This window comes from Sorghum bicolor, chromosome 2, assembly GCF_000003195.3.
Source record: "Sorghum bicolor cultivar BTx623 chromosome 2, Sorghum_bicolor_NCBIv3, whole genome shotgun sequence".
NCBI lineage: Eukaryota > Viridiplantae > Streptophyta > Magnoliopsida > Poales > Poaceae > Sorghum > Sorghum bicolor.
Genome location: NC_012871.2, coordinates 45412487 through 45483186, shown reverse-complemented (window position 1 = coordinate 45483186; position 70700 = coordinate 45412487). Strand labels below are relative to the sequence as shown.

The 70700-nt window shown below is 42.9% G+C and overlaps 5 protein-coding genes across 8 annotated transcripts; 1 reads left to right on the top strand and 4 right to left on the bottom strand.

The window, feature by feature from the left end:
- LOC8063471 (scyllo-inositol 2-dehydrogenase (NADP(+))) lies at positions 39196-44070 on the bottom strand. The gene is made up of 12 exons (XM_002459910.2): positions 43886-44070; positions 43557-43697; positions 42595-42643; positions 42354-42371; positions 42150-42265; positions 41952-42065; positions 41251-41301; positions 40891-40979; positions 40753-40813; positions 40548-40625; positions 39933-40040; positions 39196-39552 (listed from the first exon to the last, which is right to left on the bottom strand). The coding sequence occupies exons 1-12, from the start codon at positions 44027-44029 to the stop codon at positions 39427-39429; spliced, it is 1095 nt and encodes a 364-aa protein (XP_002459955.1). The 5' UTR covers positions 44030-44070; the 3' UTR covers positions 39196-39426.
- Positions 47951-54279, bottom strand: LOC8062034 (DNA topoisomerase 6 subunit B). Of its 3 annotated transcripts, none has more exons than XM_021452300.1 (19): positions 54009-54279; positions 53856-53908; positions 53422-53519; positions 53224-53329; positions 52952-53086; positions 52808-52859; positions 52616-52680; positions 51920-52026; positions 51678-51780; positions 51516-51601; positions 51330-51433; positions 50743-50858; positions 50560-50645; positions 50408-50480; positions 49528-49619; positions 49305-49443; positions 49141-49235; positions 48633-48807; positions 47951-48359 (listed from the first exon to the last, which is right to left on the bottom strand). In XM_021452300.1, the coding sequence occupies exons 1-19, from the start codon at positions 54160-54162 to the stop codon at positions 48213-48215; spliced, it is 1986 nt and encodes a 661-aa protein (XP_021307975.1). In that variant the 5' UTR covers positions 54163-54279; the 3' UTR covers positions 47951-48212. The 3 variants fall into 3 exon arrangements, with proteins under 3 accessions (XP_021307975.1, XP_002459954.1, XP_021307976.1); XM_002459909.2 differs by having other exon boundaries at positions 51237-51433; positions 54009-54278; XM_021452301.1 differs by having other exon boundaries at positions 51237-51433; positions 53422-53546; positions 54009-54025.
- LOC8063470 (30S ribosomal protein 2, chloroplastic) lies at positions 58773-60714 on the top strand. Its single transcript, XM_002462054.2, has 4 exons — positions 58773-59168; positions 59487-59588; positions 59687-59983; positions 60420-60714. The coding sequence occupies exons 1-4, from the start codon at positions 58878-58880 to the stop codon at positions 60456-60458; spliced, it is 729 nt and encodes a 242-aa protein (XP_002462099.1). The 5' UTR covers positions 58773-58877; the 3' UTR covers positions 60459-60714.
- Positions 61466-64394, bottom strand: LOC8063469 (rhodanese-like domain-containing protein 9, chloroplastic). 2 transcript variants are annotated; one of them, XM_021453927.1, is made up of 7 exons: positions 64183-64394; positions 63845-64107; positions 63584-63734; positions 62779-62864; positions 62587-62691; positions 62370-62505; positions 61466-61847 (listed from the first exon to the last, which is right to left on the bottom strand). In XM_021453927.1, the coding sequence occupies exons 1-6, from the start codon at positions 64212-64214 to the stop codon at positions 62432-62434; spliced, it is 711 nt and encodes a 236-aa protein (XP_021309602.1). In that variant the 5' UTR covers positions 64215-64394; the 3' UTR covers positions 61466-61847; positions 62370-62431. The 2 variants fall into 2 exon arrangements, with proteins under 2 accessions (XP_021309602.1, XP_002459953.1); XM_002459908.2 differs by having other exon boundaries at positions 62382-62505; positions 64183-64393.
- LOC8062033 (outer envelope pore protein 16-3, chloroplastic/mitochondrial) lies at positions 64651-68077 on the bottom strand. The gene is made up of 3 exons (XM_021453928.1): positions 67847-68077; positions 65849-66178; positions 64651-65248 (listed from the first exon to the last, which is right to left on the bottom strand). Exons 2-3 carry the CDS (start codon positions 66171-66173, stop codon positions 65136-65138), a joined length of 438 nt encoding a protein of 145 aa, XP_021309603.1. The 5' UTR covers positions 66174-66178; positions 67847-68077; the 3' UTR covers positions 64651-65135.

Below are 70700 nucleotides of genomic sequence, written 5' to 3'. Positions count from 1 at the left end.
GCCAAGTTCAGCAAGTGCGAGTTTTGGTTGAAGAAAGTGCCTTTCTTAGGCCATATTTTATCCGAAGAGGGTATCTCTGTTGACCCGTCCAAGGTGCAGGAGGTTCTAGACTGGAAGGCCCCGACTTCAGTGCACGAAGTCCGGAGTTTTCTCGGTCTAGCTGGATATTATCGGCGCTTTATTCCAGACTTCTCCAAAATAGCTAAACCTATGACCAAGCTACTGCAAAAAGATGTGAAGTTTGTGTGGTCCGAGGAGTGTGAAGTTGCTTTCACCACTCTACGCCATTTGCTGACCACCGCTCCTGTTCTGGCACAGCCTGACATTGAAAAGCCATTTGATGTCTTTTGTGATGCATCTGGCACTGGCCTAGGTTGTGTGCTTATGCAAGAAGGCCGAGTTATTGCCTATGCTTCTCGGCAACTAAGGAAACATGAAGCCAACTACCCTACTCATGATCTAGAGTTAGCAGCAGTTGTACATGCTTTGAAGCTCTAGAGACATTATCTGTTGGGTAATCTTTGTCACATCTACACTGACCATAAGAGCCTCAAATATATATTCACTCAGCCCGAGTTGAATATGAGACAAAGAAGATGGCTGGAATTGATAAAAGACTACAATTTAGAAGTGCACTATCATCCAGGCAAAGCCAATGTTGTAGCTGATGCTCTCAGTCGGAAACAACATGTTAGACCTCTCCTAGAGGAAGGCTTCAATTTATTGCATCCTGTGGTCCTGCACAACATCATAGTCAGTTGCTCATTAGAGAGTCAAATCATAGAGCTCCAAAAATCTGATTCGGGTGTTTTTCATATCAAGAGAAAAATGCAAGAGCAAGACACCAAGCATTTTCGGGTAGATGAGAAGGGTGTACTGTGGTTTGACAATCGTCTAGTTGTACCTAAAGACCGTGACCTACGCAACAAAATTTTAGAAGAAGCTCATTCTTCCCAGTTGTCCATTCATCCGGGTAGTAGCAAAATGTACCAAGACTTGAGACCTCGTTTCTGGTGGACCAAAATGAAGAAAGAGATAGCAGCTTATGTCGCAAGGTGTGATACTTGCTGCAGGGTAAAGGCAGTTCACCTCAAACCTGCAGGTTTATTGCAACCGTTGTCAATTCCAGGTTGGAAGTGGGAAGAGATCAGCATGGATTTCATTGTTGGACTTCCCCTTACGCAAAAAGGACACAATTCCATATGGGTGGTTGTTGACCGTTTGACTAAGTCAGCTCATTTTATTCCTGTACACTCTACATACCGACCATCCGACTATGCTGAGTTGTACTTCTCTCAAATAGTTAAATTGCACGGAGTGCCTCGCACTATTATTTCTGACAGAGGTCCTCAGTTCACTGCTCGCTTTTGGGAGCATCTACATTCACTCCTTGGTACAAAGTTGGTTCGCAGTTCAGCCTATCATCCTCAAACCTCCGGTCAGACTGAGCGTGTGAATCAAATCCTAGAGGATATGTTGAGGGCATGTGTTATATCTTCCAAGGGTGCATGGGAGAAGTGGCTACCCTTAGCTGAATTCTCGTACAACAATAGTTATCAAGAGAGTACCCAAATGGCTCCTTTCGAAGCTTTGTATGGCCGCAAATGTAGAACTCCTCTAAACTGGGTCGAACCCGGCGAAAGGAGGTACTACGGAATTGACTTTGTCAAGGAAGCCGAAAAGCAAGTTCTCCTGATCCAACAACACATGAGAGCTGCCCAGGCTAGACAGAAAAGCTATGCTGACCGAAGAAGAAAGCCAATCGAGTTTGAAGGTAGGTGACTTTGTGTACCTAAAGGTATCTCCTATGAAGGGAGTAAATCGCTTTGGTGTTAAAAGAAAGCTTGCCCCTAGGTATGTGGGTCCCTACCAAATCATTGAGAAGAGTGGTAAGGTAGCTTACAAAGTGCAACTACCTCCCGAAATGAAAGCTATTTTCCCTGTATTCCACGTATCTCAACTTAAGAAGTGTCTTCGTGTGCCCGAAGAGAGAGTTGAAACAAGAGATATCAAGTTGCAGTCAGACCTATCCTATGAAGAAAAGCCCGTACAAGTTCTTGATGTAAAAGAACAAGTGACTCGTGGAAGAGTGATCAAACTTTTTAGAATTTTGTGGAACCGTCATAATGAGAGAGATGCCACTTGGGAAAGGGAAGACTATTTACAAGTAACTTATCCCTCATTCTACGAAAAGTGGTACGTCTTTCAAATCTCGGGACGAGATTTTTGTAAGGGGGGGAGGGCTGTAACACTCCTAGTGTTAGCTTGCATGTTAACCATGAGCATTGCATCAACATAAGCATCATCATAATCACTCATGAGCATCATACCATGATCACATGCCATTTGCTATATGCACCATGTGATTATATTGCTTGTATGAATTGTTTTGAGTAACCTTAGTGGGTGACTAATGCTTGCAAGTATTCATTGTCTTCCAAAATACCTCAATCATGTTTGGAATATCATTTGGAGCAAAGTCCATGTTGAAAGTTTTGGCCAAAAATGCCCCTAGGTTAGGGTTAAACCTAGAATGGCTTATTTGACCCCCCTAGACCTCTTTTCAAAGATGTTTTATGAAACTGGTATTAGAGACCTTGCATGTCTTTTACACCTGAAACAAAGTTGTAGAGAATTTCATAATCTAAAAAAGTTATGTAGATGACTTTTTGTGAAAATGCTTAGAACACATCCAAAAATTGCTCACAAGCCAAAAATCAGGGCTGATTTCATACTTAGCCGAATTTGGCTAAGTATTGGATCACGCAGTTTCGACCAAGGGTGATTGGGAGCCTTGTAGTTTGAAATCCAGACCGAGTTAGGCTTCGATCTTGTAATCAAAGTTGTAGAACTCGTGTAGCTTTGTCCAGAGGATCAAATCCCAGCCAAAACCACCGATTGAGCTGAGAGTAAAACGTTGACAAAGTTCGAGTTTCAGTCACTGTTGGCGACGACTGAATCACGCGATTCAGTTTCGTCAGAAACCGTCCGCCGCCGCGTGTCCGGCCAGGTGTCCTTAGATCCGTAGGTGCCCTTAGATCCGGCCGAGACCTCGTCGTTGTCAAGCTTCGCCGGCGACGAGCATCTCCCCTGTCCCCGTCTCACTGATGCGTGGGTCCCGGATGTCAGTCTCTCGGTTTCACCCCCCCTGGGTCACTGTTGTTACAGATCCTGTGCTGTTTTTGTAAAATTCATATCTGGAGTTTTAGAGATCCAAATGTGGTGATTCCAATTTTGCTAGGTTCCATCATAAGTCTAGTTGTTAATAAAAATATGAAACATGCCATGTTTTTGCAGAATAAATAGATATAAATTAATCTTGGATTTTCAGTGGGTAATTATATCTTGAGATCTATTGATCTGCTGGCCATGCAATTTTAGAGAGTTGTTACTTATGTTATGAATAGGCTCTGATAAATTTATCATGATTTTTGGAAGCCTGGTTAAGAAGTTAAAAATAGTTCTTGCTTAAATAGGAGTTTCTTGTGATATTTTTAATAAATATGTCATAGTCCCTTTTGAGATGAAACTTGCTGAGTGTTGTACTTATATGTAGAAAAAGCTAGGAAAAATCTGAAATCTGTTGTTTGACACTTTTTGATGAGGTTTAACATTTATGCTATGCATGCCTATACTAGCTTGTTATTTTTATACCTCACAATATGTATGTACAATTGTTCTGAAACTTTTACAGTGATGTTATGTTAGCCTAAGTAGCTTGCTGTAATTTTCTTAGGATTTTTGGAACACTTGGAGTATATGTTCATTAAATCACCTTAATAATTAAATAAATGGAAAAGGTGATGATAGAAATAGTTTTAGACCTTGCCATGATGTTTTATGGTGTTTCTTAGATATGTTCTATCTATTGGTGCAATTGGTTTATCCCTGTGATACATTCTCAATATGCGCAAAGTATTATTTTTGGCTATTTTTGCCTTTCCTAGAGCATTTCTGTACAGCTGATGGCAAATGATTAAGAACTATTTGAAGATGTTGTTTTCTGGGAAACTTGTCTACAACAAACTTGTAGCTCACTTCCTGATCTACTTCGTGTCCAAATTTCATGATATTTGGTTGAGCAGTTTGAAAGTTATGCATGATGCAAGTAGCTGCTGCAAAGTGCTTGCTCTCTGGATTTTCCAGAGCAGCCAGCCAACTTTGTAGGATTTAGCATATTTCGGTTGGGAATCATGCTGGGATGTCTAAAGATAAATTGAAGACAATTTGCTAAGCTTTCCAGAAAGTTCTTACTTGCTTAGTTTGGTTAAAAGATGCTTGAGTTATGGCTGAAACTTGTGACTGGTTGGTTTGTTTACTAAACCAGTGGCTGAGTAGGAGTAGCTAGAAATGTTTAACTTGTCTATTTAGTCTCTCTACCAGTGAAGAAGTATGCACTTACTTGTTAATCCATGATTCACTTAATCTTAGGAGTTATGCTCATGCTATACCTTGTTTTATATTCCTTTGGCTCCTCATCATGACATCATACATCATATGTGCATTCTCTATATTCATCAACCTTGGAGTTTGAGAATGGGAGAAACAACAGTGAGCATGGAAGTTATTTCATAAATATCTTACCAAGTCCTTGCTCATATAAAACATCTCCCCAATCAATTGGTCTCTCCATCCTTACCACATTTGAGATCTCCAACCCTCTCTTCTTTTCTATTTATAACAACTTTAAAAGAGCGGTTGTCGATGCATATGTCTATAATAAATATTGCAGATCTCGTTGAGTTGATTGATGGTTTCCCAAGGACAAGCTTAGTGTCCTAAAACAAGCACTTCTAATTATTTGCTTAATTATTTGCTTAGTGTCCTAAACCATTGCTTAATTCGCACTGATCAGATCGTAACATGAACTTCTAATTATTTGCAACATTGCCTTGTGTATTGAGCATATAAAGATAATTGTAGAAATATTCCTTCGGGTATTCTTGCCACTAACCTTTCTAGGGTTGGAGCAAGAAGATCGGATGAATGACAAGCACAAGGTATGTCCCACCAATCATCATGCAACATTGAATTAAATTCATCCAAACTTGAATTTTGTAAAATTCAAGCTTGGGGGAGTACTTTACATAATAACATCTTTTGCCATGTTGCTACGTTGGTTGTCCTTACCTTTGAGACATGCTCAATTTGTTAAATACTAATTACACTACTTCATCTCCACTTAAGTAGATCTCTATAAATGCTCTCATGCTACCTTTATTTGCTTTAGTATATGTCTAGGTTTGGAATAGTTTCATTTATCTCTTAATTAAGCATGGTGCTTAGTTTAGGAATGATGATCTTACTTCCAAGGGATTTTAAATTAAGCATGGTGCTTAGGTTAAAATGCCCTTCTAAATCAAATTAGACATGGTGTCTAGGTTGATTTTTGAGCCGATAGTATGCTATAGTAGATATGGGATATTTTGTTGGACTAACCCCTGCAGGAAAACTTTCAACCTGGGAAGTCCTGAGAAACAAACTCACATTGGAGATAAAGGAGACACATGAAATTTAATGACTTGCACAAGGAAGACATAGCTCATTCATCATAAAGAGATGATCCATGGAGGGTGCCACAAACACGATGCACAACCGCTAAGAAAGGAAAGCTTCCACAAGGTGATACTGTACCGTCACTCTTCAAGTAAGGTAACATTTTAAGGTACTTGACTATCACTTTTATAAGCTTCTCCTTGGTTCTAGCGTTCACATAAAATAAAGAGACAAACATGTATGATTTGTAGCTCCAAATTAATCAACCCAATTAATTAAACATGTTTAGTCCTTTAATCTTTGTTCTTAGTACTACCTTCGTGATCCCACACTCCTAATCATATAAGCTAAAATATTGCACATTCAATCTTTGGAAGATATAAACAAAACATAAATATAGATAGATTATCTTTCCATTAGGTTGAGCCATCTAATCTAACAAATGTTTTAAATGCTACACTCATGATCCATCAACTTTGTCTTGCTCACTATGCTTAAGGTTAGAGAAGAACAAATACACTTTTGGTTCTGTTGGTGTTTTCCACCAACAGGGCCCATGCACTTGATCTCTGCCTTGTCTCTATGAATAGGTACACTTCAAACAAAACATGGAGGAGTTTTACAACTCCCAGATTCCACCAAGTGAAGAACCGGGATCTACGAGCACAAACACAATGGTGATCAGACACTTAGTTTCCCAAAGGAAATATTGAAGAACCTCTGTGTCCGAGTTGGTACCTTGTACGCTCCAGCAAACTTCATGGTGATAGAGGCTGGTACTGAGGAGAGGGCACCCATCATCTTAGGGAGGCCATTCCTAAATACGAGAGCTGTCATCTACACTAATGCTGCCAAGATCAGTCTCTACATCAAGGGGTAGAAGGAGACTTTCCTTCAAGAACAAGACTACACAAACTTTAGAGCAATACTGACATGAACCAAGGAAGAGGACCAACAGGAGGAACAGGAACAAGCAAATATGAACCGAGTCAGCTAAGATGGTCACTGCAGCTCAAGGAGGTCAAGATCGTCGACTCAAGTCACCTTTCTTGATTAAGAAGGACAACCCTGATGTTCCAAGCATTGAGTGCACAATCAACAGATACTCTTTTTAGAAGACACTCTACGACACCGGATCTGACGACAACATAATGGCCGCAGTCACTTATCAGCTCCTGCATGGAACCATGCCCCTACAACCAATATATATTCAGCTCCAGATGATTTTCAGGTCATTGACATGAGAGAAGACGAGTACGATCTACCTACCATCCTTGGACGACCGTTCCTCAAACACTATCAAAGCCATCATCTATATTGGAACCGGAGAAGTCCACATGCACTTCCTCTGAGAAGGTACGCCACTACTTTAATGATTCTAACTATATAGTTGAAGATTCTAAGCAGGTCAGGACAAGAAGAAGACAACGCAACCGCAACCAGAGGAGGCAAATCATCAAGGACGGATGGGTAGACTATGAAGGAGAAGTGATAAGGTCTGAAGACATATAGCTTGAACAGAACTGTCCTGAGGAGACCGTAGCACCGAGTCAGATGTGGAAAGAGAAGATAGTTATACACGAAGAGAGGCGCCGCCGGAACCACCGACTACGCCACCTAGCGAATCCCAGGACGACTAAAAACACAAGAAGTCCCGTTCGGAGGACTTAAAAACACCGAACGCCTTGCCAAGAGGTAAACTTGGTAGTTATCCTTTTCCTTTCAATTATTCAATTATAGTTTGCTTAGTTAATCAGGTTCATATCATCTCAGAAAGAAAATAAAAATAGTAAGCCCCATGTGAGTATGCTCATGGCATAAAACCCATAGGTACATTCACTGTGGTGGCATAAAATAAATATCTTTTCATCTTAAAATAAAAATATAAAAATAATAAGTGCATGATCCTGCTAAATAAGTAATATTTATTGAGGAGGCTCAACATGATAAAGGCTAGATATTTATGCTAACACTTAACCAGTTCTACAAAGCTTTGTTGTCTATTTGAGCTCCACAGAATTCAAGGATCAAAGAAGACTAGCAGACGGAGGATATCCTAATCGTTGTCAGGGTGCTGCCGACATTCAAATACACCTCCACCATCTGCTAGCTACATCAGAAGAAATTACGTCAAAATCCAGCTTGGGGGAGAGCACCCCCATTTATCTAGCTAAGTGTTTCTACTTGCGTTTATACTTTACACAAATAATAAAAAGATGCATAATCATAAAACCCAAATAAAGTTTTTGTGCTTTTATATATATCTTTGCTTAGTTTGCTAAATAATAAATAAATAAAGTTTGCTATGAACCCTCATGATAAGCTCTCACATGGAAATGATGAATAGTTGCTCTGCCATGACTAGTTCTTAAAATTGAAATCTCTCTCAAGTTTAGGCATAACTGTTATAATTTAAACCTAAACTTGTGGGAAGAGTACTTGATCTAAAGTCTAAGTCGTTAACGGATATGATATGAGAAGGTTGAGCTGCTGTTTATCTGTTCCTATAGATGCTAGAATTCTGGAGAATTTTATCTTTGAAAAATCTTTAAAATAACACATGATGAGTTCCTATATGATGAGAGTTTAAATTCCTACCACAGCCATATATACATGCTTGCTAGACTTTGAGCCACATATTTACTTTTTACGGCTTATGAGCATTGAGTGTGGTCAAGCTGTGTAGACCCTTAGGAGTTTGTCATGTGGTTAAAATCAAGATTCACTTGCACGTTCACTCATACATGCTACTTCTACTCCGGAAGTACCATCCACATATATCCACTCATTTCCATCTCCAGATTCACCCAAAAATTATTCTACTCCTATCTGGGAGAGAATAGCCAAAAATATTTTTCTATCCCTGTTTTTTCCTGTGAAATAAATGCTCGAGTTATCTTGGTTACTACCACTTGCTATATTATTTAAGGAGATGAGTGCTCTAAAAAAAGAGTAAAAAAATAATACGAGGAAATAAAAAGGGGCAAGTGCCCGGAACCTCGAAGAAAAGAAAAAGTGAGACGAGAGGTAAAAATGGACAAGTGTCCGACGGTAGAATTAGGGGTACAAGATACCCACCTGAGAGAAAACAAAAAGAAAATATAGAGCATCTCATTCTCCCCAAAAAGCTTCAAAGTGCAAGAAAGGTATGTATCCCCTCAAAAGAGCAAACTTTCACCATTATTATCACCATCATCACCATACATCATTCATTCGCCACACATGCACATCTTGATTTGACTTATTGACTTGTTTCTCTGGATCCATGGTTTGACTATGCAATAAATGTCTTGTAAGTATGTATTAGCTGTCTCCCACCTATGAGCTCCAGATATCAGAACCTTATTAGAGTAGGGTGAGAGAGAAGGCAATATCACTATGCCTCATACCACAAATACTACATACTTTGAGAGAAGGCATATACCATTACTGCCTTGGTAAGGATCCAGAAATACCACAAAAGAGAGATTTGAGAGAGTCATATAAAGGAATCTCTGAGTTTTATTTGAAAATCTACAAAAACTCCAGAGCTATAGCTGATCAAGAATAAGAGACATGGCGCTTGACTTGACCGTTCTATCTTTTAACTGCTCAAGACACAAGTGACGGTTACAAGCCCCATGGTGAAAGGTAAAATGAGTAAGTTTTAAGTCTTAACAGTTTATTCCAACTCAGAGATGAGATCTTGCTTGAATGCGTGTGTACTTTTAAGGCATGAAACCACTGCAGAAACTCTTGAGTTCATCCTTGCTCAGGGACGAGCAAGAGGTAAGCTTGGGGGAGTTTGTTGACGGTTCTTAAGTATCAAATTTAATTATCAAATAAACAAAGAAAAGGATCCAAATGAAATCAACATCTAGACTTAGGGTTTTATCTGACAGAATTACATGAGTTTTGGTGTTTGTCTATTTCTGCAGGGGGTTATCAGGAAATAAGGAAGAAAGGCCCACATGTCAGGATTACATAGAGATATCAACGCACCGCGCAATTTTCTACCATCTAGAAGACTCCAGAAGCCACGGGAAGGAAGCGGAGGCCGAAAGGGGCCAGGCCCAGGGCGCCCGCCCTGGTGACCTGGGCGCCCGCCCACCTCTGGAAGCCTTTCGGGACTCTCTTCGCACACGACGTTCCACCGACCTAATAGATCAAAGATAATGTAGTACCACCTCGCCTACCGACCCAAAAATGCATAGAGGAGGAGGACTATATAAGGAGACCCCCCTGGCCCCTGGAGAAGACAAGAAATTATCATAGAGATTGAGGGGTGCCCTCGTAGGAAAACCTCTTCTCTAAATAATATTTCTTTTTAGGCTTAGCAACCAATGTAAAGTAGAAATAGATCTTCTAGTTTCTACTAGATTGAGAGAGATAGAGTGGAGGTGTGGATCGGAGGAAGGCCGGCCTGTCGGTGTCTACTCCGAGTTGTACCTACGGGATCAAGTCTCCTAACCCGAGGCTTGCTTCTAAGATTCTTCAGTAATTCGACTTCTAATTACTAGTAAGTTCTTGTTTTATTGTTCTTTGGTTTATGAGTTTACTTTAATCCTCTTCCGGTTGAGTATTAGAGTAATCACTTGCTAGCGTAAACGTGGTGTTTAGGCTAGGGTACTCATAGATATCCCCTGACTAGCTGGACCGTGGTAGTAGCGAGGAACGTGACATTTCCGAGTTACCTTTGTATCCCATATCTTGTTAGCAGGACGGGTAGGGTTTATAGGTGCGGGTCAAACATCCTTTGTGTTGTCTAGATTCCGTGAGCCTCCCCAATAGAACAGTAGATCATCCTTACCAAGGCTAGAACGAGACTATGGTTGCAGTCTTCTCTATACATCACTCACATCGAGAAACATTCTTTGTTGCCTAAAGGGGTAATAGCAATAGATTTGGTTAGTCAGATGCACCCTTTCTCCCAGTGGTAAAAATATAAATACGATAACTCTGGATAACCTCCCGGGTGAAATGCTCACCGATATCCGTGCGCTTGCGGATCATTTCCTTATTGCGTTACCAAATATCAACAACCATTTCTGGCACCGTTGCCGGGGAGAAAGACGGTTTGCTGAGATAAGTTTGAGTCTTGCTATTATCTTGTATTATACTTTTATACTTTTATTCTTTTATCTTTTTATTTTTATCTTTATGGATAACTTAAATTTCATACCTATTATTGAATTCTTTGCACCTTCGGAAACCAGCCATAGACCATGGGAGTCAACACGTCCTGCCCCTAATTATGATCTGTGTCTGGAGTTGATTGCAATAGGTCAAAACCAACCCTTTTCTATAGCTGAGGTCCTATCTTTTAATCAAGAAGATAATGCACTTTTAGCTACACCTAGGGAATCTGTAAATATTTTTATAAATTCTGGTTTAGACCTAGCCCTACAAGACCATGTTTTTCCTAAATATTTTCACATTGGTCTTAATCATATAACCTTTGGTAGAGTCCTTCTTTCTTTATCTATTAGTAAAGGAAGGTATGTCTTCATTCGTGGACATCCTTCTTGTACTAGTCTTCATAGAAAAATCTTAGAAATAGAGAAGGAATCATCTCCCAGACGAGGAAAGGAAGTTTCAATAGCCAATTTCCAAACATTTCAATCCCATAATTCGGCTATCCAACCCATCCTTGAGTTTAATAATCTCTACTATGCTATTTCTCTTGAACCTCCCGATAATCCTATAAATCTATCTAGACATCCCATGCATAAGAAGGAGGATCGAGAAGAGCAACATCGATGGCTAGAGGGCATTAAAAATCCATGTGCTATCACCATTGAATGGATGGATAAAACAAACTTGAGAGACAATCCTAGAGGAATTTTAAGCATTCATGAAGAATCAACCTTGGAGTTTGAGAATGGGAGAAACAACAGTGAGCATGGAAGTTATTTCATAAATATCTTACCAAGTCCTTGCTCATATAAAACATCTCCCCAATCAATTGGTCTCTCCATCCTTACCACATTTGAGATCTCCAACCCTCTCTTCTTTTCTATTTATAACAACTTTAAAAGAGCAGTTGTCGATGCATATGTCTATAATAAATATTGCAGATCTCGTTGAGTTGATTGATGGTTTCCCAAGGACAAGCTTAGTGTCCTAAAACAAGCACTTCTAATTATTTGCTTAATTATTTGCTTAGTGTCCTAAACCATTGCTTAATTCGCACTGATCAGATCGTAACATGAACTTCTAATTATTTGCAACATTGCCTTGTGTATTGAGCATATAAAGATAATTGTAGAAATATTCCTTCGGGTATTCTTGCCACTAACCTTTCTAGGGTTGGAGCAAGAAGATCGGATGAATGACAAGCACAAGGTATGTCCCACCAATCATCATGCAACATTGAATTAAATTCATCCAAACTTGAATTTTGTAAAATTCAAGCTTGGGGGAGTACTTTACATAATAACATCTTTTGCCATGTTGCTACGTTGGTTGTCCTTACCTTTGAGACATGCTCAATTTGTTAAATACTAATTACACTACTTCATCTCCACTTAAGTAGATCTCTATAAATGCTCTCATGCTACCTTTATTTGCTTTAGTATATGTCTAGGTTTGGAATAGTTTCATTTATCTCTTAATTAAGCATGGTGCTTAGTTTAGGAATGATGATCTTACTTCCAAGGGATTTTAAATTAAGCATGGTGCTTAGGTTAAAATGCCCTTCTAAATCAAATTAGACATGGTGTCTAGGTTGATTTTTGAGCCGATAGTATGCTATAGTAGATATGGGATATTTTGTTGGACTAACCCCTGCAGGAAAACTTTCAACCTGGGAAGTCCTGAGAAACAAACTCACATTGGAGATAAAGGAGACACATGAAATTTAATGACTTGCACAAGGAAGACATAGCTCATTCATCATAAAGAGATGATCCATGGAGGGTGCCACAAACACGATGCACAACCGCTAAGAAAGGAAAGCTTCCACAAGGTGATACTGTACCGTCACTCTTCAAGTAAGGTAACATTTTAAGGTACTTGACTATCACTTTTATAAGCTTCTCCTTGGTTCTAGCGTTCACATAAAATAAAGAGACAAACATGTATGATTTGTAGCTCCAAATTAATCAACCCAATTAATTAAACATGTTTAGTCCTTTAATCTTTGTTCTTAGTACTACCTTCGTGATCCCACACTCCTAATCATATAAGCTAAAATATTGCACATTCAATCTTTGGAAGATATAAACAAAACATAAATATAGATAGATTATCTTTCCATTAGGTTGAGCCATCTAATCTAACAAATGTTTTAAATGCTACACTCATGATCCATCAACTTTGTCTTGCTCACTATGCTTAAGGTTAGAGAAGAACAAATACACTTTTGGTTCTGTTGGTGTTTTCCACCAACAGGGCCCATGCACTTGATCTCTGCCTTGTCTCTATGAATAGGTACACTTCAAACAAAACATGGAGGAGTTTTACAACTCCCAGATTCCACCAAGTGAAGAACCGGGATCTACGAGCACAAACACAATGGTGATCAGACACTTAGTTTCCCAAAGGAAATATTGAAGAACCTCTGTGTCCGAGTTGGTACCTTGTACGCTCCAGCAAACTTCATGGTGATAGAGGCTGGTATTGAGGACAGGGCACCCATCATCTTAGGGAGGCCATTCCTAAATACCAGAGCTGTCATCTACACTAATACTGCCAAGATCAGTCTCTACATCAAGGGGAAGAAGGAGACTTTCCTTCAAGAACAATACTACACAAACTTCAGAGCAATACTGACATGAACCAAGGAAGAGGACCAACAGGAGGAACAGGAACAAGCAAATGTGAACCGAGTCAGCTAAGACGGTCACTGCAGCTCAAGGAGGTCAAGATCGTCGACTCAAGTCACCTTTCTTGATTAAGAAAGACAACCCTGATGTTCCAAGCATTGAGTGCACAATCAACAGATACTCTTTTTAGAAGACACTCTACGACACCGGATCTGACGACAACATAATGGCCGCAGTCACTTATCAGCTCCTGCATGGAACCATGCCCCTACAACCAATATATATTCAGCTCCAGATGATTTTCAGGTCATTGACATGAGAGAAGACGAGTACGATCTACCTACCATCCTTGGACGACCGTTCCTCAAACACTATCAAAGCCATCATCTATATTGGAACCGGAGAAGTCCACATGCACTTCCCCTCTGAGAAGGTACGCCACTACTTTAATGATTCTAACTATATAGTTGAAGATTCTAAGCAGGTCAGGACAAGAAGAAGACAACGCAACCGCAACCAGAGGAGGCAAATCATCAAGGATGGATGGGTAGACTATGAAGGAGAAGTGATAAGGTCTGAAGACATATAGCTTGAACAGAACTGTCCTGAGGAGACCGTAGCACCGAGTCAGATGTGGAAAGAGAAGATAGTTATACACGAAGAGAGGCGCCGCCGGAACCACCGACTACGCCACCTAGCGAATCTCAGGACGACTAAAAACACAAGAAGTCCCGTTCGGAGGACTTAAAAACACCGAACGCCTTGCCAAGAGGTAAACTTGGTAGTTATCCTTTTCCTTTCAATTATTCAATTATAGTTTGCTTAGTTAATCAGGTTCATATCATCTCAGAAAGAAAATAAAAATAGTAAGCCCCATGTGAGTATGCTCATGGCATAAAACCCATAGGTACATTCACTGTGGTGGCATAAAATAAATATCTTTTCATCTTACAATAAAAATATAAAAATAATAAGTGCATGGTCCTGCTAAATAAGTAATATTTATTGACGAGGCTCAACATGATAAAGGCTAGATATTTATGCTAACACTTAACCAGTTCCACAAAGCTTTGTTGTCTATTTGAGCTCCACAGAATTCAAGGATCAAAGAAGACTAGCAGACGGAGGATATCCTAATCGCTGTCAGGATGCTGCCGACATTCAAATACACCTCCACCATCTGCTAGCTACATCAGAAGAAATTACGTCAAAATCCACCTTGGGGGAGAGCACCCCCATTTATCTAGCTAAGTGTTTCTACTTGCATTTATACTTTACTCAAATAATAAAAAGATGCATAATCATAAAACCCAAATAAAGTTTTTGTGCTTTTATATATATCTTTGCTTAGTTTGCTAAATAATAAATAAATAAAGTTTGCTATGAACCCTCATGATAAGCTCTCACATGGAAATGATGAATAGTTGCTCTGCCATGACTAGTTCTTAAAATTGAAATCTCTCTCAAGTTTAGGCATAACTGTTATAATTTAAACCTGAACTTGTGGGAAGAGTACTTGATCTAAAGTCTAAGTCGTTAACGGATATGATATGGGAAGGTTGAGCTGCTGTTTATCTGTTCCTATAGATGCTAGAATTCTGGAGAATTTTATCTTTGAAAAATCTTTAAAATAACACATGATGAGTTCCTATATGATGAGAGTTTAAATTCCTACCACAGCCATATATACATGCTTGCTAGACTTTGAGCCACATATTTACTTTTTACTGCTTATGAGCATTGAGTGTGGTCAAGCTGTGTAGACCCTTAGGAGCTTGTCATGTGGTTAAAATCAAGATTCACTTGCACGTTCACTCATACATGCTACTTCTACTCCGGAAGTACCATCCACATATATCCACTCATTTCCATCTCCAGATTCACCCAAAAATTATTCTACTCCTATCTGGGAGAGAATAGCCAAAAATATTTTTCTATCCCTATTTTTTCCTGTGAAATAAATGCTCGAGTTATCTTGGTTACTACCACTTGCTATATTATTTAAGGAGATGAGTGCTCTAAAAAAAGAGTAAAAAACTAATACGAGGAAATAAAAAGGGGCAAGTGCCCGGAACCTCGAAGAAAAGAAAAAGTGAGATGAGAGGTAAAAATGGACAAGTGTCCGACGGTAGAATTAGGGGTACAAGATACCCACCTGAGAGAAAACAAAAAGAAAATATAGAGCATCTCATTCTCCCCAAAAAGCTTCAAAGTGCAAGAAAGGTATGTATCCCCTCAAAAGAGCAAACTTTCACCATTATTATCACCATCATCACCATACATCATTCATTCGCCACACATGCACATCTTGATTTGACTTATGGACTTGTTTCTCTGGATCCATGGTTTGACTATGCAATAAATGTCTTGTAAGTATGTATTAGCTGTCTCCCACCTATGAGCTCCAGATATCAGAACCTTATTAGAGTAGGGTGAGAGAGAAGGCAATATCACTATGCCTCATACCACAAATACTACATACTTTGAGAGAAGGCATATACCATTACTGCCTTGGTAAGGATCCAGAAATACCACAAAAGAGAGATTTGAGAGAGTCATATAAAGGAATCTCTGAGTTTTATTTGAAAATCTACAAAAACTCCAGAGCTATAGCTGATCAAGAATAAGAGACATGGCGCTTGACTTGACCGTTCTATCTTTTAACTGCTCAAGACACAAGTGACGGTTACAAGCCCCATGGTGAAAGGTAAAATGAGTAAGTTTTAAGTCTTAACAGTTTATTCCAACTCAGAGATGAGATCTTGCTTGAATGCGTGTGTACTTTTAAGGCATGAAACCACTGCAGAAACTCTTGAGTTCATCCTTGCTCAGGGACGAGCAAGAGGTAAGCTTGGGGGAGTTTGTTGACGGTTCTTAAGTATCAAATTTAATTATCAAATAAACAAAGAAAAGGATCCAAATGAAATCAACATCTAGACTTAGGGTTTTATCTGACAGAATTACATGAGTTTTGGTGTTTGTCTATTTCTGCAGGGGGTTATCAGGAAATAAGGAAGAAAGGCCCACATGTCAGGATTACATAGAGATATCAACGCACCGCGCAATTTTCTACCATCTAGAAGACTCCAGAAGCCACGGGAAGGAAGCGGAGGCCGAAAGGGGCCAGGCCCAGGGCGCCCGCCCTGGTGACCTGGGCGCCCGCCCACCTCTGGAAGCCTTTCGGGACTCTCTTCGCACACGACGTTCCACCGACCTAATAGATCAAAGATAATGTAGTACCACCTCGCCTACCGACCCAAAAATGCATAGAGGAGGAGGACTATATAAGGAGACCCCCCTGGCCCCTGGAGAAGACAAGAAATTATCATAGAGATTGAGGGGTGCCCTCGAAGGAAATCCTCTTCTCTAAATAATATTTCTTTTTAGGCTTAGCAACCAATGTAAAGTAGAAATAGATCTTCTAGTTTCTACTAGATTGAGAGAGATAGAGTGGAGGTGTGGATCGGAGGAAGGCCGGCCTGTCGGTGTCTACTCCGAGTTGTACCTACGGGATCAAGTCTCCTAACCCGGGGCTTGCTTCTAAGATTCTTCAGTAATTCGACTTCTAATTACTAGTAAGTTCTTGTTTTATTGTTCTTTGGTTTATGAGTTTACTTTAATCCTCTTCCGGTTGAGTATTAGAGTAATCACTTGCTAGCGTAAACGTGGTGTTTAGGCTAGGGTACTCATAGATATCCCCTGACTAGCTGGACCGTGGTAGTAGCGAGGAACGTGACATTTCCGAGTTACCTTTGTATCCCATATCTTGTTAGCAGGACAGTTAAGGTTTATAGGTGCGGGTCGAACATCCTTTGTGTTGTCTAGATTCCGTGAGCCTCCCCAATAGAACAGTAGATCATCCTTACCAAGGCTAGAACGAGACTACGGTTGCAGTCTTCTCTATACATCACTCACATCGAGAAACATTCTTTGTAGCCTAAAGGGGTAATAGCAATAGATTTGGTTAGTCAGATGCACCCTTTCTCCCAGTGGTAAAAATATAAATACGATAACTCTGGATAACCTCCCGGGTGAAATGCTCACCGATATCCGTGCGCTTGCGGATCATTTCCTTATTGCGTTACCAAATATCAACACTGGTCATCGATATGCCCAGGGGTATTGTAAAAATCTTTGACCCAGCGATAATACCCTAAGAAGAGTACCAAGAAATTCTGGATATACTCCAAATCTAATTTCAGTCTCGCACACACTATATAATCTCTTATGTCACTTTAATGTTATAACTTCATTATTTGTTTTTTTTTGTTGAGTAGTGCTTGGAAATCGTTCACCCAAAAACACAGTTATGGTAATTGGGTAGTGCCTCTGCAAATAACCCAATATCCAGTAAGTAATAGCTAGGGCATCGCATCTTTATTTAGTTCAATTCATTATTGCCATGCTTCATTGGTTGATGATGAATCTATTCCTTATAAAGTGGTGGCTGCAGCTGGGATCAGGGAACAACTTTGTGGGTACTATGTCTGCGAGTTTATGATGAAGTACTCAAGGAAAACTCCAAAAGAGATCCTTATATATATATATATATATATATATAATTGAAGGATGATTGGATGAAGCACAAGATCCTACGAGATCAACAGATCAAAGCAATTCAAGAGATATTGTCTAGATTTCTTTTTGGACCAGATCATCGATCCCAAGGGCGCAAACTACTATGACCCTAAAGAATCAATACCTAGTAGCCAAACGACGACAGAAGATTAGGGCAAGAAATCCCAAAGACATGAGTGTTACAAGGTTTTTGTGACTTATTGTGTACATATTCCATGCATGCACAACCTCTTTGTAATATTTGTATATACTTAGTTTCATACATTTTAGCTAGTGTATTATGTATGTACAATGCTCGAATAGAACCTTATACGACGTGCGTATATTAGCAGCGTAAAATTCATATACGAAAATCTAATCAAAACAAAAAAGAATTCAATTGAAAAGAAACCATAAACTTAAAGAGAAAAAAACCATAAAAAAACCTTTAGTACCAGTTGGAAAAGCCAACCGGCACTAAACGTGCCAGCCCTGGTGCAACTGTAACATCCCAAAATTTGCAATTTTCCAAAATAGGATAAATTGTTAAATTGTGTGTTTTTGTGCCCATGGAATATAGGAAAAATAATATTTTTCTTTAAATTAAAATTTACTATAGGGTTAGCAACTTGTTTGAGCATGCATGCTCTTGCACTTGGATTTATTGTGGTGCGAGGTTTGGATAAAGACTGAAAAGGAATTCAAATTCTGGTTTTGAAAATATTTTGAAATAGTTTTGTTTTGGTTTTTGAAAATATTTTGAAATACTTTTGTTTTAAAAGAAAAGAGAAACAGGAAATGAAAAAAAAGGAAGAACCCTCCCCTTTGGTTTTGGCCCGGAGGCCCACACCCCACCCCCTGCCTTTCCCTCGGCCCAGCCAAGCGCAGAAGGCCGCGGCCCAGCTAAGCCCCCGCGCCAGCAACCCTCCCCCCTCTCTTCTCTCACTGCCAAGCGGGTCCCGCGCTCCTGAGTCACCGACGGGTGGGGCCCACCGGTCATATCCTTCTTCCACCCGTCTCCAAGTCGGACTCTGCCAGGAGATCGATCCGGCCGCGTGGTTTCATCGTGTTTGGCTTGCCCCGCAAGTCATGACCCCCTTAAATAGTGCCGTGCACCGCGCCGAACTCCCCCACCCCAAAACCCTGCGCAGATCCTTGCCTAGCCGAGCTGCTGCCGCCGCCGAATAGGATCGAGATTGCCGCCGAAGGTGAAGTCTCGATTCATAGCGCCTCTGCCCCCGTGAGTCCCTTGCCGAGCCTCTTTTCTCCCTTGCGAAGTCTCCGAGACTCTTTGCTCGCGATTTCGTGCTCTCTGTGCACGGCTAACCCTCGCCGAACCTTGAAGGAGCCTCGCCGTCCGCCCTCCTTCGTCGCGAGCGTGCCCGAGCCGCTCCTCGACTTCGTTTTGGCCCTAGGTAAGATCGCAGTAAGCTATTCTATCTCCCCGTGCCTTTTATTCGTTGAATCGTACTCTAAATCGACGGATTTCTTAACGCCGGTGAGGTCCGGCCATGGCGCCGCCGCGGGCCGTCCCAACTCCGGCCGGCCGCTCCCCTCTCTTTTCCCCGATCTAATCTTAACCGTCCGTTTGAAATCCGACGGCTCAAATCAAAACATACCCCTTCGACCGTGACATTTGCAAAAGAAACCCTCTGCTTTTTAAAGAGCCAACCCGCAGTCCAAGCGCCTTTCTCAAAATACGTTTTCTCAATTGGATTACGTATTTCCGATCGGTTGAATTCTAAATACGTTTTCACAGTTTAAACATACTCCGTGCTGGTTTATTCAAAAATACGTTTTCAGCAAATTACCAAATTGCCACTGCCCTTCTTTTGCTCATAAAATATTCGTTTTAACTCCAATTTGACCCATTCAAATTGTGTTGGTTTTGTATTCAAAAGATCTACATATTAGTAAAATTGTTTTCTCAGTTTGAAACTTTTTAATTCCGTGACCCAATTAATTAATTGTTTTCCTAAAGAAAATCTTAGGAAAATCATAACTTCTTCGTTATAGCTCCGATTTTCGTGATCTTTACGTCTGTGTGATCGTAAAGCGATGTAGATTTGTTTTATAAACTTTTTATCTTTATTTTCTACTGTTGGTGTATTGTTCTAATTATAGGTTTGTTGCTTTGTATGATTGCCTCTGGATGATTGATGTTGATGTGATGACTGAGTTTAGTCGGTGAGCTTTTACGTGGTGATCAAGAAGCAGATTGTGGAAGGTTTGGAACTAAAAGAAGGATCTGAGTTTCAAGGCAAGTATAGCATGGGATCATCCTTGTTTCCTAATAACTTTAATCACTTAATTCATATTGCATGTGTCTCCTTGATAAGGATTTCCTAGTATTGATCTTATACCTTGTCACCTATGGTTATGCATTGGGTAGCTTATGCTAGTGCTCCACTAAACCATGATCTTGTAATTTGATTAATGGAATATGCAATAAACATTAAAAGAGGACTTTTTAGCAACTTTGGTAAAGAGGGCTGGAGCATTGGGCTATCTTATGGTGCTCTAGTTTCTCTCCATAAGGACTTATCTGTATCTGACCATCCGGGACATACAGTACAACTGTGAGGGCTACATGGCTCTGGCTTTAGCTCAGTATGAGGACCTTTTCTAGCTTGTTAGTGGTTACCCTTGTGGCGCAAATGGGGAATAGCAGACCGTGGATTCCTGCGGGTGAGTCACACGGACTGACTAACGAAACCTAGCGGCCCTAACTTGTTAGACGAACCTTTGAAAGGCTTCATAGTGAACCCTGCCGGTCTTCCTTGGTAGTGGGCTAAGAGGTCGACGGGCCTCGGGCGAAAGGGTAAATCATGACTCACAGTGAAAGTGTACAACCTCTGCATAGTATAAAACTGATATATCAGCCGTGCTCACGGTCACGAGCGGCCTTGGACCAATACAGAATAAATGATTACTAATGGCAAATCATTAATGGTGTTATTGTTAATATGTTGTTTATGCTATTCTTTATTCACTTTACTTGATCATGAGTTTGCTTTGGGACTCGACAACTTGATGCTACTCATATGCTAAAATTGTGACAACTAAAAGCTACATGCGGTTAAACCAGTGTCTAGCCTTTGAGCCTCATGAACCCTATGTTATTCTTGCTGAGTACGAGATGTACTTACGCTTGCCTTTACATTTTATTTGGATAAAAATCCCGGATGGGTACCAGATTGCAAGCTTGGAAAAGAGTTTAGGCTTGTGCTCAACCAGTCAGTTGTCCCTGTGGATTTGGAGCTTTCGCCTGAAGAACGGAGTGTCTTTCCGCTGTTTGGTGTCTAAGGTTATATCTTTTATACTAAGTTCATTATATATAAGCATTGACTATTGATATTACCCTTATTTGTGACTATATGTGAGATTTGACTTCCTGGGCTCACATATGGTGTGTATCCGGTTTTGTTCTTAAAACCGGGTGCTACAGCAACGTTTGTGGCTACATTTAGTCCCGGTTGGTAGTATAAACCCGGACTAAAGGGGGGCTTTCAATCCCGGTTCAGGCATCGGGACTAGGGGAGAGGGGGGGACTTTAGTCCCAGATTCACAATTCTGGTTAGGAAACAGGGACTAAAGAGAGTTTCTCAACCCAAGATTGTAGTAGTTCTTCTCAGGGATCACTAGGTGACACTGGGAGCTCTCGGTTTCTTGTCTGGAGAGCAATGGAGCCCTCATCCTTTCTCTGGTCTGGTGCCTAGCAGCAAATAATTTCTACCTCACCGAGGCCTCCAACTTCTTCTATGGAATCTTCAGGGTTGCACCCTAATCTACGCTGCCATGCCCTTGATTACATCGGAGTTTTCAAGTGAATCAAAAACTTCTCTGAAGAACTATTGCCTGTCCAAAAAACCCTAGAGACTAAACCCCGGTGCATGCAGGGCCGGCTCTAAGGGAGGGGCAGGCAGTGCGATGGCCGTGGGCCTATCAAGCTTAGGGGCCCAAGACCATATAGGTAGTTAGTACATATAATTTTTTATTTGCCATAATAAATATTTGAAGGTCCAAGACAAATCAGTGAAAATCGTAGATAACTTTTTCTTATAGTTCTATTCTACATAACGGTGGAGACAGCCAACAACAATAAAAACACATGCCATCACATTAAGGCCTTGTTTAGTTCACTCCAAAAACCAAAAACTTTTCAAGATTCCCTGTCACAGCACATGTATGAAGCATTAAATATAGATAAAAACAAAAACTACTTGCACAGTTTACCTGTAAATCACGAGATGAATCTTTTGAGCCTAGTTAGTCTATGATTAGACAATATTTATTAAATAGAAACGATAATGCTATAGTACCGAAATCCAAAATATTTTCAGAACTAAACAAGGCCTAAGCAACACGCCAACAGTCATGATACATTAGTATTTTCCTTTTTTCTTATTTGTTTTGTGTATGTGCTATGCTTGTATAGTGCTAGCGCCTAGGATTATAAATTTATAATTCATTGTATTTATCTGAATATATTAGATTAGATGTTGCCTAAGAAGTATTTGTCGGGTACTTAAAAAAAGAAAAGAAAACAAGAAAACAAGAAAACCAAATTATTGTTATGTTTTATGAATTATACATATATTGCAAAGTAATTTATATTATATGTTAGTTGAATGAGCCCTTATCTTTATACTTGCCCAAGGGCCCTTAAAATTCTAGAGCCGGCCCTGGGTGCATGTGTTGCTTTGCATCACAAAGAAAGGTATCTAGCTAGAAAAAAAAAGGAAAATAGATATGTCGAGGGTATCAACAAGGGGTACCCTCACCAATGCGTATAACGAGACCATCCGTACACACGCGCGGCCATCGACGGTCGCAGCCTCGAAGACGGAAATAGCGTCGAGCGAATCGGTCAGGGCTCGAGCGACAACTGCCGTCGAATACGGAAGCGGGCTCGAGCGAACCGAGAGGCGTCGAGCGCAAGGACACTGTTCGCCGCCTGACGCACGCACGAGAGCCAGGGCATTTAATGCACCTGACGCTTCCCCACCTAACACACGGGTCACGGGAGGCTTCTGTCCCATCGTTCTTTTTGCAGCCTTCCCACCGAACGACCCAGGGCGTGTCAGGACGCGGGAAACAAGGATGGAACGTCTAATCGGGACCCCCTCGAGACACCCAGGGTCAGCGCTCCAGACATCAACACCTCGTACGGCGTCCGACCCTCGACTTCACCAGGCTCCTTCCTGGAGACGAGTCGGGCATCGACTGACCACGCCGTAACCGCTCCGCCGGATTTGCCGCCGAGCCGTATAAGCGTGCGTCCGCCGAACCAATCCAAGACGGCGCGCAGAGCAGAATGTAGGGGCACGCGTGATCATCACCGGGCTATTAAGACAGGACGGCTCGAGGTCATGCCGGTACGGAAACCACGAGTAGGTCAGCGCTCCATGCTGCTATCGACTCCAATTCCTACACCTATACATGTACCCTAGGACCTTCCTTGGAACTATAAAAGGAGGGACTCAGGAATAGAACAGGAACACAACACAAGACCACGCTCATACGTACTAGAGCTCCACACTTCATACCACGCTTGTATTCGCCCCTGTACGAGCACTTAGGTGCAAGATAATACAAACTCTCTCCCCCCGCTGGACGTAGGGCCTTCTCTTGCCCGAACCAGGATAAATCTCTGTGTCTTCTTGCATCACCATCCGGGAAAGGGAGCACGCATACAAATTTACTCGTTGGTGTGACCCCCCCCCCCCCGGGGGAAAACACCGACAGTTGGCGCGCCAGGTAGGGGCCCTGCGTGTTTTTCATCGATTTCCCACTCCTTTCCGGATGGCTACTCTTGCCTCGCCGTTTCCGCGCTCCACGGTGATTTGGTTTGGGAGCCTCGAGTTCATGTCTACGGGCTCCGGCTACGACATGATCTTGCTCTCAGTCAAAGGACCAGGAGGAGCCCGCGTTACGCCAGCACGGTTCAAGGCCCCGAGACGCCCTCACCACCACGCCTCCCCGCCTAAGAAGAGGCGCGGACAGCACCGCCGCGGCCCCTCTGCTTCAGCACGACCAACAACTCGTGCGAGGCAGGACGTAGGCCACAAGTCGGCAGCACCGTGTGACGGAGCAACAAGCGCGACGACTCAGCACCGCGCGACGACGGGAGGGGACGCGTCTCGCGCGCTCTCCCCCACCGCAGCTAGGCTACTTCCACACGGGTTGTTCTCTCCAAGAGCGGCACTGCCGTTCGGATTGGACAACGCTGCGGCGTCGCTCGCCAGGGCGATATGCCCAAACGCCCAGACGTACGTAGAAAGACCAATGGTCCTCCCACGTAGCTCTGAAGCGCGGCGGTCGGCGTCCGAGCTGCTGGACCTTTCCCGAGTACGAGGCCTCCGTCGTCTAGGCCCCGGACGATACTCGATCACCTCCCTCAGGCAACGATTGCTGGAGGAAGGACGTGGGTGTTTCTACGCCGCCGAACCGGACTCCGACTCCGAGACAGACAACTATGACCCTACGAGGGAATGCTATCACATCGACGGGGCGGTAGAAACCACTGACGAGACATGGGATGCTGCTGCGGGTGGTCGAGCCCCCGCGGCGCGAGAAGACCCCAGGACGCCTGGGAACGACGGACAGGTCGACCCCCCTCCTCAGGAAGACAGAACCGCGCAGCTCGCGCAGCTGCGGGAGCTCAAGATGAAGCTCGACGAAGACCGCGAGCGCCTCGTCCTGCTCGAGCAAATCCTCGAGCAAGACCTGCCCTACCCGCCGGGCGGAAGTGTCCGCAGACGCGCTCGAGAGGTACATCGACAAATCGTCGGCGACTCAGAGCCAGAGCAACCTGTCAGCCGTTTCCCTCGAGCAGGCCAGAATGTAGTGGCAGCGACGATGCTGCTACGTAACATGCCAAAGCCGTCAAATTCCCAGGCCCGACGCATTCGAGATGAGGTACAGACATTGCTCCAGGTGGCGGCGGTTCAACAAGCCGAAAGTTCGGCGTCTCGACGGCGAGGAGCTGCCACAGAGAAGCGCGACGAACAGCCTCTAAACGAAGAGGAGGTGTCAATCCAACAACAACCTCCCCCTCAAGGTAGAAAGACCGCTCTCATCCTCCCCGTCGACGGTCAACGTCGACACGACGCGCGGCACGACATCAAAGAAATTCGACGCCGCCGGCACGGAGACGCGGAAGAGCGCGGTTATAGCGCACATCGCGGTGGGAGATACGACAGCGACGAGGACCGGGTGGCCCCCGAGCCACCAGGCCCACGGGTGTTCAGCAGGGCGATCCGCAGCACGCCCCTGCCCAATCCATTTCGACCCCCGACCAGCATCGCGAAGTACAATGGAGAGACCAAACCAGAGTTGTGGCTGGCCGACTTCAGGCTGGCCTGTCAGCTAGGTGGCGCTCGAGGTGATGATCGAGCCATCATCAGACAGCTACCCCTTTTCCTCTCCGACACCGCCCGTCGATGGCTCGAGGAACTCCCTGCCAATCAGATCCACAACTAGGTTGATCTGGTCAGAGTCTTCGAGGGTAACTTCAAAGGGACCTACATACGACCAGGGAACTCATGGGACCTCAGCAAGTGCAAGCAGAAGTCAGGAGAAACTCTTCGGGAGTACGCTCGACGCTTCTTGAAGCAGCGCACTGAGCTGCCGCACATCCCTGACCACGACGTCATCTTGGCGTTTGTCTCGGGCACCACCAGTCGAGACTTGGTGCGGGAATTAGGTCGCAATCGACCTCAGACCGTCGACGAGCTGATGGACGTAGTAGCCAACTACGCGGCAGGGGAGGAGGCAGTCGGCGCCTTCTTCAACTCAGAAGGAAGAAAAGGCAAGCAGCCCATCGAAGAAGATGGGACCCCTAGTCGAGGCCTCAAGAAGAATAAAAAGAAGCAGAAAGTGCGGCAGTTCCACCGGGAAGATTCCGATGACAACCTTGTTGCCGCCATGGATCGAAAGAAACCTCGAGGCCCTCCGGATGGAGGCATCTTTGACAAGATGTTGGAGGAGCCGTGCCCTTACCATAAGGGAAGCACCAACCACAAGCTCAAGGACTGTCGTATGCTGAGAAAGCATTTCGACGGCCTGGGGTTCAAAAAAGATACGCGTGATGACTCCAAGAAAGAGAAGGCTGGCAGCAAGGAGGACAACAAAGATGACGACGGCTTCCCCGCCGTCCACGACTGCTACATGATCTATGGCGGGCCCTCGACTCAATTGACCACGAGGCAGCGCAAAAGGGAGCGTCGCGAAGTCTTTGCAGCAAGAATGGCGGTGCCCCAATACCTTAGCTGGTCAAGCACTCCTATCACTTTCGACCGAGAAGACCACCCCGACAAGGTAGTCGCCCCAGGTGTCTACCCGCTCGTCGTCGACCCCATCATCGTCAACACCCGGCTCTCGAAAGTGCTGATGGATGGCGGTAGCAGCCTCAACATCATCTACCTCGAGACCCTTGACCTCCTCGGCATAGATAGAGGGAAGCTCCAACCAAGTGCTGGCGGGTTCCATGGCGTCGTGCCAGGAAAAAAGGCGCTGCCAGTAGGTCGAATTGACTTACCGGTCTGCTTCGGCACGGCGGCCAACTTCAGGAAGGAGACCCTCACCTTCGAGGTGGTTGGGTTTCGAGGCACGTACCACGCCATCATCGGGCGCCCGGGCTACGCCAAGTTCATGGCTATACCCAACTACACCTACTTGAAGCTGAAGATGCCCGGTCCCAAAGGCGTCATCACTGTCAGTTCCTCCTTCGAGCATGCGTACGAGTGCGACGTCGAGTGCGTCGAGTACGGGGAGGCGGTCGAGAACTCCACCGAGCTCGTCGCGAAGCTCGAGGCCCTGGCCGCTGAGGCTCCAGAGCCTAAGCGCCACGCGGGCAGCTTCGAGGCGGCGGAAGGAACCAAGAAGATCCCGCTCGACCCCAACAACTCCGACGGCAAAGTGCTGACGATCAGCACCGACCTCAACCCCAAATAGGAAGCTGTGCTCGTCGACTTTCTCCGTGCAAATGCCGACATGTTTGCATGGAGTCCCTCGGACATGCCAGGCATACCGAGGGAAGTCACCGAGCACTCCTTGGAGATTCGAGCCGGTTCCAAGCCAGTGAAGCAGCGGTTGCGCCGATTCGACGAGGAGAAGCGCAAGATCATTGGCGAGGAAGTCCACAAGCTTTTGACGGCCGGATTCATCAAGGAGGTTCATCATCCTGACTGGTTAGCAAACCCTGTATTAGTTAAGAAAAAGAATGGGAAAATGAGGATGTGTGTCGATTATACTAGTCTGAATAAAGCATGTCCAAAAGTTCCCTTTCCATTGCCACGCATTGATCAGATTGTCGATTCTACCGCGGGATGTGAAACCCTTTCTTTCCTTGATGCATATTCTGGTTACCACCAAATAAAAATGAAGGAGTCCGACCAGCTCGCGACCTCTTTCATCACGCCTTTTGGGATGTATTGCTACGTGACCATGCCATTTGGGCTTCGAAACGCGGGAGCCACGTATCAACGTTGCATGCTCCACGTGTTTGGCGAACATATAGGGTCCACGGTCGAGGCCTACGTCGACGACATTGTCGTCAAGTCAAAGCGACGAGGAGACCTGATCCAGGACCTCGAGATTGCCTTTAGCTGCCTACGCACCAGCCGGATCAAGCTCAATCCCGAGAAGTGCGTTTTCGGTGTGCCTCGAGGCATGCTCCTAGGTTACATCGTTTCGCAGCGCGGCATCGAGGCCAACCCCGAGAAAGTCTTGGCCATCACGAGAATGGGGCCGATCCGAGACATCAAGGGTGTACAGAGAGTCACGGGGTGCCTGGCGGCTCTGAGCCGTTTCATCTCGAGACTAGGAGAAAAGGCATTACCATTATATCGACTCCTAAAGAAGGTCGAGCGTTTTTCTTGGACCCCCGAAGCCAAGGAAGCACTCGAAAGGCTGAAGAAGACGCTGACCTCGGCACCAGTCCTGGTTCCGCCTCAACCTGCAGAGCCGCTGCTCCTCTACGTCGCGTCGACGACCCAGGTCGTCAGCGCGGCGGTGGTGGTCGAAAGACAAGAGGAGGGTCATGCGCTGCCGGTCCAAAGGCCGGTCTATTTCATCAGCGAGGTGCTTTCGGAGACCAAGGCGCGTTATCCCCAAATCCAGAAGTTGATCTACGCCGTAATCCTTGCCCGCCGCAAGCTGCAGCATTACTTCCTCGGTCACCCCATCACGGTGGTTTCGTCTTTCCCTTTAGGAGAAATAATCCAGAGCAAAGAGGCCACGGGAAGAATAGCAAAATGGTCGGTCGAGCTCATGAGTGAGACTCTCACTTACGCGCCTCGGAAGGCCATCAAATCGCAAGCCCTGGTAGACTTCGTCGCGGAATGGACGGACTCCCAGCTTCCCCCGACTCAGGTCCAGGCGGAGCTGTGGACAATGTATTTCGACGGGTCACTCATGAAAACTGGGGCCGGGGCCGGCCTGCTGTTCATCTCACCCTTAGGCGTCCACATGAGGTATGTAATCAGGATTCATTTTGCCGCATCTAACAATGTCGCAGAATATGAGGCCCTGGTCAACGGTCTCAAGATCGCTATCGAGTTAGGAGTCCGACGCCTCGACGTCCGAGGTGACTCCCAACTCGTCATCGACCAAGTAATGAAAACCTCGAGCTGCCACGACCCAAAAATGGAAGCGTACTGCAAGGAGGTCCGTCGACTCGAAGACAGGTTCCACGGTCTCGAGCTTGTCCATGTCGCTCGACGCTACAACGAGGCAGCCGACGAACTCGCCAAGATCGCATCGACCAGAGGCACGGTGCCGCCTGATGCATTTTCAAAAGATCTTCACGAGCCATCCGTCGACCTGGGCACGGGGGCTGGCGTCGACGCCACCACCGCCCAACCAACCAATGCTGTCGATACGCTCTTGATGGTGGAAGAGATGATGGAGATAGAACGATGACCAGGTCGACCATTCGATTGGCGCACACCGTTCCTCGACTGCCTTATCCGCGGCGAGTTGCCAGAAGACAGGTCAGAAGCTCGTCGTATCGCTCGACGGGCCAAATCATATGTGATCTATGGCGAAGACAACGAGCTATATCGACGGAGCCCGACGGGGGTCTTACAACGTTGCATCACTGTGGAAGAAGGCCGAAAACTCCTCGATGACCTGCACTCGGGGGCTTGCGGTCACCACGCCGCTCCACGGACCCTTATAGGGAACGCTTTTCGACAAGGCTTCTACTGGCCAACGGCCATGGCGGACGCCATCGAGCTCGTACGATCATGTCACGGGTGTCAGTTCTACGCCAAGCAGACGCATCTGCCTGCCCACGCTCTTCAGATGATCCCCATTACCTGGCCGTTTGCGGTGTGGGGGCTCGATTTAGTAGGACCTCTACAAAAGGCGAAAGGAGGATTCACCCATTTGCTGGTGGCCATTGACAAGTTCTCCAAATGGATCGAGGCTCGACCCATCACCAACATCCGCTCCGAGCAGGCCGTCCTTTTCTTCACCGACATTATCCATCGGTTTGGGATCCCCAATGTCATCATCACCGACAACGGCACCCAATTCACCGGCAAAAAGTTCTTGGACTTCTGCGATCGGCATCACATCCGTGTGAACTGGTCAGCAGTAGCCCACCCTCGAACTAACGGCCAAGTCGAGCGTGCCAACGGCATGATTTTACAAGGACTCAAGCCAAGGATCTACAATCGATTGAAGAAATTCGGCAAAAAATGGGTCGAGGAGCTTTCCTCAGTCCTATGGAGCCTTAGGACAACACCAAGCAGGGCCACAAAATACACCCCATTCTTCATGGTCTACGGCTCTGAGGCTATCCTCCCCACAGACCTCGAGTATGGGTCACCTCGACTCAAGGCCTACAACGAGCAATCGAACAAAGAGACTCAAGAAAACGCGGTCGACCAACTTGAGGAGGCTAGAGACATGGCCCTCCTTAACTCTGCCAGATATCAGCAAAGGCTTCGACGCTACCACGACAAGCATGTGCGCAAGAGGGACCTCAACGTGGGCGACCTAGTCCTACGACGCCGGCAAAGCAATCAGGGACGCCACAAGCTGACTCCGCCTTGGGAAGGTCCGTACGTGGTAGCCGAGGTCCTGAAGCCGGGAACGTACAAGCTGGCGGACGAAAAGGGGGCAATTCTCACCAACGCATGGAACATCGAACAGCTACGTCGATTCTACCCCTAGAAGTTCTAAACTTATGTACGCTTTGTACCAAGACTTTGTAAACGAATGAATAAATAAATAAAGTCTTTCCCTCGAAACAATTCTTCTTTCTTTGCGCCGAGAAGATTAATAAGTCACGATCTCGACGTTAAAAGGGGGCGCCGACTATGACCCATCATAGTCAGCACCCCCTCGGGGGCTACCAGGGGGACGACACCCCCCCCCCCCCCCGAGTATCGAAAAAACCAAGAAGTTTTCTTTTCTTACGTAGTAAACTTTGCACGGTTCGAGTAGCTAAGGCACCTCGAGCCCCTCAAAGGCCGAGGGACAACGAGCTGGAGAACTCCTACGCCCCCGAGCTACGGAAACTCTACTCGCTTCCCCACCATTGAAGTGATCGAGGTGGTCTTTTACGAAAAATCGAGCAAGGGATACAAACGTAGGCGCAAAGAGAAACGAAAGCATCAAGCGGAAAGACAAAATAAGCATCTAACAATTACGAAAGTGATACAGCATCAGTTACCCACAGAATTAACAAAGTATTGTACAAGGGGCCTCAGGCGCCCTGAGCAGGCTCGCAGGCCTCAGTCCGCGGCACGATCCTCACCGCTCTCGCCTCCGCCCGAGCTAGCCTCAGGAGGGAGCACCTCAGGCTCGAAAAGCTTGGCCAACCTTTCCCAGGAGCCTCCGCGTCGTCGATCAAGGCATTGAGCCTCTCCTCGTTCTCTGCGTCGGTCTTGGAGATGTCGGTGACGAATCCATGGGACACCACCTCCATGTCGTAGGAGAAGCCCGAGCAGACAACCGCCATCGCCCGCTTCACCCCGATGTGGAGAGCGTCCCGCACCCGATCTCGCAGCGTCGCGCCTATGTAGCACAACTGGTCGACCAGGGCGTCGCCTCGAGCGTCCTCCCTCGACTCATCCATAGGCTCGACCTCCCAAGAGGTCGAGAGATCACTTATCGCTGTCCGTACTCGACGGTTCAAAGCAACCTCCGCCTCGAGCTGAGCCTTGGCGTTGCGAGCCTCGGCTTGGGCGGCCAGGAGCTCGTCCTTAAGCCCTGTAAAAGCCAATACAAAGAGACCTTAGGAAAAACTAAGCACACCTCGGAAAAATAAATCTGATAGAGGAAACATACCGCGTACGGTCTCCTCGAGGGCCGTGTTCTCGCCGACCAGCCTGGTGTTGGCCCCCTCGATCTCTTTGTTGGAGCGTGCCAGCTCGGTGTTGGCAATGCGGAGATCCTCGATCGCCTTGCCAGCCTGAGCAATGGCCCCACTCTTCTCCAGCAATTCTCCCTTCAGACGCTCGACGTCGTTAGAGAGACTGCGGGATCGAGCCCGCTCCGCCTCGAGATCTTCGAGGGCCTTCTTCTTGGCTTCCTCTGCGGCGCCCCTGGCGACCTCGCCGTTCACATGCTCCACCTTCATCTTTCGGAAGGACTCTCGGAGAGAGTCCAGGTCGGATTTAAGGAGGCCCTTCTCCTTGTCCAGATCCGCGATAACGCTCTTGTAGGACAGGGCCTCCTCCCGGGCTCTGGACGCGGCTTCCTCGACCGTAAGAGCCCGCTCCCGTAGCTGCATCTTCTCCTCCTCCGCCTTCTTCGAGGCCTCTCGGGCCTCAGCCAGGGCAGCCTCCCTCGCCTTCTTCTCCTCCTCGAGTGCTATGAGATCTTTGTAAGCTTTAAGGAGCTTTTCCTGCGACTCGAGGAGTTGATCCTTGAGGAGGGGGAGATGCTCCCAACCGCCCCTCGTGGCGTGTATGAAGCTGGACTTGATGCGGGAGGTCTCTTTCATATCCTGCGAATCAAGAGTCGGATGGATTAGAATACAGAAACCAGAAAGCACCATGAGGATTGGAGTTCGAGAAACACTTACGAAATAAGCCGGGCCGAGCCCGTTGTTGATAACGTCCGAGAGGAGCCCCACCACATGCTTCATCCAAAGGCGGAGCTCCTCGATGTGTTCCCACTTCTCCGCCTCCTTCCGATCGTCGAGGAAGATGTCGGGCTCAGACGGGTCGTGGGAGGCCCGGATACGGATGAGGTCGGGGCACCAGTGCTCCATCTCCCGGTCAGCCCGCGCCTTAACGCCGCGGATGAGGCCCTCGACGGTCTTGAGGGAGCCCCCATGGTGCAGGAACAGGTCGACGCGGCATGGGAACCGTCCGTCGTCGTCCACCGTCTTCCAGGTTCCATCCTTGGTCCCCGATGCCCCAATTTCATCCTCCTCGGAAGGAAAGCGGTCCTCCCACGCCCGACGTTCCCGGAGGAACCCTGGGGCGATCCCGTCCATGCCGTAAATTGTCCTCTTGATATCGGACTCGGGGTCGGGGGGCGTGCGCTTCAGGCAGGCGAGCGCCACCACTCCATCCGCTCGCCCCGGCTCTGCCCGGATCGCGGCAGGTGCCCCCGGGAGGAGCCACGCCGGGGTTGGGGGGCCGTACACCGGCAGGTCCTCCTCCTCGCCGAGCTCTTGCGGCTCCGGTGGCACTGGCTGGGCCGAACCTTGTGGTGGAGGCTCGAGCGGTCCTTCCTCTTAGCCCGCCTGCTGCTGCTGCAGTTGCTGCTGCGGTGGTTGCTGCTGCTGCTGCTGCGGTTGCTCCTGCGGTTGTTGCTGTTGCTGCTGCTGCTGTTGCTGTTGCTGCTGCTGCTGTTGTTGTTGCTGTTGCTGAGCCTCATGCTCCTACGCCTGCCGCGCCGCCTCGCGCTCCCGCTGCTCATCCTCCTCCCTCTTCTTCTTCTGCTCCTCGAGGGTGCGGAGGCCGGCGGGCCAGGGAGTCGATCCCGCGACGTTGGGGGTCGACGCTTCCTCCTCCATAGGGCGAGCGCCCCCAGACGCTTCGTTACCATCGGACGTATCGCTGATGGTGATGGGTTCCCCCTCGACCCCCAATCGAGGGGGCTCGGGGGCTCCCTCTGACGCTTGCGTCCGGGGCGCCTCATCACGAGTCGGCGACGACGGAGTAGGCGCGGGACGAGACGGAGCCCTCTCGACGCCGGCTGGAGGTTGGGAGCTGGAGGAGCCTACGAAACAAAGGGTAAGGGTCAGACGTTATGATAACCGACACAAGAATATCGCAACGCCCAGAAATAAACTACGAACCTGGTTCCTTGGAGGCGGCACCCGTTTTGAGCCTCTTTGCCATGGACGGTTGGGCCTGCTCAAGGGTCCGCTTTAACCTGAGAAAAGGTTGGCATATGAGGAAAGGTGGAAGAATGGGAAGACAAAAACCGCAACATCAAAAAGGCTTACCCCACAGGGAGAACGGCTCGCCTCCTGCCTCCCCGACCAGTGGGCCTCGAGCCATCCCGCGTCAGGGCTCCAAGCCCCTCGAGGGCAGGCGCTGGCTTAGGCGCGTCGGTCCCCGCCTGGCAGGCGCCGGGACTGGCGCTCCTACGGCCGGCATCTCCTTTCTCAGAGGCCGCGGCGCGACCACGAGTTAGTGGCCCCGACGCCTGGGGCCTAGCCAGACCGCTCTCCCTGGGCACCGGGGGAGGGCGCGGTGCGTCTTGGCCCGCCTTGGGCGCGGGAGGGGTGTCGGCCCGGGGGCGACGAGATCCGCTCGGACCCTCCTCTGGCGCCTCCGTCCGGGAGGCGTCGACGTCACCTCGAGGCGGGCCCTCGAGAATCCGATCGAGGCGCGACGCCATCCCCTCGGAGTCGTCGCTGTCCTCGTCGTCATCGTCATCATCGTTAGGAGATTCTTCCTCAGGCTCCCCCCTCTGCCTGGATTTGGCTCGACGCGCCTCTAATGCTTGGCGGTCGAGGTTCTTCTTCTTCTCCCCCTTCTTTGCAGAGTCCTTGGCAGACTTTAGCTTTTCGGCAGATTGGCGCCGTTTGTCACAATCGACCTCGTCCTCCTTTACCGGAGGCCTCGAGGACCGGACATCAATCCGACCCTGCCAAAACTAAGGTAGACTTAGAAAAAAGAGAGGGGAGAAAGGAAACCCAGAATCGAGGCTGCGCGCAAGAAGAAAGCGTACCAAATCGATCGAGCCTGCGTCAGGTCTCATGGGGAAGCCGTTAACGTGCTCCGGCTGAAAATCACCGGCAATTGCAGCCCTGACTCGGGCCGCGACTTCGTCGTCCGCCGGAGCCTCGTTGGACATCCGACACGCCTCGAGGTCCCGAGATGAGACGCCAGGGCCCATCTCGTCCATCCTCAACGGTCGAGACATCAAAGGGAGAACTCTCTGGTGATGGACGGCCGAGAGGACGAGAGCGGCGGTCAAACCCTCCTGGCGAAGCTTCTTCAGGGCGTCGAGGAGGGGGTCGAGCCGAGATTGATGAGCTTGGACGACGCTGTATGTCCAATCCGCTGGACGCTCCATGATCAGACGGCCCGAGTAGGAAGGCAGGAGGTTGTCATCGTTCCGCAGGTAAAACCACTGGGAGTCCCAGCCGGCGTAGTTGGTCGATAACCCTACCGGGATGTACTCCCGCGGCCTGTCCGTCTTCCCCGTCTTCTGCACCAGATTGAGGCATCCCGCCCGCACGGGCTTCCTTACGCCCGTGGTTCCGGTGGGGGCATGGAAAAGCTCGCCCCTGTAGAGGTGGAGCCACAGCTCCCAGTGCGGCATCATCCCCAAGTAGCCCTCACACACGGCGGCGAAGACCGCCGCTACGGTGATGGCATTCGGAGAGAAGTGCTGGAGCTCCACCCCATAATGGAAGCAGAGGGCCCGCATGAAGCGGCTCGGGGGCGCGCCCAGACCGTGGCGGTGGAACTTGGCGAACGACACCACGTAGCCCTCGGGCGGCTGAGGCCCCCTGTGACTCGCCGGCGGCACGATCCACTCTGGCGACGATAGCGAGGTACGGCGGCGCAGCAGTCCCTCTTTCTCAAGCTCTAACAACCGGCGCTCCGTCATCGACGACGGGCGCCAGTCGTCGGCGGCGACGAGTCTTACAGGCATCTCGGCTGGAGGGACGGTAGATTCACTACAGCTCGAGGAGGCGTGTGCGCGTGAGACGGCGAGAAAGCAAAGGCAACGAGAGAATAAAAGCGAGAAGGCGGAAGGGAGAGGAACGGCGGCGACGCCACGACGTATTTATAGGCAGCGGTCCGCCAACAGACAGATCCGAGAAATAAGGTAACTCCCTCCCATAAATGCGCCGTCTAACGGTCCTTTCTCTCCTCACAGGCCGGACGCTCTGAATTCCTCGCCGATACAGTGTCGCAACGTCACTTACCTCAAAAGGTGCGCCCAACTGGCAGAAAGACGAACCGGCACGGCAGTTTCCTTACTTCGTAAGCCAAGGTATGCGCCCAGGATAGTCTCGAGAGGTCGATGGTTGGCCCGTCGAAAGGGTTCGACAGCCGATCTCGAGCACCAAGAGTCAGGGATCCCCAGCGAGTGGTCGAAAATCGAGGCCCGCCTCGAGGACTCGCTGGCGATGTCCAAGGTAGGGTCGAGACAGTCGAGAGGAATCCCCCCGAAGGGAGGCATCGAGCCGCTGGACTCTATCGAATGAGACCGGTATCCCCGACCACGTCGACCCTGCTTTATGAGGACGCCTCCGGGCTACAGCTGACCCCCTCGAACTAGGAACTCAATCTAGGGTGGAAGACGCTCGCTCTATCGAGAGTACGTCGAAACCTCCACGCAAGGCAAAGCCGAACAGAACCTTCCACCACGAGTGTCGACAGCGTTTCTGCAAATTTGGCAAAATAACCCTCGAAGGAGTTAAATACTCCCTCGAGGGCTCGGGGGCTACCCCCGCGGGGTCGCTCGCGCGCCCCCGTGGAAGCTCGACCGTAAAAACGAAAGCCTCCACTCGAGCGCCAGCGCTCGAATGAAGACTCGGGGGCTACTGTCGAGGGTATCAACAAGGGGTACCCTCACCAATGCGTATAACGAGACCATCCGTACACACGCGCGGCCATCGACGGTCGCAGCCTCGAAGACGGAAATAGCGTCGAGCGAATCGGTCAGGGCTCGAGCGACAACTGCCGTCGAATACGGAAGCGGGCTCGAGCGAACCGAGAGGCGTCGAGCGCAAGGACACTGTTCGCCGCCTGACGCACGCACGAGAGCCAGGGCATTTAATGCACCTGACGCTTCCCCACCTAACACACGGGTCACGGGAGGCTTCTGTCCCATCGTTCTTTTTGCAGCCTTCCCACCGAACGACCCAGGGCGTGTCAGGACGCGGGAAACAAGGATGGAACGTCTAATCGGGACCCCCTCGAGACACCCAGGGTCAGCGCTCCAGACATCAACACCTCGTACGGCGTCCGACCCTCGACTTCACCAGGCTCCTTCCTGGAGACGAGTCGGGCATCGACTGACCACGCTGTAACCGCTCCGCCGGATTTGCCGCCGAGCCGTATAAGCGTGCGTCCGCCGAACCAATCCAAGACGGCGCGCAGAGCAGAATGTAGGGGCACGCGTGATCATCACCGGGCTATTAAGACAGGACGGCTCGAGGTCATGCCGGTACGGAAACCACGAGTAGGTCAGCGCTCCATGCTGCTATCGACTCCAATTCCTACACCTATACATGTACCCTAGGACCTTCCTTGGAACTATAAAAGGAGGGACTCAGGAATAGAACAGGAACACAACACAAGACCACGCTCATACGTACTAGAGCTCCACACTTCATACCACGCTTGTATTCGCCCCTGTACGAGCACTTAGGTGCAAGATAATACAAACTCTCTCCCCCCGCTGGACGTAGGGCCTTCTCTTGCCCGAACCAGGATAAATCTCTGTGTCTTCTTGCATCACCATCCGGGAAAGGGAGCACGCATACAAATTTACTCGTTGGTGTAACCCCCCGGGGGAAAACACCGACAAGATATGTCCATGTAACAGCCATCCTTCATGTCTGAAACAAATTAAAACACCGTCCACTACATTCTCATCAAGTAGTAAGACGACCCAAAGAAAATGAAGAGCTGCCCAAAACAAGTCAAATATGAAGAACTAGAATTGCATTGAGTTGCCGTGCTTAGACCTTTTCTTTACCCCTAAAAAAGAACAGTAAAGGAAACCAATATAGATCACAGAAAGTATGCACAAAATTAAAAAGAGAGGTTGATAAACAAAGCCGGGAGCAACAAGAAAAGAATATAGCTCCCAGACTGTAGCCAATTCAAGTAAAACATGCTGACTTGATCTATGCTGTTTTTTATCCATTGCAGAAGCAGGAGTACCAAGTCCTGGTCGTATAATGTTCCTCCCGGTTTTGTAAACCTTTTGCAACAGGCACATGTTCAAACCATTTAGTTGCTTATAGACCCCAGTTCATTATCTGGGGTTACAAATCCTACGGGGTTGTGCGTACGTACAGGTCTGGTCACGTCAAATAAATGTAAATGCTTGCTTCTTGGAGACCTTTCACTCCTCAATTTTAATCCCCTTTGACATTGTGACAGCAAAAGGGGTGCCTGAGAACGAAACATCCAAGACAGACTGCTTAGGCCTTGTTTAGTTCACCCCGAAAACCAAAAAATTTTCAAGATTTCTCGTCACACCAAATCTTATAGCACATGCATAAAGCATTAGATATAAACGAAAATAAAAACTAATTACACAGTTTGTCTGTAAATCACGAGATGAATCTTTTGAGCCTAGTTAGTCCATGATTAGATAATATTTGTCAAATAAAAACGAAAATGCTACAGTGCCGAAATCCAAAAAAAATCGGAACTAAACAAGGCCTTAGATACTATATAGTGTATCAGTACAACTCCAAGTTCCTCTCCATGACATATACAACCATGGAAATAAAACATGAAGTCAATCAGTAGTTCCATGTACTTGTTAAAGTAAACCTAGATGTCAATGTCTTTAGGGCCTCTACTTGCACCACTTGAGATTTGAGAAGCACACACAATATCTTTGTTGCTTCTAATCGTAATTCTTATCTTGATGTTACTTTACTATTATAACATAAACATGTGCAATGAACTCAAATGACAAGAAAGCAAGAAATGAAGTTGTCAACTAAACAGCTACAAAGATTAAGAAAGCATCACGATCAACTTAATCATGCATTATATGCTGTTTACAACGGTCACTAAAATATTTGCGTTCTGCAAATAATTCTCCTATTATTTTTCTGTCTACAAATTTAGTGTTGAGAATAGCATGCATGCATCAACTGTATTGTAGACACCGTAACTCGAACGCTGTCATGTGAAGTCAGAATCTCCAGTGAATTAAGTAGGTATTATGCATGCATCGACTGTCTACAAACTTGAAGGATGTCATAGGTATTACACATTTGATTAATTTTAAAAGCAAATACATAAAAAGCAGACTTTTAAACTTTTTCCAGAAGCTCACAAGAGACTATCAAGGCATCCTGTTTGCTGTTTTTTTAAGCACCCCAGCACTTCTTACTCATTAAGGTTGGAACCAGAGCCAAAGGAGCCAAATCAGACGTTTGTGCGAGGAGCGCTTCTCATACTGACTAGATGAGCTTATAAGCCGGAGTCATTGAGTCATACGGATGCTGAGCTGCGTTTTGTCACTCCCACATCTTGGCTTTGGCTCCAGCGAAAGAGCAATACCCCCGGAGCCTTGCCAAATATGCTCTAAAATGCTTCCATCTACAATATTCTAATTCACACTCTTGTACAATTATATTTGGTACCTCCTACGATGTATAACATGTTAATAGTTTATCTCCTAATATATGTACAAGTTTCAATTTCTTTTTTTAATTAATTAATCCTAAAATACAAGGAACATCAGCTCTCGCGATAGCTTCTATAACTTTTTTCTAGGACTAGAACTGTACCAAATCCATGAAAATCGTGATTTGAAAGCTTGGATACCATTTTAGTGCCAAGTCCTGACAGGTGGCCCTAGCGACTTCATCTCCCCATATAGGGGTGTTTGGGACTGCTTCACTCTACGTTTTTTTTAACTCCGCTCCACATTGTTTAGCCAAACCGTTTCAGTTTCACGCACTCTATCCGAGGAAAAGACAATGAAGTTATAAAATGGAGTTTATGGAGCTTAGTTTGTTGAGCAGTCCTAAACACTTCCATAACAGACCAATGACAGATTAGGCTGATAGAGCTCAGGTTAATTCTGTATGGTAGCAACCTTCAATTTCTCATGAACGCAAATGTTCGATATATAAATCACAGATCAGACGTCGATTGTCTCAAGACTTATTTCAGCTTGATTTTTCACAAAAAAAAAAGTAAGTCGCCTTTGCAGAGCTGCAGCCAAAAAAAAGGTAAACAAGGAACAAAAGATGCGGTTCTTATAAGGAAAGGAACATGATTTTTATTAGGTTAAATATACCTGGGCAAACATGGTAGATCTCAGTGAAAGAATGTTGATTCTATGAACCACTTTACCATTATATATATTTCATATATACCCTCGAACATAAATTTGGAACAATGCTCATTTTACTACTAAAAATCTATGATGTTCCAATGGACAAATTACCCTTGAAGAAACGTACTCTCCTTTTATGTGATTCAGACTGTTAGAATCTCTTCACTTGAACTGGGGCTCCTTGCTTCGCACTAGATTCCAACATGGCTTCTAGCACGGCAACATCACGAGCACCTTCGACATAAGAACTGCGGGGTTCAGCCTTGTGATCTCCATCCTGCATCACAATTTTTGTTTAGTACCAAACTTAAAAACCGGAATGGAGCAGTTTTTTTAAAAGATGGAATGAAGCAAAGTAAAGAATCAACTTTCTTGTGTCAATTCCAATTCATACAAACTAACAAGACGTTCTATACGAGGATAATTTTGAGTTAATTTCATATGCTAACAAGTGTTCAATAGCACCTGGACTCTCCTACACTTCAAACTTTATGTGGCAATATTATATTGCCTAAATGGAAGTATGGAACAACATCTGCAACTTAGGTAGATCATGGTTTCTTTTTCAAAAGAGGAAGTCCAAGGTATCACGATGAATGCTTCTTCATGAAAGGAGAGACTAAAATAATTTGAAATTGATTAACACAATAGCAGTACTTTGTCAGCCGCCAACATGTCATGGACAAATGTCTTCAGTTCTTCATTCACTCCACAGAACGGGTAAAATGTCTTCTGGCACTGCCCATTTTCACCAGAGAATAACACCTGCAAATGCATGAGGTGGTTCATAAATAAAGTATTTATGCACAATGTCACCACCCACGGCGAGATCGAACCACAGGCATGAGCTAATCACAGAGGAAATCGGAGGATAGGATCTCAATAGCGAGGAAGAACACCTTCCTGACCCGTTCGTGTTTCTAAATATTTTCTGTTCTCCCTTCTCTGTCTTTCCACACTCCTTTTATGGCTATCACTCAATACTCCTATGCAACATGATAGCCCAAAACCACAAGGCCTAAAGCCCATGATATCGAGGCCCATATATCCTGTGACACCAGGTACAACACACAAGTATATTTGTTTGAACAGAACTACTTGTAACAATCAATTTCATTAATAACACTGTCATACAGAACTATCATAATATGGTGAAAATAAAACAAAGAGGAAAAACCTTTATGGCAGTACTGTGCAACTGCATAAACAGTGCAGCAAAGATAGCAAGCATTAGCTCAAGTGATATATTCAGAAAAAAAATGGTCTTTTTACCTGGTAGCCATGTTTTCCACTATCAACTCCACGTTCTACCTGAATTGTTCCTTTTGTTCCATCAACCCGCCATAATATCTGTGTAATTACTAACGAACTGAGAAACACTAAGAGAGTATGTGACCAAAGATATATAAATTTGTTATATTAGATAGAATGGCATATGTGATTGCCATAAAGGATTTAGAATGGGATTCAGTTCAACCTTTGGCGATCTTGAATTGACTGCAAACACAAAGACACCAGCACATCCATTTTCCAGTTGGCTGCATAAAGTCATCAAACATCTGTCAGATATGAAAACAAATTGGTTCACGAATCACTTTCTATTTCGGAAACTTACAAAAGGGAACATATGTTATCTGGTGGCGGCAAAGTCATATCCACATGACGCGAGATAGATGATACACTTGTGATTTCTGAACCTACAAGCTGTTAGAGAAAGGGAATTAGTGAATGAATTTGTCATCTTAAATGGCACATCAATTCAGTAAGTAGAAACATTGATAAGCCAGTTGAGCAAAGGATATAACTATCAAAAAAGTTCCAAGGCGGCAAATCCGACCACTTCAACTTTCTATGTTGATGTGGGATGCCAAATTCAAAAAATTGATTACAGATATTAACTCAGCAATGTTGATGTGGGATGCCAGAACATGATCCATATTTTTTCAAACTTTGAAATATAACATGGAGAAATTACCATTCGTAGTCCTGCAATGAAGTGAACACCCATGTCCAGAATGAAACCACCCTGCAATGTAAAGTTATCAAAGTAAGGGCAAGGGCAGCATCTTGATTTAAAATACAATGAAACATTTCTATACTGCTCTGGGTGATACATCATTTGCAGAGGACAGCAGAAAATATTTGCAGGAGTATAGTTACTGAAAAGGGCATCTACAAAAGTGTTTGGATCTCTCAAAACTGCAGAACTCGAATGATCCAGCAGAAAGATTATTGTAATATAGCAAATGCCAACTGAGAACTAGAGAATTTAGTTAAATGTGACATACCATATGCTACCTGCACCTATTTTTAATTGAATTGTACTGTAAAATAGAAATTCGACGAGCAAACAGAGTAGTACAGTTTTATTGACTAGAAAGTTAAATTCACATTGAATAGAAAAGGTATGCAAATTATATTGCACTGTAATTCATAAGATGATAGTTTTGTAGGAAAAAGATGCCTTTCGGTTTGACAATCAAATACCTAATGTTTAGTAACATTAGCATATAGTTTGTATAACAAATGAACCTCACATGAGGTATTCCAGTAATCTGAAACTTAACTAGTCCTTACCCATTGTCTAGTTCACATATTTGTGCTGCAGCTTGGAATTTTAAATTTTATACCCAACCACAGGGGGGCGGGGGGGGGATGCACAGTAATGTTCCTTACCACAAAATTGCGTCTCCAGGTGCTATTGAAATATGGGTTCGAACTGTTCATTGACCCTTCGATGATAACTTGGATGTGCATCATATCCCCGATATCATTGATCAGCTTGCTTGACTGTAGATAAGAATAAACAGATTAGATGACCGACATAAATTAGTTAAACACTAACTGGGGTGTCCAAAAAAAATGCGACTGTACCTCAATAAAGGCAGGTTCAAATCTGTAGTTCTCTCCAACAGCCCAAATGGGTTTATGCGGGAACTGGTTTGGAAATGAGTTGTAGATTGACAGTGCAGTTTCTGCTTCTGTTGTTGCTAAAATTTTTATGACAATGCATATCAGATGTACCTTCTGTCCACTATAACGCTAATAAAAGATATAAAGAAAGCAAAATGTACTTACATCCAGAAGCAGGTTTCTCTTCATGCCACAGGAAAATATATCATGCAAACAGCAATAAACAAATTAGAACATTTGACAGAATTGGCTATTTACATTGAGCAGAAAAATGCAAACTAATAAGATAAAAAGAGAAAGAATTAGAGCCTTTTTTTGCTTAAGGATGAATTGGACTCCCCTTTCATTGCAGCTACTAAAGTACTGCAAATCATGTCATTAAGATCAATTTTGTATTTTTATTTACCTTGAATAACATGTTTTCCAGCCTTGAGCATCTTTAGGGAAAGCTCAACCTGCAGGTTTGGACAATACCGTAAGTGGGTAAGACTCTTGAAGACTCAACAGGTTGTTAGATTGACGTTATAATCCAACGTAGGATCCAGTGGCAGAGCCTGGGCATGAAAGGAGAGGGGAACAATATGATATGAAATGCAAGGAGAAGGGAGAAGGACAGCAGGTTAGTATTTCATTAGCAGTTAAAAAGTGGTGAAATGCATGGCCCACTTTGCCCCTCACTAAGCTCTGCCTCTGATAGTATCATTTCTTTGATCCAGAAGTGAAGTGGAATTAAGAAAGCAGTTAACATAAAATGATTTTTGGAACACTATCATTGGACAAATAGATATGACACGGAGAATTGCGCGAAATATTGAACAATTAGTTATTGAAAGAAATGGAGCACTGAAAACACAGCTGTAGTATGCTTGTGGATGATAAAAAAACAACAAGAAATTCCAGTTAGCATAAAATAGTACTCCCTTCATCCCAAATTATAAGTCATTCCAAGAAACTTGGACAGTCAAAACATCTCAAGTTTGACCAAATTTATATGATAAGATATTAACATTATGATATCAACTAAATACCATTAGATTCTTCATTAATTATATTTTCATAGTGATTTCACAAATCTTTTTAATTCTTTCTATAACTTTGGTCAAACTTGATATGCTTTGACTTCCAAGATTCTTGTAATGACTTATAATTTGGGATGGGAGGAGTAGTTATCTGGAACAGTGAGCAAAATTGTAAACCTTAATACTAGCTTTGTATGAAGAAATCTAAGGACAGAGGATACGACCACTGATAGTAAAATTTCAAAGTGCATTAAAAAAGTTTGTTGCTTGGCTTGATCATGTAATTGCGTAGTGAACTAGACAGTAATCCTTCATGCTATGTCAACTATTCGAAGTGGGAAACACCAACCTGGACTTGCCCAGCGAGAACAACAGCAACGCCCATGATTGAACTATCTCCCATGATCTCCTCCAGGCCCACATCACCCCATTTGCACTCAATATCGGGCGCGAAGTCACGAGCAAGCTCCGCGGCCGCCTTTGCAGATTCCTGAAGGAATGTGCAAAAATGGTCAGACACTACAATCCCACTTTGCAGTTGCAGCAATGCATCACGCACAGCGCCGAAGCAGGGAATGCAGACTGCCAGCATGTAGAGCAGTAGTTACAGCGATTTCCAATGCTTCATGCCGAGGGACTGATTGAACCGTGAATTTGTGGGGGGGAATGGGGACACACCTGGGTGCGGCTCCAGATGGCCTTGAGGACGACGAGGTGCGCGATCTCGCGGAGCCTTGGGATGTACTGCGTGCGCGCAAAGATGCCGGCGCCGATCACCGCGATCCTAGGAAGCTCCGCGCGGCCGTTGCCTTCCCCTGCCATGTTCTCCTCGGTTCTTGGTGCAGCAACACTGAATCAGATCTGACTCAAGCTTACTGAGATTTGCCTTTGCTGAATTTTCACCCCGAGGACCAACGCTGCCATGGAGACAATCGGACGGTTCAGATGTTCCGGACTATTGTAGTGGTTGTGTACGGATGAGCCAATGGTCCTAACAATCAAATTTTGAAAGGAATTGTTCCAACTTATCAGAGGTTAATTAATTTAAACATGAATTCAGCATATCACCCTCAAATAAGATGGACAACCAGGAGTCGTCAACAAGGTAATCATAATGTATTTACGTTGCTTTTTAGATGATAAACCCAAAGATTAGATACAATGGCTACCTTGAACAGTATTTTGCTACAAAACATCCTATCACTAGAATTACACACAACATACCAACAATTAATAAAAACATTTGAAATTGATAGAACGAAAATACAACGTTGGAAGACTTACTGAAACTGAAAGGGGTGATTTATTGACTATCACTCATGAAAGGTTGCAAGAAGCCCAAAACTATTATTAAAAGCACTAAAAAACAAAAGGGCACTGAGCGACGCTTCAACTCAGAGCTTGGGTATAGCTAAAACTCCCAGCCTGACAAGCCATAGCAATAGAAACCAATAACAAAACAAAATTATCTCCTAAATATTTTTGCGACATACACAGAATCATAGAAAGAATACACTTAAGGTCTTGTTTGGATGTAGTCATATTCACATCAATCCACATGTGTTGAGGTGGATTGGAGTAGAACTTGAACTAAATTTCACCCCAATCCACAACAACACACATGGATTAAAGTGAATACAGCAACATCCAAACAAGGCCTAATTGCTTACCGACGGAAATTGCCACCATCTAGCAAAATCCAGAGTGTTTGCCATGTATAAGTCTACTCAAGCAATTCCATGGACAATAGCTTAAACAACCGCCACTATTACCAATCATCCACGGAGGACATGCAGACCACAGCCAGAGAAAAAAAAAAAGATACTACTGCATTTGACTTTATAGAGGCACCCTCCGATTACTTATCAAATGGGCAAATCAACTGGATACATAAACTTCATGGGAGGATGCAACATTCATCAAAGATTGCAGATTGAGGACGAGCTGGTTCAGCAAACGAGCAGACATGTCATGGCCAACAAAACATAATTATCGAAGGAAAAAGGAATAAAGAAATGGTCAATTAGTTAAGGATCACGATATGAAAATAGGAGTAGTAAAATGGTTGGACTCTATTTAGAGAACCAATCTATTAGTTAGTAGGAATTCTAATATTATTTGACTCCTATCCACGAACCAATCTATTAATTGCCTTTGGAATAAATTTATAACCTCTATATACAAAGGCATATTATTAATGAAAAGAATAAGGAGTGTTTAGCATTAATTTCCTTGGGTCCCTTGACTTTTGGCTCCCTTCCTTTCCACCTTTCCTCTAGCTTAAGGAATGGGATCAGAGCAGTGATTAATAGCGTAGAGATGGTCTAGGCATATAAACTCCTATACCCTTACAGCTAGATTTGAGTTGAAAAGATTGGCCTATTAGAAGATGAGTCGTTGCTTGGTCGATCTGTTCAGAGTTCTGCGTAAGGAAGGTGAACGTGAAGATCAAGTAAGATCCTTATCGGTTAGAATATGGATTGATGTCCAACCATCTATGGCAATTATAACCGACTAAGATTAGTTTCCAGATTTGTAATCCTGCCTCCCGAACTATATAAGGTGGGGCACGGGACCCCCAGGAACACATTATATCTCATACCATCAATACAATCAGACGCAAGACGTAGGTATTACGCCCTCACAGCGTCCGAACCTGAATAAAATCCTTGTCTTTGTCTTGCGTCACCATCTAGTTCGTAGCTTGCGCACCTATCTATCGATAATCTACGACCTTGGGCATACCCCTAGCTATAGGTTGCTCTTGTTTGTTGCGTGCTCCACAAGTTCTAGAGTTAGGCTCTATTCGCTTCTTTTGTAAGGTGTACTTTTTCTATCAGCCAGCACTGTTTTTTCTCGTAATAAATCATCGAATAGTATTTTTAACCATGACTTTTTAAACAATCGAATAAGCTCTTAGGCCTTTTTTATTTCCGAAAAAATTTCGGATTTCGGCACTGTAGCATTTTCGTTTTTATTTGACAAATATTATTCAATAATGGACTAACTAGGGTCAAAAGATTCATCTCGTGATTTACAGGTAAACTGTGCAATTAGTTTTTATTTTCATCTATATCTAATGCTTCATGCATGTGCTTCAAGATTTAATGTGACGGGTAATCTTGAAAAGTTTTTGGTTTTCGAGGTGAACTAAACAAGGCCTTAGACAATAGGCAACACCTGGTGATAGTCTTATACTCTTATTCGTTCTTTGTAATCCTCTGCGTTCAGGTGCGTAGTATAGCTATAGGCCAGAACGTCCTAGCCAAAGATGAGCAACGGGCCGGACTGGCCTGGTTCAGCACGGGCCCGTGCTAGGCACTGTCTGATAGAGCATGGGCCCCTATGGCCCGCGGGCCATCGGATCGTCCCTCCACAAGCCACCGTGCCTGCCTGACGGCCCAGGCATGGCATGTGGGCTGATTTTCAGGCCGGAACAGCCGAAAAGCACGAGGCCCAATAGTCCTTTGAGCCGACTCATGATCCGCTATATGAAAAACATCAAATTTAATACAGAATTCAACAAAACATAAGTAAATCACATTCAAGTTACAGATATTGATACTTCATAATTCACATAACACAATATACTCACAGAACATATTTCACATGCCAAAAGGCACAAGTTTCACAAGTCACAAAACTTGATACTTCAAGTTTCACAAGTTATCTGATACCGGATTGACATCGTGTTTGCTGTTAAAAGCGTGTCGGGCCATGCTGTCGGGCGGGCCGAAGGGTCGGCCCAAGCACAGCTCGCTACATGCTTTGGGTCAGCATAGACACGGTTTGGATCGGGCCGTGTCGTGCTCGGGCCGGGCTAAATCACCGTGCTTTGGGTCGTGCCTTTGGCCCGCGGGCTCAACTTTAGTCCTAGCTACCACTAGTGCAAAGCTGGCGCATGAAGTAAGCTCTAGAAAATGGTTTTTCTAAAAGACTTTTATTGTTATCCCATAGTTAGCCTCTCTATTCTCTACCCACACTTATTGTTAATTTTGTTGTCCTTGGACAAGCTTAAATTATGTTTCTTGTGAATTCTATATAACTTTGAATACTCCCCGATAGAAGTTACAGCAATATTCATATGGTTGTGGACTAGTATGGTTGTTAACATATCATACTCCCCTAGCCGGTGCTTTCCCCACCCAAGCAATATACTTGTTTCAAAATTCAAATTTTATTACTCTTGAAAATAATTAGTTTAACTACATTAGTTCATTTTTTACAAGTAGTTTGGTTATTAGAAGGTGGTAGAATACTGTAAAGATGAAATGTGCATTTTATTAAAAAATAGAAAGCGAACGCTTTCTAGATTTGAACTATTCTTTTAGTATATCTCGAGATCTATCAGACCAGCTTTCGAGAGATGCTCATAGGGGTTTTGCAAAAATTAAGGGTAACAAACCTGGATCCAGTGATTTTTCATGCAAATGGGTACATTAAAAGCAAAGAAAAATGTGATGTTTTTAAAAACAAAAAACCAACCCTCACACCCACCGGGCGTTTGGCCCGACCACGATAGAAGGGTTTTTCCCCCCTTTTATGTAGTATAGTGATAAAAAGTGCAAATGGAAAGGGTGGATGAAAACAGAAATATGTAAAGGAAAAATGTCAGGCAAATTATTAAATGTGGAGACCTCGACGGCATGTGCCAGGCAACCGCATTAACTTCAATATTTTCGCTCCTTCAGAACAATAACTAATTTCTCAAGTTCTAGAATTATGAGCACCTCAAGTCAACAATTTAGAAGAATGCAGTACTGAACTTTTGAACCCAATGCACTAGTTTGAATTACATGTAATAAATATTATTCCCTCCATACATACAGAGGCATCCAGGTTCAAGCTACTTAGCAACTTGTAATGGACATTGCCTATGCTACATGAACAGCTCAGTCAAAACAGCTTAAGCGTTAAGTTCAGGTACAAAATCAATAGAATTCATGGACATTTTCATCCTAAGAAATATGGGGGCCTGAGGATGGCGGACGTGTAAGTTTCCTTCTCAAGGAACAAATCTGAACACGAAGACTGGACTTTGTAAGTCGACAAACTTGTAAGATCCTTCAAGTGAGTTCAAATATATCGCTTCTCGGGGCTCCTCGCTTACTCCACTCTGCATGGCGTAGTCCAGCGCCATTTCATAGTCGACCTGGCGCAATCAAAAAATAGACAGATGATTGAAATAGAACAGTTGATGGCCTAATTTATTGGCACTCCAAACATTATGAAGCTTTGCAATAGGGAAAAAAAAGCAATAGCCAATATGACGTGATTGTATACCACATCAACAATGAATTTATTCAATATATCATATTTTACTTCTGAAAAGTAATACGGACACATCTTGAAACAGAGCACACAAGAAAATGTGTGAGACTCACAAATTTATCTTTATTTTGTTTATATATAAGTTTTTTCTTACCTGTTCAACATGCTGAGTCAAGCAGTCTCTAAATGTCATCTCTGTCACCTCCTGAGAATTTACCTTCTCAAGGAGTTCCTCATCTTCCTTATCATAGCGTGGCCGTTTTGGGGGAGATTGATCTGCAATTTCTACCAGAGTTTCCATAATCGCTCTTGCAACGTCAGGAATATATCTGAAAATATAAAATAGTAAATAAGATAAATGCATACAATTTGGGAGAATTTTTGTCAATGTGAAGCAGCATGCGAGTCATTTTGTTCATAATAAATTCATTATCACAGAATGTAGCTCTTTCTACAAATACTGGTAAGGGTTAGGTAAGACCAGTTTTAGTCCCAGGAGTTACGTTGTCAGCCTGAATCCCAGTAGTGACACTATATACCAACCAATATCAGTATTCAACAAGTATATAATGGAATGTGTGGTTCAGTAACAGATTCAAAAACAGGAATTTTGCTATAATGCCAATTATATACAACACTCTGGTCCTCAAAGTAGAAACTACCTGTTCAGGTTCCTTTTCCTGTCCTGCCGCTCACGAGCCTGAAGTTTCTTCACAATCTTAGACTTCAGTTGAAGACAGCACTGCTTCAGCGCTGACTGAAGGTGCAAGAGGATGATTAATATGTGGCCTTACTGACACAGTTAATAAGGGAAGTTGCATTGTACCTTAACAGCAGATGATATTTCAGTTATGTCATCCCCAATGTACTCCTTTCCAGTTCCTTTGAAAGGTATCTTTGTACTTACAATGCTCACAAAGACACCAATCTTATCTTGATGTTGATTAATTTTGTAGCTGCTCCAACTAAAAAACAGGATGGGAAAAGGTATAGAAGAGGTAGAACATCTGACTCTAATGATACACTAACCAAGATAAAAAAAAACTCACACCATCCTTTTTGTAGCAGTTCTTGTGATGACGTCAGCACCTTGTTCAAAAAGAAGTGGTATTCTGTTTGCAAACCTAAAGATGTTTATACCCTGAATGAAACAGAGATAACAATATAAGGATTTTAATCCCAGTAGAATCATAATTGGAGTTCAATGTAATACTGACAAACAATTATGTTTACTCCTTAAAAGTTTCGCCATCAAAACAATTAAGTGGAAGAACTAGTCAATTTGAAACGTGTAGGCAGATATAGTGTTTAAATCAGATATGCCCAGGTCTCAATAGATAGCCAAACTTGCTAGTTCTCATTCTTCCACTTTTTAGAGTGGTCAAATTCATAAATTCTTTCAAAAGTAACATTTTCCCTTTTCGCAGACCAGGCCACTCTAGGAGTTTAATTCAGTATAGTATCTCAGACAGAAAGAAACTACCCTGGGAAATTTAAAAATGTTAGCATCAAATAAGGCAGCAAATCAAATAATCAACTATCATGATCTTTACAATAACTACCATCACACATTGAATGTTGGGCATAATCCTGTGTCTGGGTTCATAGCCTTAACTTCAGCTAATTTCAGCATGAAGTAATAGCAGTAATATAGGTTAATTGTGTATGACAAGGCTATCACAGCCTAAAATGCAGCTCGTTGCTGCCTCCATATAGAAGAGAAAATAAGAAAAGGCTAAGTCATTCCAGCCACCAAACCCACTGTGTTCATGTGTGTATGAGAGTTCCTGGTGATCTGTTTGGGTGACTATTTTCCTATCACTGAATTGCTGGAACCACTAAGGAGAAACAAAATATATGTTTCTACAATATTTTTTAACACAATAAATAAAAGCATAAATGTTGCCATACAGAATAATGCTTCCTTACTTGTTTAACATCTTTTCCACCAATGCTTATCCCAGCTTCAACAATAAATGGGTGACCTTCAAAAACCTGAGGGCTGAACGGAGGACAACATTAAGCTGTTAGTTTTATTCAATAAATGCCTTCTGGAATTCACTCTGAATAAAATGACACACCTGCTTGCATGTGTTGCAACCATATCAGGGTGCAACTCTTTTATGATACCCAGGCGTAAATTATATTCACCTGCAGGACTAAGACACTATAGAATTGGTTGATTTCGGTACCACGATGACCAGTTGCACATATGAAAGCAGCCAATGAATAGCTGACAAATAAAGGTTGAAGGGAATGCATACATTGCCGCTGGGATCATCGAACTTAGCCTGCCTAAATAATTGATGTATTCGCACTAATTGCTGAGAAGTAAGGCTCTTGACTGTCATTTTTGGACTGAAATCAGGTCCCATCTCCCCTGCAAATAAAAAATGTTATATTATAACATAGAACTGATAACAAGAATAGTAAAGCCTAGATAAAGAGTAATACAAAAATACATAACAACAATACAACTACATTTTTAGCACAAAACAGGTTATAATAGGATTTCTAAATGATTTTAGTGGAGAGTAGAATACTTTGAAAAGCAACATTAGAAACACAACTGAAACTCAGAATCATAAACAGCAAGACAAAGATCAAACTGCCAAAGGAAGGTTTACTTCACGATTCTATTCTAGATAGTGGTCCATGATGTGTTGAAAACAGATAGAAACTACTACTATATTGACTTGGTTATCTTTTTAGTTTACACAATAATCAGGTCAGCCACAATGCATATCATACAACTCACCAATTAAACGTTCAGCATGTGATTTGCTTATATTCACGAACTCGTGTTGTAGAAACTGTAAAAGATTTTGCTTTGTAGTCTCTGCAACTAAACCTTTTATCAGTAATAAATCAACTGCAGATGGGTGATGCTTTGTTTGAAGTGGAACAGGAGGCATAACATCTGTCCGGCGAGCAAACTTTATTGTTAAGTTTTTGCTGCAGGAAACAAACTCATTCATGAAAAATTGGCAACAGCTTTCACACAACATAAATAGATAACCATAAACAAAATGCTTACTCTGCTGCATCAGATAGAAATTTAAAAAGGAACTGAGCATATGGTGTGATGACTGCCATCTGACGCATATAATGGAGGATCTTTGACTGCACGAAAGAGATCACTTGATTAGCTCTACAGCACAATTCCTTGTTTCAAATGTTCCAAAAACATGCTACTCACACGATGAGTTGTCCAATTTCCCTCAATTATAACTTCAATCTCTGCCCCATGCCAGTTAGTTTTGTTCTCCCTTTTCTCATGTAAATGAACATGAGGGATATTTCTGAGAAGTGGAATGCACGAAAATGGGTCATGGTAAAGGTAAACTGCAGAAGTTACCAAAGTGACAAAATAGAGACAAACTGCAATATCAAGTCAGTACTTGTGTTGAACAGACACACGAACCAACAAGCTGTACTTACTTATGAATATCTATGTCCAGGCGACAGAAGGAAGTATAGTTCTGGCCTTTCATCGACGACTTAATTTCAATAGGAAGTCCTGTGCTCATCTTTGACCATATAAGTGCCTGTTCTAATCCACAATTGTAATGTAAACAGCACATTAGAGCCAGTAAAAAAATAATAATCCATGAGAATACTATAGGTCACACGTTTATTGTCATAAGCTATTTTACAGAGGCAAAACACGATGAATATCTCTTAGACATGGGATAGATTAAGCAAAAGAATACCATCAAATTTGAAACAACAAACACAAGAAAACAAACTAATAATAGATCACTTAAAAGGTATAATCAAAGTGAAAGAAAAGGATGATTATGCCAACTGCAAACAAGTTGCTATTATGATTGTAATAACATTTTACATTAGTTATGATGCAAGTTTTTACATGGCTATGTAGAAATGAGATATTAGCATCATGACAAACAGCATAAGATGAGTAATACTTGGTTGTACACTTGCACTATCCAATCCAAACCCAAAGACGGTCATGCCCAAGCAAAAGAAAGAAAACAATTTCAAGATTTCATGATAATGCAGAAATCAACTAACTGTTTGCATTCATTCTTATCTTTCAAAAAGATACAAAACAATAGTTCACAGCAATATACAATTCAGAAAGTTTCTTCTCAACAGCGTAAGCAAAAAGTTTACCATTTTAGCACCAAGTCCAAATTTTCCACGTGTTTGCCTCAAACCATACTTTGTGCCCGACAAAACTGCACCATATGTAAACAGCTCCAATGATATTGGACATCATGGTACCATCATCTCCTCTCCAAGTAAGAAAGGATCCAATTGTTTGGATTCAGCATTTATGGATTAAAGATACCATTATAAACCTACCTCTCCCAAGCATATTTGGGATATCATCATGTGGCATACCTCTACCATTATCCTGCATCCACATGGGGGGAGGGGGTGGATTAGTGAAGATCAAAAGTAAGAAAAAATATTTTCGACAGATATATCACATTGTCACAGCAATACCTTGCAAGTCACTTTGAAAAGTACAGCCTCACCCCGACCTTTTCCTCGAACAGATGGAGCCTCCTTAACTTTCTTCCCAAGTGCAGCGTTTTTAGCTTGAATTTCTTGGAAACGTGCTTCCTTGGCCAGGCGTTTCTAAGTATTGCGAAATCATACAACTTTATCAGACTTAAAATCACGAATAATGCAAAAAGGTAAGTTTGTGAAGTCCACAACGCCTCTCAATACATCCACAATGTTCAAACTAATACAAACCTAGGTGCTCATCTTACCTCACGATCCTTTTCTGACTCAAAATCATCATATAGTGCCTCGTCAACACGCTGTCGCTCCACTAGCCCTATCATTGTGTTGTACTTGGTCCTTGTGATCTCTTCTCTGACAAGGATATGGCAAAACAAAGTTATGGGGCATTGTCCCATACTGCAAAATAGAAAAGGAAACAAAGAATACACTTAGGGATTACTTACATTGTAATCTCTATATCAGGGAGCTCTGATATGGATTCGGCGGAATCAAGGGCATTCTCAACTAGCTCCCGCAACGTTGTGTACAGGGATTTACCAGGCTGACCAGCACCATTACATCAGTACCTCTGTGAAATAATGACTATGATGGTATCTGATAGATTTCCTCCCCACAAGTGTACTACAACTAGAATGAGTAATTATCCGTGAATCAAAACAATGGTTGATAGTTTGTGTTTGTTCCCCACTGTCAGATGTGGTCTAAGTTTAATTTCTAGATTACATTGCCCTTGAACCATGAGGAAAATAAAGAAATGATACTGTCTGTCGACAAGATAATTGAGCATCTGCATGACTGCATCTAGCTAAATTTCGCAAACGCATGAAATCTAGCTGTTGCACCCAAATCGGCCATAAGTCGTTAGAGAACAACTCACATTGTCAAACCCGGCAATGTTCTTGTTCTCTGCAAAGAATTCGGCGGGCGATTCTGCAGCAGAAACCCAAGAAAAGATACAAAAGGCATAAGATAAACCGACCCAAAAAAACCGAAATTCTTAATGAGATAGGGGATCGGAGAGGGAGCTCACTCTGCTTGAGGAGGCTGCTCTCCTTGGCCGACGCCTTGGGGCCGGCAGCCGCTTTCCCCTTCCCCGTCGCCTTCCCCTTGGCCGCCGCTGCCTTGGGTGTCTTCTTTTTGGTCTCCGCAGCGGCGGCAGTAGCCTCGTCGTCGGAGGTGTCCATGGCGAGGTCGGATCGAGTTGGGCAGGGAATCCGCTAGGGTTTGGGGTTTTGGGTACAAAATTGGAGAGCGCGAGCTCTCAAAAGTCTGAGCCAATTATGGGGCCGGTTTGGGACTTTGGGCAGAGACTGACAGACTGTCGTACCAGATGTATCTGAATGGTCCATCAGAAATTGGACGCTCGAGATAAATGATGGTTGGAAAAAAAATGGCATTTTAGTAATCCGTATTGTGTATGCTAATTTCGTAGGATTTTACAAAGGTCTCTTAAACAACTCTGACAAACCTCTAAAAAATCTTCTGGTCCGGATGAACGGACCACAGTGCACGGCGTGCGAAAATGTCTACGCTGGAAGCCGTAATTACAACCTAGAGGTACGCACATATCTCTTTATTTCTTTTTCTATTTCTTTTCTTTTTTTATTTTTCTTTCTCTTCTCTTTTCTTTTCTTTTTATTTATTTTCTCTCTTTTTCTTGCTTCATTTTTAATTTTTTATGTTTTATGTATTTTTTTATTATTCTTTTAGTTTTTATACTTATGTTTCTTTTATTTTCTTTTGATGTTCGTTTGTTATACATATAATATTCTATTTTTATCCTTTCTTTTTTTGATAGATTTATTTTTATTTTTTTAAATTATTTTCTAATTATGTTTTTCTTTGATTAATGTTTTTATTTTCTTAATTTTTCTTTATTTTTTTTTCTTTTTTCTTTTTCTTTTCTCTTTTCATGCATCATTTTATTTTATTTTTCTGGATTTATGTGTTTATTATTATTTTTATTACTTTTATATTGTTACTTTTATTTTGTTTCTTTTTATTTTATTTTATTTTCTTTTCTTTTTATATTATTTTTTATGATGATATATGTTATTTTTTTATTTTCATGTGGTGATGTTTTACGGGTTTTTTCATGTGTTATACATGTGATGTTTTGTGATAATTTTTTATATTCACGTGATATACATATAATGTCTATAATGTATTTTGTGATGTTCACATAATATATATGTGATGTTCTATGTCGTTTTTTGTGATGTTCACATAGTATATATGTGATGTTCTTTGATACTCCCTCCGTCCATTAGTCTCCTTCGTTTAAGCCTTGTGCACATAGACCAAGGAGCATGAAAGACTCACGTCTTTTCAGTAAATCATTGTGGTCCAATTAATCTAATTAATGTGCATGCCTGCATGCAACCAATGAAGAGCCAAGATGGCCCAAGGAATGGTCATAATTACAGCCGATCACCTCAAGATGATGGAGATAATTGGAAGAAAAACTTTTCCTTAAATGATCGAGATAAATGGACGGAGGGAGTATAATTTAATATGCAATGTTCTATAATGTATTTAGTGATGTTTTATGTGGTATTTAGTGATGTTCACTTAGTATATATGTGATGTTCTATAATATATTTAGTGATATTTATGTAATATATGTGATGTTCTATAATGTATTTAGTGATGTTCACTTAGTACACATGTGTTGTTTTATGATGTATTTAGTGATGTTCAGAGAATATATATGCGATGTTCTATAATGTATTTTAGTGATGTTTTATGGTGTATTTAGTGATGTTCACTTAGTACACATATTCTATAGTATATTTTAGGATGTTTAAAAATTATTTATGTGATATTCTTTTAAATTTTTTATGTTATATGTTCTAAATTTTTTCGCATGTGATATTATTTTTATTTACGTTATGTATGTATTTATTGATTTTCATGTGTATATTACAATACTAGTTATGTTTATCTAAAGCTAGAACACTGTCCTTCTAAATCGAGAATATTTTTCTTACGAAGACGGAACATTATTCTCTATTCCTAGAATATTGTCGTTGCTCAGTAAAAGAAAATATTTTATCTTTATAAGATAAATATTCGTTAATAAAATTTTATTTAAATATATCTATGTCAGATCTTATTTTGAAGGATTCATTGTAAAAAATCCGGTGGTGTAATCAAAATTTAATTTAGATGTTTAGTTTAGCGGTTGTGATTTTTTTTAGTTCGTCAAAAGTATTTATACGTAAGGCTGACGCGTACAAGGTGAGTTGTGCCTAACTGCCCACACGAGCCAAATGTCACAGGCTGGGCACGCGAGAAAATTATTGTCAACTAGTGTGAGCGCTAGCATTGTGGACTAGAAAAAATTGAGAAGTTGTCAGGGACTCGATCCGGCCGTTCGAAAGGAATTTATGGGTTCCTGTATCATTTCTCACTAAGTATTTCATTAACTTATAGTTCATACACGTTATCTATGTCATCTCTTATTAATTATAAAAAATATCCACATCCTCTCTATTATGTACAACACTTTTAATCTCTAATCTATTAACCTCAAATATTCTTTTGGTTTTTCTTGGCCATGTCATCTCTTATTAGTTTAAAAAAATGTCCACCATCTCTATTATATGCAATACTTTTAATGTCTAATCTATTAACGTAAATTCATATATATATATATATATATATATATATATATATATATATATATATATATATATATATATATATATTATTTGTTTCATCACATGTACTTCTATAATGTGATCAAATATTTTATTGGTTTTTCTTCTATAAGCTTACTAATTTTTACCAGATCTGATACAATAAAATAACATACAATCAAATTCATAACTATACATATAGTATACAAAATACCATATAATAATACTATATATAAATCAGATTTATTTAAGGTCAGTCAGAAGGACCAAAAAATATGATCGAAAGAACATTATATGACAAAAAACAAAACTAAAAAGAAATTATAATTTTTTTTCTTATTATTAAACAAGATGATCATATGTATCTTGCATCACTATCACACCCCAAAATATCTGATTTTGGGATGTGCGAGAAAACATTAACCAAAATAAATATTTAGATAATATTTCCCAAGTTTAGTTTCATATAGTGTCAATTAGTTATATAAAAAATATAAATCTTTAAACTTTTTTGAATTAATTTAGTGGGATTTTATTTGATGTGATGGTTGCTAAAAGGTCCTAAGGCCAGTCTCAATGCAACATTTTATGTCACTATTTCTAGTACTATTAGTCTTGAAAACTGGAGCATGAAACAGTCATTCTCAATGGGATAGTTTCTTTTCGTTGTTTCACATATTTCCTGTAGCATTTAATTCTTGTGTGTTGCTGAGATCAAATATGCTAGATGACTCTGTAGCCGTTTGTTGTGTCCAAATTAAACTTTTATCGAGTACGGCTGCAACGGCTTGGGAGGGGAATCAAATTAAAGTGTGCTTGTGTGATTGTGTCTATCCATCCATACGTCAGCCGTATCACACATTCCCTAGTGCCAGCGAGTGGGGCCAATAAAATAAAAAAACTTGTCAAAAAAAAGAAAAAAAAGCAAAAAAAAAAAGAGAGGCTCTAGAAGCTCCCTGTGAGATCGTGTGACCTGTGCTGCCATCCACTCGTTCCCGGCCCCTTCCCTTGCTCACGCACCACCCATCTCACACTAGAGCAGTTCCCTGTACGTTGACTAGAGAAAGCTGCAGGATTCGTCGCCATAGCTGCTGGATGCGTCTGCGGCAAGATGTGTGGTGCCATGGCTAGGGCATCTCAAGCGGTGGCCGTGGGATCCACAGGCGCAATGGTGGTGGGAGCTTCGGACAAGTTGAGGTAGACAACATCGATTCGGCCGGAGAAGCTGGATCTGCGTGCATCAACGGCATCGACTCCGCGAGATGCTGCAGGCCGACAAACGAAGCTGGCAAGCCGTCCAGCCTCTCGTCGTCGTCGGACTAGCAGCAACGTGCTCCGGCGCTGGTTGACGGCACGGATCGGGCCAACTTGAGCAGCCGAAGGAGGTCGAGACAGGCACAAAAGGGGCACTAGTCGGCGTGGAAAGATGGGGTGGGGGCGGAGGCGGAGGCGCGTGCGCACAGGATCTTCGATGATGAAACTCTTTCCCTCAACGCGCGTTTCACGTGATTTTCAAATCATTGGAAACACCGCCAACTCGTTTCACCGGGATAAAACGTTTTCCTTCTCTCTCCTTCAGTTTCATGAAAAAAACTCATGTGGCACCCTATTTAATGTGCACGAAACATCCCATGAAACCTCATTGAGACTGGTCTAATAAGGCTGGCCTAAGGGCACTCACAATGCAGACTCTATCGTAGAGTCTAAAGTTATTTATTATCTCGAATAATGGGGACTTAGAGTCTAAATAAGACTTGGAGTCTTATTTTTTCTACCTTTCAATAAGGCCTTGTTTAGTTCCCAAAAAATTTTACAAAATTTTTCAGATTCCCCATCACATCAAATCTTTAGACGCATGCATGGAGTATTAAATATAGACAAAAACAAAAACTAATTGCACAGTTTGGTCGAAATTGACGAGATGAATCTTTTGAGCTTAGTTATTCTATGATTGGACAATATTTGTCAAATACAAACGAAAATGCTACAGTGTTAATTTTGCAAAAAATTTTGGAACTAAACAAGGCCTAAATATGCTGCTACATCAGCAAAATACTATAAATAATATGTAATTGATTGTCTTGGACTCTGTGATTGCATTGTGAGTGCCGTGAGACGCTAGCTAGGCAACCAAACACCTGTAATCGTGAAAGACTGACTAGGGGTGTGGCGCCCCAAAACACGGAATCCACCCGCGACAACGGATAACGCTGTCCTCCTTCGGCTCCTCCCCTCTCGTTCCTCTCCTCTCCCCTCCAATGGCGACCGCCATTTCCTCTCTAGTAACTCCTCCAGCCCTCCACCGCCGCTGCCTAAGCCCTGCCTCCGTCTCCGTCTCCGCCCCTATCCGTATCTCCTTCCGGGCCGCCGCGGCGTCTCAGGCGTGGCGCCGGGGCTTGGCGCTGCGGGTGTCAGCCTCCTCGGCGGTGCTCGAGGCGCCAGAGGTGGTGGCGGCGCGGAAGCTCTACGTTGGAAATGTCCCCAGGACCGTCACCAATGACGAGCTCCGCGACATGTTCGCCGCGCACGGCACCGTTGAGCGGGCCGAGGTAACGCAACACGTTCCTTCTGTAGTGTCTTATCCCATTCCAACATTTGACGACATTTCTCATTTGCTACTCTTTCTTGGCTTTTGCCTTTCCCACTCGGTTCTTGCCCAAATTCAATCTAATTTATTTAGTTAATGCTCAAACATTACTGGAGTCTCGGAAATGGTAATCCGTGTGTGGTTTGGTTGCTTGTATTGGTTCAGTTGAATTGCTGCATCAATAGACAAGGCTATGTTCTGATGAGTGTCTTGCTTTATGCTCCAAAATAACTTTAGGTCTCGGAAAGCTGAAATGGAAATGCTCAATTGTTTCCTGCAGGTTATGTACGACAAGTATACCAATCGCAGCCGACGGTTTGGGTTTGTCACGATGAGCACTGTGGAAGAGGCCAATGCTGCAGTAGAGGCTCTCAATGGGACTGTAAGCATCCAATGTTGCAATTCTGCTCCAGGCCATATTTGTGAACTTTGAGGGGAATGCAGCCATGGTATCACTCATATTTCTGCTTTTTGTTACAGGAGGTTGGTGGTAGAAAAATTAAAGTGAATGTCACAGAGAGCTTCTTACCGAACATTGACCGATCAGCACCTGAATCGGAACCTGTATTTGTGGATAGTCAGTACAAGGTTTATGTTGGTAATCTTGCGAAGAATGTAACAACGGAAGTTCTTAAAAACTTCTTCTCTGAAAAGGGGAAGATCCTCAGTGCAACAGTCTCCCACATTCCGGGGACCTCGAAGTCAAAGGGGTATGGCTTTGTCACATTCTCTTCTGAGGAAGAAGTTGAAGCTGCTGTTGCTACTTTCAATAACGCGGTAAGCTTCTCTTGCATATTTTACGCATTTCTGCCATTTCTTTGCTACCTCATAAAACAGTCACCATTTGGTGATTGCCAAACAAAAATGTTGTGCTGCATTCTTCTATCTTATCATTTAGGTGAAAATAGATGGAAATATGGATTTAACTTACTGACTGTTATGTGTACAGATGAGTTAGAATTACATGATCTGAACTACTTCAACTGATGCCATATTGTTCCGACATATCATTCTGAAAGAAACTTATTTACTGACACTAATATCCTTGTCCATTCTTTAACCTTATTTCAGCACGCATTAAGACCTAAATCTCCTATATTTGCTATTCAAAAGATTTTTGAAGCCTTGAAAGTTGGCATGGCTTTTGATATCAAACTTTGGAACAGAGCATGTGGCTAATGTCTTATTGTTCTACAATTAAATGTGGTTTCAGGAATTGGAAGGACAACCCATCCGTGTGAATAGAGCTTAGATTATCAGAAATTTGCAGGAGCACTGAAGGAGGGGGAGTATCTTGGCGAATGCATGTAGTACGAGGGATACTTAGAGGCTAGATTTTGATAACAAAGTGATCAATTCGATATGTCAAACAATTTTTGTACCATAACAGTGTATGAGAAGGATTTTGCTTGTTCATATGATTACATTTTTCTTAACGGCACTTATATATGATAACACAACAGCAGCATGGTTTCGTTTCAGTTATATACCATGTTTGTTTACTTGAATCTAATTCTACATCTTGTACATTCCAGCATTAATGTTTTGTAAGTTCAATCTCTGACTTTCTGCTTTTCAAATTTGCCTGATGAGCACGTTTAAATTCATTGCTTTCCTTCCCATTTGGGATTCAAATTCATTCTTTGGACAGTATTTGGTTCTAGGATGGTGATACAAGTGTAAGGCCTTCTGCTGTTTACTCCTGTACTTACAGTCATCTAAATATGACTGCTTAAGGTCTTGTTCGGTTTCTCTTAGAACCATGGGGAATGGGAGGGATTGAGGAAGATTAAATCCCCTACAAGTCAAAATCCTCTCCAATCCCCTCCAATTCCCCTTGATCCCCATGGTTTTGGGTTGAAACGAACAAGGCCTAAACGAATTGTATTGGTGTCTCCAAACTAGAAAGGGAAAGGTAAGAAGTAAAATTTGTGCATGAAATGTCATATTTCTTCTTTCATGCTAAGGTTACAGGACAATTGTTTATGTTCTAATGTCCCTTGGTCGGTTGGTACCTTCAGAGATAAGATGTCTGAATCGTCAGAAAAGCTAGTTAACAATTGAGATACATGCGATGTAAATGACCTCAGTTTTCTTAAGTTTTGATGAATTGAATGGAAAGCAATGAGCAAACTGGACTGTTCTTTTTTCCAGATAGATAAAATTTAGAGCATACGCTTCTTCATTAGATTTATGGCATTTTCAGTTTCCATCTCAATCCACAACATCCGATCAAGTGCAAGAGCAGAAAATAAGACATCAACGGAATGATGTGGTCAGGCTCTGCTATTATAGGTCATTACACAAGACAATCATTTCTTCTGCAACTGTAATTGGTATCAAGTTCTACATAATCTTTCAGAATCAATGTTCTGCAGTGGATGAGCATGACTAGAAGGATAAAAAACTTCTATTTGGAATCCTGAATCATAGCTGCGCAGAGGTCTAAAATACTTTCAAGAAGCAACACAAGCATGTAGATGAATCAAGCATACAATAGAAATAGGAGGTACATGGAGAAAAGGGATGTTTCAAAGAATATGTGCTGATCTGCCAACAACTCCCTAACAATACACATAGAGCAAAAATTTCTTTTCGGCCTGGAAACATCTGAGTGAATCGACTTGATCGATCAGTCATCCTGCAGGAAAAATGGGAAATATATCTGATTAGTTCGCATTCGAGCATATATTCAGATTCTGCAATGATTCTCATCTTATTTTATAAAGGATAGTGCTTCAGATCTTTCGGTGAAAATCAAAACCTGAACGGTCTCTGGCTTCCTACAGAACAAGCATTGTTCTTGGTACCATTATTATAAGTTCATCAGTATCAAATAGTTTTTTCCCCAGTTAGCATCTAAAAGCATTTCTCTAGATCTTATTACCTATGAAGAAGTTAAGGAATTTATGATGTTATTACAACAAAGAAAGAGCATATGGAGTTTTGCAAGTCAAATAAAATGTTAGAAGCATTCTAGCATTAACTTCAGCAGTCACGTCAAATTCAGTAGAAAACTCCAAATTACAGCTAAAATACATAAAGTAACTTTAGAATCAATATGTAACTCGTCTTGATATCAAATAGTTCTAACGTATCTATTTTGGAGAGGACAGGGATATCTGGATGAACATGATTTTGACATAGATTACAGAGAACATACGCAAATGATGACCTGATTATGAACTGGAGTACCAATATGAATGGAAAGAACATCAGTTCTGATCACAAACTGATGCCAGCCAAGTCAAAAAGCTTCTCAGCCTGGTCAGGGAAGAATGTTATAAACAGATAGGCACCTGCACATGAGTGGCCATAACATAGGGTGATGAGCTGGTCCATTTGGTTATTTCTGAAAGAGAGTAATCCAATAATCTTACTGATCAGTACAGTCCCAAGGACTACTGAAATCTTCCCTTGGATGGTGACAAGACCAGCTTTCCCCGCATTCTGCAGCTCACTTTTTCCGACAGATTCAAACGTTCCTGTAAAATTATTTTGAGCTATATGTTACAGTTTAAACTCCAAAACACCTTGGAGCAACAAATTCTGTGAGCTTATCAGTTTGGTACCTGGCTTCACTGTCTGAAGACCTGACGTAATGCACGCAATATTTTGGAAACCTTCTTTCTCCAGCGCATCTGCAGCGGCTGCTGACCTTCAGCAGACCAAAGGAAACCAAATCAATAATCGATACAAGATCATCCAACTACTCAATAATAATAATAATAATAAACTCTACCTGCAGGGTAACTACTCAATAGTAAATGTTATTTTTCCTCTGATTGCAAATACAGGTCATGCTAAGATTCATTTTGGGTCAAAATTCTAAATGTCCACCATCAAGATGTAGATGGCTATATATATTGATTGAGAACATACAAGTTGTGTTTGGGAAGGATTTTCTTCCTAAAATAGCTCCGGCTTATATATATGTTAAGAACATAGGTTGTCTTTGGAAGAGCTTCTCTTCCTAAAATGACTCCAACTTCCAAAAAAGAAAAATATATTGTGCGCTGTAGTATGTAGCTGTTTTTTTCTGTCCTCCCAAAATTGAACTAGAAGCCGGTGGAGCCAGAAAATTGGCTTCACTGGCTTCGGTTCTTTTGGATACTGTAGCATGGAGCTGGAGTTGAAAGAAACCCTTCTAAAGGTGGTCCATACAATTGGCTTTTATTTGAAATAAAATAATATTTTGATAGATACGGTAGTCAAATTGTCAGTGGAAACGTGTTAATGTCTAAGACAACTTGTAGATGCAATCATAGGGAGTACTTGCACCTTTTAGCTAGATTGAATGTTTCATTTGCTTGCTTAACATGTCCTTAGTCCTGACAAAGGAACTTGCATTGGTGACAAAATTGCTCGGCCACAAACCTGAGACCTTCCTGGCAGACAACCAGCACCTTGCTCTCCGGCGAGAACTTGTCCTTGACTGTCCTGGCGAAATCCGGGTTGAGCTTGGTGAAGGGCAGACCGAAGAAGAGCCCCGCGAAGTTGTTGTGCAGCTGGCGCTTCACGATGGTCCCTTAATAACAAATCAAATTCAACTACAAGAAGAGTTCGTCCAAACAAGAAAACAAAGAAATGTAGGGGAATTATGCATGCATGGCATGGTCGATAGATGTGTTTGCGTACCAATGTCGTTGTCTTGGTTCTCAATGAAGAGAGGCACATGGGTAGAGGACTTGATGTGTGCCCTCTCGCGCTGCGTCCTGTCCCTGATGTCCAGCACCGTGTAGCCCTCCTCGTCCACCAGCCTCTTCGCCTCGTCGGCGCCCACGAAGCTCACCTCCGCCCGAACCACTGCCGCGCAGTTCCTCCTCCTCCTTGTTGGAGACAGGAGGCTGATCCCTGCAGGTTTCCCACCCTGCCTGATCCTCACAGCTATCCAAGAACCTCTGAAAACATAATTAATTCAGATACTGAAGAATGAGGAGGAGGAGGAGAGTAGAAAGGGAGAAATCTTTGTGCACCTGAGAGGGGAAAAAGCGCCAACCACTGCCATTTTTCCGTTACCGGTTTCACTTGATTTTTCTTTTTTAGTTTTTTGGTTATGAAATGGAATTTTTTTTCTGGAGATTTTGTGAACGTTTTGGGGGCAGTGAGCAAGCTGCACAAGCACAAGCGAGAGCGAAGCAATGGATTTTGCTGCGAGCGCGAGAGGGAGAGGAGGGATATCCAGGGAGCCAATGGGATCACGCCACACTGGATCCACGGGCGAGTTGGTGGGCCATGTGGCATACATGGATCTTGTGCTGATTCCTCTGTCTTTTGGACATTTGTGCTGGACAGAGCACCGGCCTGGTAAGGTTTAGCCACATCTTGTATATGGCTGAGTGTGCAAAACTCCTGACAAACTATTTTTAGGAAATTATAAACTTTGTTTCAGCATGAATGAAGTGCAAAAAAAATAATATTCTGTCACAGTCATATAAAACATAGAAGAGCATTAACCCCTGCAGATGAGCAGAAGGTAACTATATACATTCTGAAGCATAGAGCATACATCAGGAAGAAACAGCTAACAAGTTCTCAGATTAAACACCGAGGAAGAAAAAACTTGCACTGCTTCCATATAAAATGTTTAAAAGGCAACTTGCAGCACAGATCCAGAATTTGGTGGAACCTGATGGTACCTGAACAGTCTAACCAGTGACTTCGACTTGCAGTTTCAGAAAAAAAAAAACTAGCGCCAGATGAAAATGGCGGAAAGTACTCTGCAAACATGTGTTTAGGCTTCAGACCAGGACCGCTGCGAAGTATATAATCTACTAGGCTACTACCTCTGTTATGAACATACTACGTTCGCGTGCCTATATCAATGGACAAGAAACTCTTCTCCATCCCAACACTACTACTGTAATAGCATTTCTTAAGAGATGGGACTCCTCTGATACAGATACTGCTCTTCCATTTCACAGGGTGTCTAGTGGTTGCCTTTTTCTTCTTCATCAGTAATTTTCATTCCGGTGACATCCAGCAGTACAGATGTCAAGGCGAGTGCAGACCCTGAAAAGAATGCTGTCCGGAAGCTCCTAACTGCAAAGCAACAATGCCAGACTGACAAGTTAGTATATTACTTCATCGAACAAGATGATAATTGTGTAATGCAAAAAGGGGACAACGCATATGAGGACCATCAGTGGAAGTGGAACAGTAACAGGAGTAATAAGTCAATAAATGGCCTCCTTCCCATGAATCTTGATATCTAACATGCAAGAATGCACGTAACTATGTCAAAATTTGCAGTAAAGCATTCCCTAATGTTTCGTGTTGAATTTTTACATGTCGTAGAACAGCATCCACAGGATTCTCCGATCAAGAAGTGCATACAGCAAATCTAATTCCAAAGTAACTTTTGTAGGCATTTCTCACCGATGCAATTAAATTAATCGAGAAATTAAAAGTTACCACATAGCTCGAGGCTAATTTCTACTATGCTGCATAACAAATTTCCGAATCATGATGACCCCAGCACCAAAGAAAATTGTGCGAACAGGTGGTAAGAAATCAATAGACAAAGTTCAAGTAAAATATCATCGACAACAAATCACACAAACACAAACATATCCCAAAAGAGTTTACTTTTACTATATGTTCAGGCTAGGAATAACAACTGGAGCAGGATAAATGTCTTACCTCTGAAACCCAAAACAGCACCAGCAGCAAAACCAGCAGCAGCACCATTAATGATGTCCTTCTTCATCCTGTATCTTGCAAGAGCCTGCTCGACGCCTACAAATGTAGCTCCAACAACCGCTAAGTTTGCTGCATAATGCCCACACACCTTGGTAGTTCTGATCAGCTGGGGATACTTGACATTACTGCCAACCTGAGGCCCATCATGCAGCATAGAATTTAGTGCACCAAACACACCGCCAAAAGCTAAACCGATGCCTGCAGCCTTGCCCGTCTTCATGACAATTTCATCATCCACCAAACCTTTCAAGTTAGAACCCTCCATGCTCTCTGTCAACCAGAGAAAGAGAAATAGTCCAATAAGAGAATGAGGAGAAAGGATAGCAAAAGAATATTACTAAGTTCAATCAGCCAAGAAACATATGAAGTCAACAGAACAATGACAGAAGCCAGAATCAATATGATCTCATGCATTCAGATCAGGACCAGTTATTTTAGTGTTATGTTCTTGGCAGTGCATAAGAATGATATACTAAACTACCTTCTTTACATCTGACTTCAAAACAAAAGGCACTGGACTTATGAGCAGTTCCCAGTAAATTCAAGGAAAATAGAAGCCCTTGAACATATGAAAAGTTCTCCAACATGAGCATGGTACACACAAATAGATAATATTGTAACACCTTAACTTGCCTAAGACATGGACAACACACACTTTAGACAGACAGACATATCCAGAAGAACAATCTCTCGGTAACTGGACATTTCCAGAAAATAATATCTCAGTAATTATGATTTTCATAATACTGAAAACTCTAGGATTTCAACATGTGCATGTTCCTCACAACCCTGGATTTGATGAACATGTGTATAGCATTTTGTTCTTTCATACAAGCAATGCAATACTGACAACAGGACCCCTTAGGCCCTGTTTAGTTCCCCACCCAAAATTTTTTCATCCATCCCATCGAATCTTTACACACATGCATGAAACATTAAATGTACATAAAAGAATAAACTAATTACAGTTTGGTTGAAAATCGTGAGACGAATCTTTTAAGCCTAATTACTCCATGATTAGCCTTAAGTGCTACAGTAACCCACATGTGCTAATGACAGGTTAATTATGCTTAATAGATTTGTCTTGCAGTTTCCTAACGAGCTATGTAATTTGTTTTTTTATTAGTTTCTAAAAACCCCTCCCGACATTCTTCCGACACATCCGATGTGACACCCAAAAAATTTTCATCTCCAAAAAATTTTCATCTCCAATCTAAACAGGGCCTTAGTGAAATGTAAAAAAACATCAAAACACATCAAATTGTCAGAAATATGCTAAATTAAACAAAACTTATTAGAAAACCAACATTAGCTCCCATACATGAAGCGAAAGGAGATTATCATTTGCGCCTGACAGGTCAAAAAGCCAGGCTTGTGTACAGTACAGCAAATCCAACTCGCTACAATTCAGAAAGTGATAAAAAAAGCCAAACAAATGTAACTAAGCAAAACATCAACACTTGATTGGATACCAACGGACTGAAACTCTGAGCAAGTGATCCACGTAAACTTGGGATGACCACGGCCACACACACAAACTCCAGATATTTTAACCAAAATAAAATTGGACGAATCACAATACGAACACTATTCCAAATGCACCACACGTTCTTGGATAGTTGGATTAAACAACAGGTTACAAGAATCTAATGCAAAGCAGATGTATTCTACAGCCAACTACCAGAATAGTTTGCATATACTGGGAACAAACAAAATGAAACAATCATCCGATCATCAACGAATCTCAGGGGCGCACATCATTCTCGATTTTTGGGACCACGAGTAACCGAGTCTGATCGGAGAAAACATAGAAGGGCCCGGGTGCTCTCGATCGAGGACAAAAACAGAACCCTATGCGCTTAGCAGTTAGCACACGGCGGAGTCAATCCAATCCAAGCAAGCAAGCAAGGGTGAAGGGTTTGTAACCAACGCACTTACGCACAGGAACAGGAAGGAAGGAAGGAAGGAGGGGAGCGGACCGTGAGACGAGCGGCGACCGGCGGGGCGTGTGGCGGGATCTAGACGGCGTTGCGCTCGGCGGCGACGCGCTGGGAGCCTGGCCTGCCTCTCCTTTTCGAGTGAGCCCGCCTCCGTCCGTCGACCTCTGCTTTCCCTCTCGGCCTCTTCTCGAGGCTTGCGCCACAAGAAGATTAGCGTGTCTGTTTTTAGGCTACCCCGCTAGCTTGTTTCTTTCTCGTATATACTGTATATATATATTTTTTTTTCTTCAGAGTTGGATATTCATTAGTATCGGATATAAATACGAATTTGAATTTGACCCGTTACAAATAGGAATAAATATAAGATACATGACGAGCCGGATACAGACAACGTTTTTTTTCGAACACTTGTATAATACCCGTGCTAACACTACGGTTTAATTTTGAAATACTTCTAAAAAAAATTATAGTTCGGAAATATTTTTTTATGTAACAAGACATAATAGAGCTATTTGTCGTATTATGAGCATCTATGTTACATTTGTCTAACTCTTTAATCATGTATTGGACATCTTCAGAGATGTTGTCGAAATATTCGTTTACTTTGCTCGCCAAAATGTCCGCCAAAAATTTCATCCTCACTGAAGTTGAGTGTTGTGCATGACAAATGAGGATTAGTTGTTATTATTTCTGTAGTGTAAGGTATGTATTGTTATAGGCTATATATGCTTACACTGTTGATTTGTGGCAAATTTTCACCGTCCCACAACTTCATGAAGTTGTATACAAGAAAGCTTCCCAATTTTCTGGATAAGAGCAGTTGTTATTGATGTGCACAATGAATGAAATAACCATTTTACTGACAAATGTAAAATGTATTACAAGTGGTTACCAGTATTTATTATTATCTGTAACCTTTGTTACAAGTGGATATTCTCGCTTCCATTTATAAATATTGTCGGTCCACTTTGCATTTGTGAGTCCCATGGCGAGACCGAGTCTTCTAGCAATAGTGTGTAATGTAGGTATATATGTCATTTTTTGATTATAACCCTCCAAACATGTCTCATCTTCAAGGGGGTCCATAATATGCACAGTTTTGTTTTTCATATCCAATATAAATAAAATATAAGTTCCGTCCTTATAATATGGTAGTAGAATCTAAAAACAAACATAGAAACTATTAGTGGTAAACACAATGAATTAATTTTGTAAAGCAATACACATAACATAACTTACATGGCTACGATCTTTAATTTTGTACTCTATGTTTGGCCAACACTCTAGTACTTTTCTTAATTTTTCATGGTATACCTTATCAATCTTACCACAACATCGCTGATCCCGTCCCGAACCTAGTTATTTTCTGATGATTTTGCAAAAAAATCAAACATCTTAAGTAATTATACAACTAAATATTGTAAGTATTTGATAAATTATAATTTTTTATTTTAACTTATAGCAAATCTGAGGTCCATGAAGTGATATTTTTGTTTCTTCAACATCATGTCTTGGTTGCACACAACTATCCAAATAGCCATATTTAAGCATTCATGATCCATCTCTCGATCCTCATTTAAAATATTTTTAATCTTCCTAAGACCTAAAGAGATTGGGTACGGTCTTGTACTCTGTACCCAGTCTTTGCTAAATAAACGATGACAAAGATTAAATTAATTTTATAGGAAATCTAGGACAGATAACATAAATATTTAGAATGACTTATTCAAAAGTTTCATCACTTCCAATCAAATGGATGATTGTGTAAATTGCTGATAATAGATCTTCTCTACTTTTCCACTTTAATGTACGTGTTAACTTGATGTCACCTAACATTAAAATATCCAGATCATCTAGCTCTGTGACGTCATCATCCTCAATATTGTCAGTCTCATATTGATCTCCATCATCCGGTAAGCCTCTTGCTTCATTTAATGGGGAGTTATACAAGATAGCAGGTAGTTTATACCTGAAGTTACTTATATCTTTCTGATATTATGAGCAAGTTCTCATATTAACCAATCAAAAAGTAATGACTATGTTTAGAAATTAATTTTTTAAAGAATTACTTGGCTGATTTGGTCAGATAAAACAGTTTCTGTCCAATATTCCATGTAATTAATGAGCCATAAACCAAAGCTACAATTGTCCATATTCCAAAACAATTTTAAAAAATATATGAGATATAGAGATATTGTAGCTGGTTAGGACACGATAGAAAAATATTTTACCCATCTTTTTGCATTTGTTCAGCAATCTTATGTTTAATCTCCCAAGTTGACACTTCGATACCGTGTTTCCATTTTGTTTGGTCTAGTGGTGTAGAGAGCAGTGCATGCTTTATGAGTCTTTCCATTCCTATTAACTGGATTGACCGACGCATCAAAATTATTTAAGAAAGAGATACCAAAGAGTTGTAAACAAGTATGTGCCTCAGTCATTTTTTTGTTTACCGTATATTTGAGATTTGTCCAGTTTGTCATATTTTCTCCAAATGAATCCAAAACATGTATTTCACCTTCTGAAGCATTCACGACTGCTAGGTACCAGTGAAACTTTGTAATGTTGATCGAAAGAAAGACCTACAGTAATATAGATGTATCTAAATTATTTATTTACTTTTGAAAGGGTTTAAAAAATTGCATGCCATTTTTTATGGTGAAGTCTATCATATCAACATCTAAATAATTTTGAACCCTTGTCTCAACCACGTCGTCTTGAGTATAGCTCAATTTCGTCTCATCTTGCTCTCCGTCACCTCGTAGCAATTGAGAAAACCATGTATTCTCCAAATAAACAGATCCACCTTCTCTATGAAGAAGGTGCTCTTCATTCCGCATCAATTGTATATA

Bases quoted from the DNA above. Each gene is read 5' to 3' on its own strand.
- LOC8062034 (XM_002459909.2), bottom strand. From the start codon at position 54,162: ATGGACACCTCCGACGACGAGGCTACTGCCGCCGCTGCGGAGACCAAA. The intron at 53,330-53,421 runs GTAAGTAATCCC...TATCCTTGTCAG, and splicing joins CCTGATATAGAGATTACAAT to AGAAGAGATCACAAGGACCA. The intron at 50,481-50,559 runs GTGTGTCATTTT...TCCTCCGTTCAG, and splicing joins GTTGCAACACATGCAAGCAG to CCCTCAGGTTTTTGAAGGTC.
- LOC8063470 (XM_002462054.2), top strand. From the start codon at position 58,878: ATGGCGACCGCCATTTCCTCTCTAGTAACTCCTCCAGCCCTCCACCGC. The intron at 59,169-59,486 runs GTAACGCAACAC...TGTTTCCTGCAG, and splicing joins GCACCGTTGAGCGGGCCGAG to GTTATGTACGACAAGTATAC. The intron at 59,589-59,686 runs GTAAGCATCCAA...TTTTTGTTACAG, and splicing joins TAGAGGCTCTCAATGGGACT to GAGGTTGGTGGTAGAAAAAT.
- LOC8063471 (XM_002459910.2), bottom strand. From the start codon at position 44,029: ATGGCAGGGGAAGGCAACGGCCGCGCGGAGCTTCCTAGGATCGCGGTG. The intron at 41,302-41,951 runs GTAAGGAACATT...TTTACATTGCAG, and splicing joins CCTGGAGACGCAATTTTGTG to GGTGGTTTCATTCTGGACAT. The intron at 39,553-39,932 runs GTACTGCTATTG...ATTGTGATGCAG, and splicing joins ACATGTTGGCGGCTGACAAA to GATGGAGATCACAAGGCTGA.
- LOC8062033 (XM_021453928.1), bottom strand. From the start codon at position 66,173: ATGGAGGGTTCTAACTTGAAAGGTTTGGTGGATGATGAAATTGTCATG. The intron at 65,249-65,848 runs GTAAGACATTTA...GTTGCTTTGCAG, and splicing joins TGCTGTTTTGGGTTTCAGAG to TTAGGAGCTTCCGGACAGCA.
- LOC8063469 (XM_021453927.1), bottom strand. From the start codon at position 64,214: ATGGCAGTGGTTGGCGCTTTTTCCCCTCTCAG. The intron at 63,735-63,844 runs GTACGCAAACAC...TTTGTTATTAAG, and splicing joins GAACCAAGACAACGACATTG to GGACCATCGTGAAGCGCCAG. The intron at 62,692-62,778 runs GTACCAAACTGA...ATAATTTTACAG, and splicing joins TCTTCAGACAGTGAAGCCAG to GAACGTTTGAATCTGTCGGA.